General features: G+C 41.5%; 2 protein-coding genes across 2 annotated transcripts; one reads left to right on the top strand and one right to left on the bottom strand.

Moving 5' to 3' along the window:
* Positions 1–17,727: 17,727 nt before the first annotated feature.
* Positions 17,728–49,788, bottom strand: EPDR1 (ependymin related 1). Its single transcript, XM_063114577.1, is given in 6 exon segments — positions 17,728–19,438; positions 20,616–20,824; positions 49,301–49,576; positions 49,578–49,633; positions 49,635–49,713; positions 49,715–49,788. Coding segments are annotated over 6 exon segments (891 nt in total). The 3' UTR covers positions 17,728–19,241.
* A 3,797-nt stretch (positions 49,789–53,585) lies between these two features.
* SFRP4 (secreted frizzled related protein 4) lies at positions 53,586–62,607 on the top strand. Its single transcript, XM_063115010.1, has 6 exons — positions 53,586–54,133; positions 55,321–55,401; positions 55,505–55,570; positions 57,378–57,576; positions 60,040–60,103; positions 62,123–62,607. Exons 1-6 carry the CDS (start codon positions 53,689–53,691, stop codon positions 62,291–62,293), a joined length of 1,026 nt encoding a protein of 341 aa, XP_062971080.1. The 5' UTR covers positions 53,586–53,688; the 3' UTR covers positions 62,294–62,607.
* The last annotated feature ends 9,482 nt before the right edge of the window (positions 62,608–72,089 follow it).

Raw genomic sequence — 72,089 nt, 5'->3', positions numbered from 1 at the left:
AGTTTGAGTTCCTTGTATATTCTGGATATTAATCCCTGTCTGATGTACAGTTTGCAAATTATTCTCCCATTCTCTAGGTTGTCTTTTCACTCTGCTGTTTCCTTTGCTGTGCAGAAGCCTTTTAGTTGATATAATCCCATTTATTTTTATTTTTTCTTTTGTTTCTTGTGCTTTTGGGTTCTTATTCATAAAGACTTTGCCCAGTCCTACTTCCTGAAGTGTTTCCTCTATGTTTTCCTTTAGTAGTTTTATAGTTTCGGGTCTTATATTTAAGTCTTTAATGCATTTTGTGTTGATTTTGATATATGGCAAGAGGTACAGGTCTAGTCCATTCTTCTGCATACAGATGTTCAATTTTCCCAGCACCATTTATGGAAGAGGCAGTCTTTTCCCCATTATGTTCTTGTTGCCTTTGTCAAATATCAGTTGGCTGTAAGTATTTGGGTTGATTTCTGGGTTTTCTTTTCTGTTCCATTGGTCTGTCTATTTTTATGCCATTACAACGCTGTTTTGATTACTATAGTTTTGTAGTATAATTTGAAGTCAGGTAGCATTATTCCTCTGGCTTTACTTTTTCTGCTCAGGATTGCTTTGGCTCTTCAGGTCTTTTTTTGTTTCATATGAATATTAGGATAGCTTTTTTCTATTTCTGTGAAGAATGTCATTGGTATTTTGATGGGGATTGTGTTGAATCCATAGATTGTTTTGGGTAGTAAGGACATTTTCACAGAGTTAATTTTTCCAATCCAAGAGCATTGAATGTCTTTCCACATTTTTGTGTATTCTTCAATTTCTTTCAGTGGTGATTTGTAGTTGTCTTCGTAGAGATCTTTCACCTCCTTTGTTAAATTTATTCCTAGGTATTTTAATTTTTTTTGGTTACTATTGTAAATGGGCTTAGTTTCTTCACTTCTTTTTCTGCTAGTTTGTGATTGGAGAATAAAAATGCTACTGATTTTTGGGTGTTGATTTTGTATCCTGCAATGTTACTCAAATTATTTATCTGCTCTAAGATTTTTTTGGTAGAGTTTTTAGATTTTACTATACATAGGATCATGTCATCTGCAAACAGGGAGAGTCTGACTTCATCTTTTCCAATATGGATGTCCTTTATTTCTTCCTCTTGCCCGATTGTTCTGTCTAGTACTTCTAATACTATGTTAAATAGGAGTGGTGAGAGTGGGCATTTATGTCTTTTTCCTGGATGATACTGGCACTGGGTTTGTCACATATGGCTTTTATTGCATTGAGATCCTTTTCTTCTATACCTAATTTGCTGAGAGCCTTTATCATGAAGGATGTTGAATTTTGTTGAATGCTTTTTCTGTATCTATTGAGATAGTCATATGATTTTTGTCCTTGATTTTGTCAATATGATGTATCATATTTGTTAACTTGCATATGTTCAACCATCCTTGTTTACCTGGGATGAATTCACTTGATCATGATGTATAATTTTTTTTATTTGTTGCTTGTATTCTGATTACTAGTATTTTGCTGAGGATTTTTTGCATCTATGTTCATCAGAGATATTGGCCTATGGTTTTTTTTATTTGTAGTATCTTTGTCTGGTTTTGGTATCAATGTGATGCTTGCCTCATAGAATGAGTTTGGGAGAGTAGCCTGTTTCAGTTTTTTGAAATAGTTTGAAGGGAATTGATATTAATTCTTCTTTAAAGATTTGGAAGAATTCAGCAGTAAAGCCTGGGCTTTTCTTTTTTGGGAGACTGATGGTTATTGCTTCAATCTTTTGCTTGTTATTGATTTGTTCAGGTTTTCTATTTCTTCTTGGTTCCATTTTGGTAGTTTCTATGTGTCCAGAAATTCATCCACTTCCTCCAGGTTTTCGAATTTGTTGGCATATAGTTGTTTGTAATAGTCTCTAATGATTCCTTGTATTTCTGGGGTATCAGTTGTAATATCTCCTTTTTCATTTCTAATTTTTGTCATTTGAGTCTTTTCTCTCTCTTTCTCTCTTTTTTTTGTAACCTAGCTAATGGTTTGTCTATTTTGTTTATCTTCTCAAAAATCCAACTTTTTGTTTCGTTGATCTTTTGTATTGTTTCTTGGGTCTCTATATCGTTTAGCTCTGCTGTGATCATAATTATTTCTTTCCATCTTCTAACTTTGGGATTAGATTGTTATTGTTTTTCTAGTTCTTTGAGGCATAATTTTAGGTTGGTTTTTTGAAATCTTTCTATTTTTTTTGATGTAAGCATTTACTGCTATAAACTTCCTTCTTAGTACAGCTTTTGCAGCATACCACAAGTTTTGATGTAATTTGTTTTTATTTTCATTGGTTTTAAGAAATTTCTTATTTCCTTTTTAATTTCTTCTTGCACCATAGGTTATTCAGGAGCTTGTTGTTTAATTTCCGTGTATTTGTATAGTGTACTGAGTTTCACTTGTTATTAATTTCTAGTATTTATCCATTGTGGTCTGAAAAGATACTTGAGATGATTTTAATTTTTTAAAATTAGTTGAGACTTGATTTGTGGTCTAACATGTGGCCTATCCTAGAGAATGTCCCATGTGCTAATGAGAAGAGTCTATATTCTATAGCTGTTGGATGAAATGTTCTGTAGATATCTGCCAGGTCCAATTGGTCCAAAGTGTAGTTTAAATCATGTGTTTCTCTGTTGATTTGTTGCCTAGATAATCTGTTTAGCTGAGAGAGGGCTGCTCAGGTTCCTCATTATTATCATATTGGGATCTATCTCTTTCTTTAGGTCTGATAGTGTTTGCTTTATATACCTGGGTGCTCCGGTGTTGGGTGCATATATTTTTATGTTTGTTATGTCTTTTTGCTGGATAGATCCCTTTATCATTATATAGTGGCCTTCTTTGTCTCTTTTTATGGTTTTTGTTTTGAAGTCTATTTTATCTGATATAAGAATAGTTACTCCTGCTTATTCTTGGTTTCTATTTGCATTGTATTTCTTTTTTTACATCCTTTCAATATTAGTCTTTACAGGTGAGGTGAGTCTCTTGAAAACAGCATATAGTTGGGCCTAGCTTTTTAATCCAGTCCATCAGTCTGAATATTTTGAGTGGGGAGCTTAATCCACTTAGGATTAAGGTTGTTTAGGGTTGTTATTGAGAGCTACTGTCTTACTCCTGGCATTTTATCATTTTTTAATCAGATGTTTTAAATATCTTTTCTTCCTTTCTTCTCCTTTCATTATTTGTCTTTGGTGTTTGTTGCTTTTAGAGGTGGTAAGTTTTAGTTTCTTTTTTCTTTCTCATTTGCATTTGTGTTTGACCAGTAGGTTTTGTTCTTTCCTGTGTATTCGTGGTAATGATTATTGTTTTTTGGACTCCAGATGCAGGACTCCCTTGAGAATTTCTTGCAGGGCTGGTCATGTGGTGGTAAACTCCTGCTGTTTTTATTTGTCAGGGAAATAAACCACTTCTCCCTCATTTCTGAAGAGTAGCTTTACCAGCTATAGTACTCTTGGTGGGCAGTTTTTTTCTTTTAGTATTTTGAGTATGTCATCCCATTTTCTTCTCACTTACAGAGTATCAGTTAAGAAGTCTGCTGTTATTCTGATGGGAGCTTCCTGAAAAGTGACTTGACACTTTTCTCTTGCTACTTTTAGGATTCTTTGTCTTTGAGCTTTGCCAGTTTGACTATATGTGCCTTAGAGAGGATCTTTTTGGATTGAATCTGTTTGGGGATCTTTGAGCTTCCTGGATCTGAAGGTCTGTGTCTCTCCCTGTTCCTGGGAAGTTTTCTGTTATTATTTTGTTGAATAGATTTTCAATGCCTTTACCTTTCTCCTCCCCTTCTGGAACACCCATGATTCAGATGTTCATACTCTTAAGATTGTCTGCTAGCTATCTTAGACTCCCTTCTTTTTTAACACTCTTTTTTCCTTTTTTTAATTTTGTCAGTCTGGGTTTCTTCAAAATGTCTCTCTTTGAGATCAGAGGTTCTTCTGCTTGCTCTAGCCTTCAGGTGATGCTGTTGGTTGTGTTTTTGTTTCATTGAATGAATCCTTCAGTTCCAGGAGTACTGCTACATTCTTTTTAACATATTAAAAAAATTAATATTCTTTGTAAATTTCCTTCTTCATACCCTGGATGTCTTTTCTTGTTTCCTTGTGTTATCTAACTGAGTCTTCTCTTATCTCATTGAGTTTCCTTAAGATTGTTACTTGGGATTCCTTTTTAGTCATTTCAAGTGCTTCCTGTTCTGAAGGGTCTAGTAGTTCAGAATTACTCTATTCCTTTAGTAGTGTCATATTTTCTTGTTGTTGTTGTTTCATATTTCTAGTAAGAAGAAACATTCTGTGAGATCTCTATGTTGATATCTGGTCATCTGGTATCTCTATGTTGATTTCTAGTCATCTTGGATCAACAATTACTCTGGAGTGGATTTTGAAGAGAAAGACTTCTTCTGCTTTTCCAGACTCCTCTGGTGACTTTCCTTGTGTCAACACAGTCAAATATGCAGTGGGCCACCTGCACGGTGGTGGTGGCTGCTATTGTGGTGGCAATCTGTCCTTGCAGTGGTAGAAGCTGTGATCGTGGCTGCTGTGGACCACCTCCATGGAAGCTGTGCATGGTCTCCCCAGTCACAGTAGTACTTGCTCCTGCCTTCTGTACAAGCAGGTGGAAGGGTCTCCTGGGGCTTTTCCCTACTTAGTTGTGGTGGGTGGCACTGGCTCCTGCCTTCTGTGTAGGTGATGGAAGGGCTGCCCAGGGCTTTTCCAGCCTGGGCCTCCTTGGTTGTGGCTGCCAGTGCTGTGTCCTGCCTTTTGTGTGGGTTGGGGTTGGGGGGGACTGCCTGGAACTTTTCCCACCTGAGCCTCACCAGTTGCAGTGGCGCTCACTCCTGCCTTCTGTGCAGGTGGGGGGAGGCTTCCCCGGGCTTTTGTTTCCTGGGCCTCCCCAATCACAGCAGTGCTTGCTCCTGCCTTCTGTGCCAAGGCTAAGAATTTCAAGAAGTCAAGAGGTAGGGGCTAAGAGCATGGATTGTCATACAGTTGAGTAAGACGACAAAGACTTTCAGCAGTTTCCTATTTCTCTTATGATAAGTTCTGAAATTCTTCACAATGCCCAAATGCCCTTCAGCCTCATGTCACACCATTCTGTCATCTCCCTCCCTCACCTCTCTGCTCCAGCCTCGCTAGTTTTCTTTTAGTTCCTCCAGTACACTGTGTTCCCTTCTACCATAGGGCTTTTGTACATGTTGTTTCTCTGCCTGAAGTAATCTTCTTAAGTGCACTTTAAATCATCTTTTCAGTTTTAGATGAAGTATCATTTCTTAAGTAAAGCCTTCCTTGACCAAACCGGGCCAAGTCAAATTCCTTAATTAGATGGATTTTATAGAATTGTGTTTCTTTCTATCCTAGTACTAATCTCAATTTACAATTACACATTCATTTGTATTATTTGATCAAAAAAAAAAAAAAAAGTCCACCAACTGGATTGTAAATTTTATGAGAGTGGGACTCAAGAAATTCATAGTGTAGCCATCAGGATTTTAATGAAACAGCAATAATTGCCAACTAGAATCAAGTCTGGTGTGGAAAGAGACATTTTGTACTCTGTGCCCATTAGCACATGACTAAACAAACCCATCAGCATCACTGGTGTTTCTCCATGATTTGGCACTCAGAACATACCTTGGCCCATCTCAAGGCTACAAACTTGCTGGTTAAGTTGGTATAAGACAAGCCATAAAGAAGATTTTACAGCCACTATTTCTTAATCTTTGGAAGGGACAAAGACTTCTTTAAGAATCAATCCAGTGAAAGCTATGAATGCTGTATGGGTTAAATGTTTTCCCCAAAAATGATATGTTGGAATTCTAACCCCAGTTCCTGTAAATGTGATCTTATTCAGAAATAAGGTCTTTACAGATGATTAAGTTATTATGAGGTCATTAGGGTGGGTCTTACTCCAGCATAACTGATATCCTTCTATAAAGGGGAATTTTAGACACAGAGGCAGACTTGTACATAGAAGACACAGGGAGAATGCCATATATAAGCCAAGGAATGTCTGGTGCTACCAGAAGTTAGCAGAGAGGCATAGAATGGATTCACTCTCACAGCCTTGCTTCCAGGACCCACGAGACAATAAATTTCTGTTGTTTAAGCTACCCAGTTTGTGGTACTCTGTTAAGGCAGCTTGAGGAAACTAACACAGATACTTTCCCTAAAAATAAAATTCCTCAAGGACATACCCAACCTTGAATGAATTTCTGAGTGTGCAAAGATCCACTGCAGCCCAGGTTCATCATCTTATAGCATCAAGGTGCTATAAAATTCCCAGACTAAAATCCCCCAAGATAACAGCAGAGGAAAGAAGTTGGAGTCAGCAACCATTGGCCCTTGGCTGGACACTCGACAGATATTAACTTCACTGAGTCCTCATAACCACTCCATGTTACTGTCCATATCTCAGAGAGAGGAAAATGGATACCCTGAGAGGCAGCATCATGCACAAATTCACATATCCAGAGAGCGGTTGTGCTGGGAACAGGGCCTGAGTTTGTTGTACCCTGAAACCATTGCTTTTCCATTCCTGCCCTGCCGCTGGGCAGTCCGTGAGATCCAGAGCACACGATGTGTGGCTTCCTGGGCTGCAAGGCTAGAGACCAGGGTTCTGTGCATGCCAGTGGCTTCAAGGGAAGGAAGAGAATGGTAAAAATAAATTAATTAATTAAGTTAAGGAGGAAAAAAGACCACTTTCTTTTGACTGCACTACTTTCATTGTTTGTCATCATTATTAATTCTTTTGAACTCTCTAAAGGTTTTGATATACGGGGATGTTTTTCTTACTAGGCAAGGATGGAGGTAGTAGAGTACTAATTAAGTACTCTACTGATGAAGGGAGTTATCAACAGGATCAGGGGTGGGATGATGGTGTGAACGAGACAGCAGAGCAAAGGAAACCCAACCTTCTCTTCATCTGAAAATCTTCGTCGACCACCTGCTCGGAGGCAGGCTCCATGCTCTATGAACAAAGCCTGGTGGCACAGAGCTTCAAGCCTAAAGGGGGAGAACGACAGATTCACCTGCCAGTACAGTAAGATGAAATGTGGTACGATGAGCTAACAATACTATCTTGTGCATTTCTAAATAGCTAGAGAAGAGGATCTTGACTGTAATCACTACAAAGAAAAGATAAATGTTTAGGTGATGGATATGCAATCTACCGTAAGTGAATCGTCATTGTACAATATATGCATGTATTGAAAGAGCACACTGTACCCCACGATATGTACAATTAAATTTTAAAACTAAAAAAATAATGTGTATGAGTGTGAGTGACAGCTCCTCCAAACATGCAATGCCCTGGCACATGAGAGCTTTTCTCATCCGGCCACAGTGTCTCTAAGAATGTGATGAAACCCATAGACGTATGGGTACCAGAGAAACATGCTCTCTTTTTCTCTGAGCATTTCTTGTCATTAAGGACAGAAACTTGATGTGCTGAGTACGCACCATGCTCAGGGAACTATTGTAGGTGATATCTCATCCATGATCATGTTACTTTATTAAGCCTGTGAAGTAGTTATTAAGATTCTTATATATATATAGCTATGGCTCAGAGAAGTCTATAAATCAAACCAGAATTTCATGGGGGTAGTTTGACGTGAAAGCCTGTGACTCCCTGGTACTCTACTGCAGCTCAGCGTCGTCACTTTACGCCCAAGCTCAGCACAGTAGTGAGAGCCCGACTGATGTGAAGCCCAGTTATATCGCTTCTGGCTCTGACCTTGGACGTGCTACTTTGTCTCATCTTGCTGTGTTCAGATTCCTTAACTATAAAATGGGTCATAAAAGTATCCTCCTAATAGAACCGTTATGAATAAAACGAATTAATACTTGTAAAATACTTAGCATAGTGCCTGGAGATTAGTAAGTGCTGTAAACAAGTCAGCCGTCATTATTATTGTAACTGGAAAGAGCATCAAAATCTCAAGTTCATCAGGGAAAAATAGGATATTGCCCAATACCTCTGGGGTAAAAGTAAATACATATATAACCACATAAATACATAAAAAAAGAACAAGACAAAGAACATTCAATACCCAACCTCAACAACTTATTCCAAGAAAACTCTCCTAAATAAAAGGAAACCTCTGAGGGAGATACATGAGAAACGTTGGCTTCTAAAAATCGTTTTCCAGTAAGAGCTAATTCCTTTATTTGCATCCCTCACCCCTGGCCCTCCCATACCCCCCTTCCCCGTTTCCCCGAAATTCCATTAAGGACCTGGATGAACTAAAGAATACCATCTTCATCCCATGATTATCTACCATTATTACTGGCATCCTGAGGTAGAGTCCATCCAGAGACTCTCAGAGCAGCTTTACGGTCATTAATATCTTCAACCTCAAAGTTTATTCAGCTTATCCTCAGCTACGAGTGGGGTGATGGGGATAGGGATTTAGTGACATTCCTCAACCATTTAGTGCTACATAAGCACTAAATCCTAAATGTAGCTGTGGTTGTGGGCCCAGAACTTTTTACATGAGCTTGCTTCTCAGGTTTTGTTTGTTTTATGAGTTCAGTTCAATTAATAAATCTATATTGATCATTTGTTTGAACAAATGACTATGCAGAATTCAAGGAAAGTTTGAGATGGGGACTTGCTCTTGAGAAAAATAAAGTCTAGCTGGGAAACCATGAAGCGATGTCACATTTAAAAGTAGTAAATGACTGTCAGAGTCTGGCTGAGGTATTAGATGGCACTAAGATATCTCTCACATGCTAGTCCAAATCTGATTCAAATCATTCTATCATAGTTTCATTTTCTTACCTCAATGTTTTGCCTCCCACCTCACCTCTTCCAAAAAATCCCATCAAATGACTACTTGTCCCTTTCACTTTGGAAATAATTTCCTCTAGGCCAGTGGTTCCCCAACAGCATCAGCATCACCTGGGAGCTTATTAGAAATGTGAATTTTCAAGCTCTATCCCAGATCTATGGAATTGGAAACTCTGAGGGTTGGGGCCAGCAATCTGTTTTATCAACTCTTTCAGGTGAATCCAACTCATGCTGTAATTTGAGACCCACTGCTCTAGGAATTTTACTCTAATTCCCCATTACAGATTGGATCAAAGGCCCATGGGGGACCCAAGGTATTTTTTACCTGAGTATGTGTATTTTGAAGGAATGAGGATCCAAAGATTCCCTGGCTGGTAAAGAGAAGACCCTAGGTTGAATTAACACCCTTTGATAAAAGATAAAATATGGATGGTCAGAAGATAGCCCCAACTCTCAGAGGTAAACCAAGGAAGGGCCAATGTTATCTTTAAAAGTAATGTGGAGCCGACTCCAAGAAATGGTCAAACGATTTATAAAAACTTAAAAGTTCTACAGTACACAGCCAAACTGCAAGAATTTAGCTGGATATATGTTTAAAGTTGGTGATGCTAAATGACCATCTCAATAACTTGGGGGTGGTAGGTGGGGATGTGGCATAAGAAATTTTTAAGGCTCTCAATTTTGTATCACCAAAACCTTTCCAGAATGTGCCAAGTACAGGCCAGCAGCTATGTGTGAGAGTGCAATCAACACTTCCACGTCTCTAGGGATTATAAACATTTTAATATTAATAAATCTCAGAGATGGAAATGGCATTATATTATTGTTTAACCTGTATTTTTTATTACTGCTGAAGTTGGATATTTAAAAATGTTTATTAGTCTTTTGTCTTCTTTTATAAATGTCTGTTTGTGTCCTTTACCTATTTTTTAATTAGCTGTATTTCTAATTGATTAGAAAAATGTCATGTTATGTAGGAAATACATTGTAAAATGTTCTGTTCCAGTTGTCACTTGCTTTTTAGTTTCATATATATACATATATATATAACACACACACACACGTATGTGGCTTTATATAGTCAGTTCTCTCTTTCCTGTGTGATTTTTTTTTCAATTATTTTTAGGGGTTTTTTTGTTTGTTTGTTTGTTTGTTTGTTTTTTTTTTGCTCCAAACCAATATCAGGGTGTGTTTGCCTATGTTTTATTTTAGTAGGCTTAAAAAAATCCTGGCGTGGTTTCACATTGTTTTTATATCCATCTTTTTAACACACCACAATTTATGAGTATTTCAGTGTATGGTATGGGTAAGCCTCCAACTAGACTTTGTTTCTAAAAGAAATGGTTGACTTTCCCAATACTTTTCGGTAAAACAAAACAAAACTTATCCCTTACACAGGCTTATGATGCTTCATTATGAAATGTTAGATTTATGTGTCTGTTTCAAGGCTATTGCACTCAATGATTTATCTGTGAATTCTAGAGTCCGTCCCGCTTTCTATTTAACGCTTCTTTTTATACCTAACATCTCATAGGGAGAGTCCACAACTGTGCTTTCTCTTCTTCTCTAGCTCCAACTGTTTATTTTTCCAGATGAACTCTGAAATTATTTTGTCGAATTGCAAAGGAAATCCTTTCAGGATTGGAATTAAATGTTTTTAATCCTTATGTTAAGTTGAAAAAGGATCTCGATAGAATATGTAGTAAATAAATTCAGAAATTCATTAAACAACATTCCATACTGCCTTACGTTTATGAAGTTTATGTATTCATTTTTTTAAAATAGAGGTTCTATGCCTTTCTTATAAGGGTCGTTTCTAGCTGTCTTTGTTTACCTGATGGTAATGTGAATATAATTCTTTCTTTCTATTTTATTCCTAATTATTTCTAGTATTTAGACAACTATTGAGTTTTAAAATATTTATCTTCAAAATTTCTTCTGCCTAATTAGTTGCTCAGCTGAGAACAAGATGCTATTTCCCCAACAGGCAGAAATGTTCGGGTTTATGAGTGGCGAGGGCAGGGGGAAGGCATCGCTGCTGTTCAGAAGCTGTGCACTCCCAGAGAAAGTTCTCACTTCTCAGCCTTCAGCTTCTATGGAGGGGGAGGGATTTCTCTAAACTTTGTCCTCAGCTTTGAGCCTTAGTATAGTTTTATGAAAAAAGGAAAAATTCAATTAGATACCCTTTACACTGCCTCATAGACTGACCCAGATATGCATATATACCTACTCCTGCAGATTGATTTGTGTCCCCCAAAGTCCATGTATCAGAAATTTAACCCCCACTGTGACAGTGTTAAGAGGGTGGGAAATCTGTGACGGTAATTGAAGGTAGGGCCTTGAAGGGGTGATTAGATTGTGAGGACCGTGCCCTAGTAAGTGGAATAGTCAGCTGATGGGTTAGTTGTGGTCGTGGGTGTGGTTCTGAGGCTAAAAGGAGAGCACATGAGGAGCTCTCTCTTTCTCACCTCTGCCATTTTCCCCATGTGACACCCTGCATTGCAGAAGTCACCACCAAAGAAGGTCCTCACCAGAGGTGTTCCCTAGACTTTGGACTTCCCAGCCTCCAAAACTGTAAGCAATAAAAATTGTTTCTTATAGATTATCCGGTCTCACATATTTGTGTTGTAAGAAACAGAAATTGACTAATTCACACACCATTCACAAATAATAACATTTTCTCCATAGTGATAACTGTACACACACACACACACACACACACACACACACACACGTGCTAGTCTCCTAGATATTAGAATGAAGGAAGATTTCCTCCTGCTACCATCATCTGGCTCCCTGAATATAATGTCAATTTAATCACGACTAACACTTGATTAGATTTCCTTGGTTCCTCCTTCCTCTTTCACCTTCCACAGTTAATCCATCAACACGTCCCACTGACTCTACTTTCAGACATGGCCCGACCCTGTCCCATCTCCCCACTCCACCACAGCCCCCCTATGCAAGCGGCCATCACTGTGCCCCCGGGCCACTGCAGTGGCCTCCTCACTGGTCTTCCAGCTCTCCGTCCGTCTCACTCCCTTACCATCCATTTCCACACAGCAGATAGATGATCTTTAAACTGGATTTTGCAACTTGTCTGCTGAAGACCCTTCAGCACCTTCCCGTTGGCCTTAGAATGAAGTCCAGACTCCTTGCTCTGGCTCCTCCAGCATACAGGCTCTGGCCCCGCCTGCCTCTTCAGCCTCATCTGGAACTGCTCTCTTTGAAGCTCTCACCCCTCAAAGCTCCATCCTCTTGGGTCTGTGCATTTCCTCAGACACGATGAGCTCATTGTAGCTGAGACCTTTGCTTTTACTGCCCCCTCTACTTGGAATGCCACTCACTGGATCTTCTCCCTGCTGGCTTCTTCGTGACATTGGGACCTCTAGTTAAAGTGCACCTCCAGCCCATCACCATCTAGAGAAGTGATTTTTCCATTCTATTCCATCACCCTCTGTTCACTCTCTGGATAGTTCTTGTCACTATGGCTTTTTACATTGTCTGTGTTGTCAGCCTCCCCCTCACCAGAATGCTAGCTCCCCGAGGGCAGGGCCTTGTCCTCAGCTGTGTCCCCAGTGAGAGAGTCTTGCACAGAAGAGGGTCTCAGTAATGCTTAATGAATGAATGGATTCCTGGTCATTTGGAACACGTGGTTTCCTTAGCCTGAAAGCAACAATCTTCAAGATCCTTTTCTTTCTTTTAGGGACTTCACATACTATTAACAATGGTTCATTATTGGTCCTATTTCACTCCTGACTTAACGCTAAAAATTGTATTACCTGAAATTGACTCAGGAAAAGAGGTGCTGTTGAGAGGAGTGGGGGAAAAAGAGGAGGAAAGAATGACTCCAGCTGCCCCCAGTACAGCTCTCTCTGCTGGCTTTCTGACTGATGGATCAGACTTTTGGCACAAGTGGGAACAGTGGAGAGAAACATTTTCCTACCTTATTCCTATTTGCCCTGTAGCTTTTCAAAGCCTAAGAATGGAATGGAATGACCCTTGCTAAGCTAACCGCTCTAATGGCTAGTTAGTAATAAATCTTGAACAGGTTGGAAAACTGCTGATGGATACTTCTTGTTTCCAGCACCATTGTGACTTTATACCTTTTTCATGTTTAAATGGACTTTTGACCATGAAGTTTGGGGAAAGGTAAGAAGGTATCACCACAATCTGGAAGTCCACAGGCGCTGCTGGCAATCAAACAAAGGCAACATTGAAATAGTTTTATTTTCTGCTCATATTATTCAATATCAGCTGTAAAGGATCATTTTAATGTATTCATTCAGTCTTTTCTTCACTTAATAAAAGTGACTTCTATAAGTAATGCACTAATAGCATACACCTACTAAATACAATCAGAGTTGAAAATTATTGTCAATTATCCTCCCAAGTCAAGGGCATTTGATATGGACCTCAGTCTTCCAGTGTATGAGATAAGCATAATAATAATAGTTTCTAGGTCAAAGGTGGCTGTAGAGATTAAATGAGATAATCAGTATAAAACTAAGTAAAGAACCTGACAGAAAGCAATAGATTATTCGTGTTCTCTAAGATTGAGGTTGATACTACTTTTGTTCTCTGTCTTTAATGTGTTGTGTGCGAAATGGCAGGGCCTATGAGAATTTCTTTAAACTAAATATATATTATACCCAATGGTACCTGAGTGTGGCTGCAAATTTCTGCATATGGGTGTGAAGCAGTGAAAAACAGACGTGCATAAGAAGGCAGGCCAGCTGAGGCATCAGGGTGAGCCCACAGAAGGCACTGCCTTCATGGGTTGTCACAACCCAGATCTAATCTTTAGCAGGTTCACACAGTTATCAAGGTTTGATTTTGTTGGCACGTGAAGGATTGGTTAGACTCTGAGGAGAAAGAAGCCGAAGGTAGGAGCCATCTAGCATTTTGAGTGCCTATTACTTGCAAAGCCATGTGCTATACACTTTATAAATGCTATTTTGTTTAGTCCCCCAAAATGCTTTGTTTTTTTGTTTGTTTGTAGGAAGTGGAGCAAGCTTAGGCTCATAGAGAGTTCAACTAAAATGTCCAAGGTCACACATGGTCATGAGTGACTGAATTGGCATTTGAATCCAATATGGGTGACTTCAAACCTTGTCATTTCTGTTGTACCACATGGTCTTCCTCAGACACTGACATACACTAAGCAACGTAACTTAGTTAGATACTTGTATATAAACCAGAATGACAATGTATTATTTTAAAATGGTGTTTTTAACCTCTCCAGTGAGTAGAATTTATATCTGCCATTTCAGACATTCACTTATAATTTTAAAAATTACTTGGGAAGTAAAATTTCTAATCAGAAAGGAATCTGCCTAGTCCAGAGGGATAATTGAGTTTATTGAATCCTCTCTGACCAATCTTTCTCTCTGTCTTGGGTGTTCCTTTTCATGCAGGTTGGATTTTGCTCTGTCAGCCAAGGTCTAGGGAAGGCGGCATTAGACACCAGGGCAAATACCTTCTTCCAAGTTCTTGCTTCTTTTCCTCTGTGGCCGGTGGGTCTACTTTGTGTGCCCTTTTGCTGAGCTGGGAGTGGTTAAGTTCTACTTGAATTGGAACCCCTAGTGGAATGGACAAATCTAGTAATTTAGCCTGCTGTCCCCTGTGGCTACTTAGACCTCTACTTCCTCTGCTTGGTCTAGCCTAGAGCACCATAATTCTACAGAAGGACTTGGGGGCTAGAGCTCCAGCTGTGTAATGGTGATGATTTGCTTGGCTCTGCCTTCTGAGCCTGCTTCTCTATGGATTCTTGACAGGGAGAGCAAAGTTAATTCTGAATATTCCTGAATCTTGGCCGAAGTAATAACATGTGATTTTAATCTCATAATTGTCCCCAACATTCTCTATATATCTGCCAGATTCCATATTTCTCTCTTCTGGACACAGTTAGATAAACACCGCTAAATCCTTGGTTTTAGATTCCCCAACTAAACTCCATGTAAACCAACCTCCTTCTGCTAAAATACTTTGTCTTCAGACAGAATGATAACATTCCAGTGTTCTTTCACATCAGCCCAATTCTGATTGAGCCTTGATGACACTGCATTCCAGTGGAAGTCTTGCTTTAATTGGACATGATGATTTCTCCAGTTTTTTTAGCCCTGAACTTGCGGACCTTCTCTTTCCATGGCTTACATCTCTAAATAGCTAATTTGTCCGCTCATTAGGTAATCGGTCCTAGTCTTTTAATCACAGAGCTTAATCTTATTACCAAGTTTGGGGCTTCTATGTTTAGCCCATTTCTATCTGATGTTGTTTGCTAAATTTGTTGATGACCACTCTTCTAGAGACACATGAATCCATATAAATGGAAAATTTGCTAACGAACTTATTTTTGAACAGACTAGTTATACTGAATGATTATTCATGGCAGGAATCTGCAGAAAATTTTACTTATCTCTGTTCCAGGAGCATCTGCTGCAAATACCATAATATATTCTGAATGATTTGAATTATCTCAGTAAAGCGGTTTTCCCCTCTGTCAAAACCTTGACCCAGGAAGTAGAGAGTTCTCATGACTAAACACGAAGATAAAGAGTTTAAGAAGAATCAAAATGGACCAGAGTCTTCAAAATCACATGGTGATCCATTATTATCCAAGGATTATCTACATAATTATATCATTTTTATACAAAGTTAAATTGAAAAGTGTCCTTCAAGGTTCAATTTCTACACATTTGAATACGTGATAATACTGAACTTCAGTTGTTGTGAGTAGACGAAATAGAAATGATTTTAAGTTTATTGGACTGAAAAAGCAGAGACACTATTCCCAAAGCCAGTAGGCTTTCTCCTAGGCTTAAGGCTACTTTCCTTTCTCGTTAAATAGCAACATCTACTATGAAGTGCATAAATCCACAGGCATGGGAACAATTCTGAATTTTTGACAGAAGGGGCCAGTGGTTCGTGGTTTCAGGAGGAACATTCAGTTTGGAAATGTTCTGTTATGGTAACTTAAAGGAGAGATGTCTCAACTGAAAATCTCTAAGGTAGTGCTCCAGTGTGTCTTGTACTGTTCTTATGTTTATTCATCAATATGCGTTAACTCTCTTGGGCTGAGAATTTATGGTAATAAATCAAATGCCTCCTCCCCTCCCCCTCCCCTCCCCTCCCCTCTTTTCAAACGATGTTCACCTACAGAGCCTTTAAGTCACACAAATTACTCCCAAATCCTTGGTTCTCTCATCCAATTTAAATCATCAAGTGATTTTGACTCACCAAGAATGACAAAGACATCGTTACTGCATTGAGGTGCTTTCTGTAGTTGGAAGAAGACAATGTCTATACATTTGAAAAACTGAAAAACACTCTTGTGTGTTTCAGGTGAATACATAGGCAAAGTGATCAGAATAACAGGGAACACTGAGAGGGTGGAGTTGGTAAAGGAAACCCAGCAAGAAGAAGTGAGTATTGAGTTTTCAAATGATGTAGAATTTAGATTGGTGGAATTTGAATTTCCTTCACAGAAAATTTCCTTAGAGACCGAAACTTTTCAGCTTTCATTAAATATTTAAATGATGTTTAAATGTGTTCCAATTTTAGAAATCTCAGTTAGCTAAGCTTCCAGTGAGAAAGCCACTCTGATAATAGAGCAGTTGGGGGCAGAAAGTCCAGGCCTTCTAGACTGGCACGTGGGTGAGAGGCAGCCATGGTTCTGTCCCTGGCCATGGGGCCTTCGCCAGCCTGGCGGAGTTGAAGGCAGGTGGAGGGTCGAGCACACCTCAGTGCTGGAATGGTCCTGGCAGTTTGGAAGTGGTAAGGTCATCTTAGGAGAGGTGGAAGTAAATTTTTCCAACGTGGCATAAAGGGTCAGAGACTCACAAGGCAGGGTATCCACAAAGTGGTACCCAACCCTAGTGCATGCCCATCGTCAGTAACACCATGTCTGCTGAAAAGTGAGACACTGGGTTGCTCTTCTTCATTAAGACATGTAAGTCCCTGCCGTAATTAACGGCCAACTTCATTTTGAGTGTAACGGCCATGGGGAAGTTCTCACACAAGACGGCTAAGAAAACTTCCTGCCACCCAGTGGTTACCAGGGTATCACTTCTCAAGCTCTGCAGCAGCTGGGCAAAGAAAGAACAGTGCTAGTGCTGAGGCTGGACAGAGCCAGCAGCCCAGTCACAAAGGGCCTTTCCCCCAGGCTAAGGGGCCTCCACTTAACTCTTAGCCAGTGGAGAACCACAGGGGCAGGACACCATCAGATCTGTATTGAGGTTCCCACCAGACATAAAATCCTTCAGGGCTTTTTACTCATGTCTGTGAAGTGGCTTAATTACTAAAATGGGCCAACTGAAAAACCAAAGGACATGTACTTTGTATGTTCCTGAATAAAATTAAAGTTTTCTTCCTTTTTCCTTTGCGTGGGGATGTGGTCTGGGATGGGCAAAAGCAAAGTCCAGGGCTAACGGGAGATGTGTGGTTTGGAGACAGGAGGTGGTGGACACTAAAATGGAGGCTCTGTCAGGCTGGACCACCTGGAGTGTAGCCGTGAGGTTCTTCCTGGCTTGCACGTTCCAGATGCCAGCCTTGGCAGGGCCTCTCCCTCCTCTGTGATGCCAGGACCCTGGAGAGAGCAGGAGCTCGGGACTGGCTCATGACGACTGACTGAGTAATGAACGGACACAGAGTGGCTTCCAGAGAAAAAGGCCGGGGCAAGTACAGAGGCTATGAGCACTCTGCAAAGGACAAAGATGTTGAGAGCCGGACCTGGCTGGTGGCTGAGGAGATGGACCAGGGGCAGTGGCTTTAAAAGCTACTTTGATGGAATTTGGGATACTAACTGCTGGTGGGGCTTGGAGAGACAAATGGGTCAAGAGTGGTTGCAGCTCCCGACCTGGCAGCTGGAAACTAGACTTCGGGGAGAGAGGAAGAACAAGCAAGGATACTGTGCGTGGTGCTGGTCACATGAAGCACTTTATTTATTAGAGAAGAGTTTGAACTCCCTTATAACCAAGGTCATCCATGTTCATTACCAAAGCAAATACATCAAAGAACTCTTTGAAATGCAATTAAATTTGTTTATTGAAATAATATAAACTGTGAGTAATATAGACTATTCTCAGTATATAATATAGGTGTCACACATTTCTCTTGTTAACTAAAGGAGATAGAGGGCAGATGAAGCACAATAGTAGAAGAATCTAGAATAATAAATATTATGGGAGCTCTCCCCAGCAATCAACAAAACCAACCCCACTTAACAGATGAGGAAACTAAGGACCAGACAGCCTAGCACTCCTCACTCTACATATGTTTAGGGCACTGACCATGTGCCAGGCACTTGCTTGGTGCTGGGGATAAGAAAGTAGACAGAACATGGTACCCGTACTCAAGAGCTCATCGCCAAGACAGCAGATGATCCGGGAAGCAAGAAATTATCACACAGTGTAGTAAGTACTGTGAGAAAACCATGCTCAAGCTGCAAGGTGCAACTAACACAGGCTTGGGAGCCACTCAGAGAAGGTCGTGTGTGTGCTGACCTGGGAAGGATGAGGGAAAGTCAGCGAGACACGGAGGCTGTGAGCCAGTGTCCTGGGAAGGCCAAGGGCAATCACAGTGCATTTAATAAGCAGAGGAGTTGGAGTACAAGGGGACTCTGGTCCTGGACTTAGGGCAATAGTCCCCCGGCTCCCAGTTCAGTGCTGGATTGGAGCACGACCTGCCTATTGACAAGCATGTGAGGACTCAGGACATACATGATACTCTTGCATAGAGAAAAGGAAGCACATTTGGCTCACACTTAACCAGGTGCAGACATTAGGATTTTCCAAACTCTCTTGGTTAAAATGTCTCTTTAAAGGAATAATTACTTCATATTGTAGCATTTCATTTCCTTCCACAATATTTATATCAATTGGGTCATGCCATAAAGCCCTAAAGTCTGGAAGGAATTTTGAGAGATCATTTCACCGGTGGCCAAGGGAGCTCGGGGCAGTGTGGGGCAGGGGTCAGTGGGAGCAGTCTGCCACCCTGGGCAACAAAGGGGCATTCTCTGCAGGGAACTTAAACATTAATAATGAAACTGACCCAAATCACTCTTCTTGTTATTATCACCGTCAATTCTTAACAATGTCTAACAAAACACTCCTCCCTGCTAAAGCCAACTGCTCCTCCTGACCCCCGCCTCTGTGTGCCGTGGCACTGAGCATACAGCTGCTCACGCAGAAAACACACACCCAAACAGGCTTAGAAGAATCCTGAGTGTCCAGAGTAGCCATCCAGTTGGCTCATATTAGCACATGCTCTCTGTCCAATTTTCTTCTGTAAACACAGCGTTAGTCAAAATCAACATACAAAACAACCCACAGCAATGTTTATCTTCCTGAAATTACATTTCTCTCCAATGAAGTTTCTCATCCCGACCAGTCTCAAATCCGCTGCCAGCTGGGCCCCTGCAGCGGATGGCGGGTGCTGTGGCTTCTGCACAAGGTTCACTCAGAGCAGTGCTCAGCCATCTCCTCGGGCTGGGCTGTCTGGCACGTGCTCGGAGGACTGAACACGGAGGGGTCTTTAATACCCAGCTGCACATCAAAAAAACGCATTGACAGAATCACACTGTAGTTTTTGGTGAAGGTTTCCTGGACGGGATAACAATCCTTGACTGTATAAATGCCAATCCATGTTTCATCTATAAGAGGAAGAAAATTGACTTTTTAATAGAGAAGACAGGCAAAGTGCCTGTTTTTTTTTACATTGATAAAATGTGCATAACATAAAATGTACCATACTGGTGGCATTAAGCACATTCACGTTGCTGGACAGCCATCACCACTGTCCACCTCCAGAACTTTGTCATCTTCTCAAGCTGAAACTGTACCCACTAAACCCTAAGTCTCCTGTCCTCCTTTTCCCAGCCCCTGGCAACCAGCATCCCACTGTCTGTCTCTATGAATTTGACCACTTCAGGTACCTCATTAAGTGGAATCCCATCCTATTTGTCCTTTTGTGATGGGTTCATTTCAGTTAACACAATGTCCTCAAGGTTCATACATGTTATAGCATGTGTCAGAATCTCCTTTCTTTTAAAGGCTGAGTAACATTCCATTTTACAGAGAAGGGTACTTGAGAAAGTTTATGGAAAAATAGAATTAGAATCTTTCCATGATCTATTTGAAGGACCTTCATACATACCACATTTTGTTCATTCATTTGCTGACGAATATATGGGTCATCTTCACCTTTTAGCTATTGTAAATAATATCACTATGAACATGGGTGTACAAATATCTATTTAAGTCTCTGCCTTCAGTTCTTTGGGGATATATACATAGAAGTAGAATTGCTGTATCATGTGGTCTCTGTTTAATTTTCTGAGGAGCTGCCATACTGCTTTCGCAGCACGAAAGTCTGTGTGTTTAAAACAGTCTTGGGATAGACACGGTGGCAGCAGAGCAGAGAAGAGCCACGCAGAAAAGCAGTTGCTTTGACATTCAGAATAATGGCAGTAGATTTGGTCACTGCAACATTAGGAGGTGATGTGGGGGTAGGAGAAAGAGGCGCCCCATTCAAATGTGTGCCTTAGAAAAATGCCTTGGGGTGATCCCAAAAAGTCTAAACCAAATCTAAGTCTGTAAGAGTCAAAAAGAGGCAGAAAGGTACAGCTGGCCATTGAAGGCGGAAGTGTTGCAAATATGATGCTTAGATCCTAGTGTCACATAATTAGCAAAGTACACATGGGGACTTAAAAGGCTCTAAACAATTTAATCAAGCTTATAAATTTCCCTAACAACTACTTTCCTTAATGGAAGTGTTTTTCTCGTCATGCATCCTGAGACACAATGCTTAATCCTTCTTTTAGTCCTTACAGGCTCTAGCTGACTTTCTGTCAGACCACTCCTGGACAGTGACCTTCTCCTGGGGACCCCCGATGGAGTACTGGTCTTCAAAGGTGGAGTTCTGAGGAATGTCAAGAGGATCCCAGGGGTCCATCAGGGTGATCTTTGAGCACTGCTTGGTGGCTTGTTCAATCTGAAACATTACTCCATCCTTATACAGCAAAATATATTCAAATAATCTAAAAGACAGATTGAAAAAAAATAGTTTAGGACTTTATGTTACAGTTATCATCCTTTTCACCAGCATAAAGGCCAAGGCTTTTGTATAAATTACTTTTAAAATAGAAAAAAAATTAGTTTTACTTGCTGGGAAATTGTACTTATTTATAAACACAAGACACATGAAACAATCTAAATATGAAATACTTTAACTTCAGAGGTTGAAATTGAATATTCACTAGACAAATTCCTATCAAGAATCTACTATATGCCAGATCCTGTGCTTAGGATAGAAACATGGGGAAGACGTGGCTTAACAGCTGGCTTGCGATCTTTCATTTAGCCACAGGGACACAGGAGGATTTGACTATTGGTTTGGTCAAGTTCTTCTTGCAGCACTAAGTCAAGGAATCACAGAGGTATACTGACCGCAGGACAAGAATCCGCAGAGGACTGGACAGACCAAACCCCTGCACCTCATTGCCTCAGCAGCCTATCAGTCATGAGTAAGGGCTTTGTTGAACGCAGCTGCACCACACATGGGGCTCCTCATATACCCAGAAAAGGCTCAGGGGACCCCGGAACGAAGGGCTTCCCTAAGCTGAGTTTGTCTTCCTGGTCTCAGCCTCCTCTCATGACGATGTGCATACCCTTCATGGAGGTAAGCGGGAGGCATTCCAAGGCTGTGCCCAGGAATTACTGTGCACGCAGTGTGGCTGCCAGTCCTGTATCTTCCTGAAAGCTAAACAGTCCTGGTGCTGGGTGAAGCCTGCTGTGTCGCCAGGCATTTCTCTGTCCATCCAAAACTCAGCCACTGCTTCTGCTCAAGCACAGTGGGCCTTGCAGCCCTGACCTCAAAACGGTACATTCGCAATAGCTACAGGCGGAAGAGCCTAGAGAGGGGGCTTTCCATAAGCAAGTGGAGATAGCCAACAAATCACCTTTGTGAGGCTCACTCCACTACAGGAGCCTCCATGGAGGATGCGAGCTCTCCATCCCACGTGTGAGCTTAAAAATGATTTTTTTAGGAAAAAATATTATAAGTAATAACTGTCTATATGGTCAAAATATTGCCACTATTGGTATTATGCTTTGGGTTTCTATGAGCTAATATCGAAATACTCATATAAACATGACTTCATTTTATATATTTACGTACATCCTGCTTATTCCAGAAAAGATTTGAAATGGCTTACAAGGGTGAAAAAAACCCAGACACATACCTTTAGAAGGGTGAGTGAATGTAGAAAGAAAAGTAAGTGTGCATTTTATGAGACTTGGCTCAAAAATGAAGCCTACCTCTTATAGTATGCATGCAGGGGCCACATAAAACAGTTAGCCCCTTCCTCGAAAAAGTTTGGGGTTGAATTGTCTCTATTTTCTCACACCCAGTTATGCCCCTGGCACTCCAGAGCCTAAACATTCATTGAAGAGGTACAGAAATATGAACATCAACTTTTAAAGCATGTCCATTTGTAAACAAGGGAGTCTTTGTCCATTCACCAATCTTGTTCTGTGACACTTTTAATGACAAGTGGGCCACCCAGGAAACACCTGTGCTGTAGGGCCTCAGGGCATATGGTTGTCTTCCTGCTCTTCCACTCACCACTAGCAGCCGCAGCACATGCCTCCCTCAGTTCCAGGTGTCTGGGAAGTAGACAGTCACGCCAGCCTTCGCTGACATTCCATTTGTGCTGCTCAAACTGCGGGGAGCATCCCAGCAGGAAATGCAACTATATGCAGGACAGGGGGGTTCCCTTCTTGAGGTTACTGCCTTTACCCCCCAAATCCACAGGGCCACAGAAGTGCCACCTTAACTGCCATGCTTGTCACACACAATCTTGCCACCCTCACCAGAGCTTCCTGGACCAGAGGTGGAACCAGACCCTGTGTGAAGCAATCAGATTCTCCCTGGGCTTGTAGACTTGCGGCTGAAGGTCTGTTAGCCAGCCTCCTTCTGCGGCCAGACATGGCATATGCAAACTCAGAAGCTGCGGGAGGCCACTTCCCACACGGGCACTGAGTAGGAGCAGAGGATTAAGCAGAGAAGCACTAACAAGCTGCGACTCCACAGCCATGCACCCTGCATGCATTTCTCTTCTCAGACACCTGCAGCGTTGTAATAAGCTTCCTCTGTTCTAATAAGCCTTCCTTGTTTGGCTTGCAACTTTTTGTGCTACTTGTGACCAGGAATCATTTCCGATAGAGCTGAGGACTCCAAAGCTCCATGTGGAGCCCAGGGTAGCAGCTGCCGGCACAGCTATCCTGGGAAAGGCCCATCAGGGCCCTCTATGGGACCATGGTCATTCACCTGCAGCTGAAGGCTGGGACAGCAGGAAAAAGTCTCTGCCAGCATCACGGTTTCCCTAAGGCCAGCTCTACCCATATGCAGAAGTAAAATTTAATTTTAAAATGAAAATTTCAGACTTGAAACAATCATTACAAGATGTTATCTGTTAAATCTGGGTGGTCTGAGCACAGGTGTTTGTTATGGTGTGCTTTTCTATGTTTTCAAAATATTTAATTTTTTTTTTTAAAAGGGCATAATTTGATATTAAGGTTATGTTGTCAGTACCTTAAGTAAAACTAAAAACAATAATTTAATGGAAACAAAATAGAACCGTATAATTCGTTTTTTTCAGAATCCCATGTGAATACAAATGCTCGTCTGTTCCATAACAAATTTTAGAAAAGATTTTAGTGATGCTTTAGTGGCTGGTATGTTTATGTGAACAGATTAGTAGTTAAGATGTAAGTTTCTCCATCGCAAATAGGATACAGGGCCTGAAGCCTGATAGGGACAGGAGGTCAAAATTCAGAGATCAGCCAGGGTTGAAAGCAGTAATTGGCGTGGGGTGCTGTGTGGGGCTCCACCGCAGACCCGAAGGATTAGCACGTTTCAGCAGAAACTGGATCCCCCTGGCTTGATGCGGCGGGAGCTGTGAGGGCCTCATAAACTACACCCCTGGGGTGCGGCAGGCAAGGTGAGGTTCTGGAGTAGATGTGGGGGACCCGGAGGCAGACCAGCCCCGGGTCAGCAGCAGCAGGCGAGATCACCTCCTTGCTGGCTACACACCAAGCAAAGCACAGTTCCCAGGGAGGGGCAGGAGAGCGTTCCCACAAAGGCCCCACGCCGCCACCGGGCCTCGGCTGTGAGCCCGATCACGCTGGCCTGGCAGGCTCTGAGAAGGCCGAACTCTCCACGGCAGCCACATGCAGAGACAGGAGGTGCCAGGGCCTGTTCAGTTTCTCACCACGTGGAACAAAGAATTTTTATTGCTTTTAACAAAATTCTCAGCTGCACTGACAATTCCTATTGTTTTCTGAAGATCCATTTTCCTAAAAATTTGGCTCTAGTATCCCCATGTTTTCCAAAACGGTGAAAACCTGCAGAAGTTTTCTTTCTTTTAAAATTACCTTTATGTTTTTTATAAAACTAATTCATGTTTATTATTAAAAATTTCAAATAATACAGAAGTGAAAAGGGAGGTGAAAATTGCCCAGAAACTCTAACTGACAGAAATAACAACTCTGTGCATGCGTCTGGACATATACTCTCTTAGATCTATCTTTATGCAATAGTGATGTTTTTCATTTAAATTTTTAATTTTTTAGTTGTGAAGTACACATAACATAAAATTTGCCATCTCAACCATTTTTAAGGGTACAGTACGGTAGTGTTAAGAACATTCGTATTGATGTACAACCACTCTCCAGAACTCTTGCAAAATTGAAACTCTATACCTCTTGTATAATAACTGCCCATTATCCTCTGTCCGTAGGCCCAGCAACAGCCATTCTACTTTCTGTCTCTATGAGTTTCACTACCCTAGGTACCTTATATAAGTGGAATCATACAGTATTTGTCTTTTTGTGACTGGCTCATTTCAGTTAAAACAGTATCCTCAAGGGTCATCCGTGTTGTAGCATGTGTCCTTCCTTTTGAAGGCTGAATAATATTCCACTGTATGGATATACCATATTTTGTTTCTCCATTCACTTGCTGATGAACGCTTGGATTGTTTCTACACTTTGGCTATTATGAATAATGCTGCTATGAACATGGGTGTACAAAGATTACATTGATTTTTCAATATGTGTACTATATACATTTTAGAAAAATTATTCGTTTCTTATTTGCATATTACTTGTTTTCTTACCTGTGTTTTTTTGCTTATACACTTGTGAGTCGTAAATAACCTGCATTTTATTTTTTTATTTTTTATTTTTTTCTTTTTAATTTTCATTTATATTTTGTTTAATATTTGCTTTTTATTTTTATTTTTTTATTTTTATTTTTTTTTATGGTTATTATTATTATTATTATTATTTTTTTTTTAATTTTATTTTGTCGATATACATTGTGGCTGATTATTGCTCCCCATCACCAAAACCTCCCTCCCTTCTCCCTCCCCCCCTCCCCCCCAACAATGTCCTTTCTGTTTGCTTGTCATATCAACTTCAAATAATTGTGGTTGTTATATCTTCTTCCCCCCCCCCCCCGGTTTGTGTGCGTGTGTGTGTGTGTGTGTGTCTGTGTGTGTGTGTGTGTGTGTGTGTGTGTGTGTGTGTGAATTTATATATTAATTTTTAGCTCCCACCAATAAGTGAGAACATGTGGTATTTCTCTTTCTGTGCCTGACTTGTTTCACTTAATATAATTCTCTCAAGGTCCATCCATGTTGTTGCAAATGGCAGTATTTCATTCGTTTTTATAGCTGAGTAGTATTCCATTGTGTAGATGTACCACATTTTCCGTATCCACTCATCCGATGATGGGCATTTGGGCTGGTTCCAACTCTTGGCTATTGTAAAGAGGGCTGCGATGAACATTGGGAAACAGGTATACCTTCGACTTGATGATTTCCATTCCTCTGGGTATATCCCCAACAGTGGGATAGCTGAGTCGTATGGTAGATCTATCTGCAATTGTTTGAGGAACCTCCATACCATTTTCCATAGAGGCTGCACCATTTTGCAGTCCCACCAACAATGTATGAGATTTCCTTTTTCTCCGCAGCCTTGCCAGCATTTATCGTTCATAGTCTTTTGGATTTTAGCCATCCTAACTGGGGTTAGATGGTATCTCAATGTGGTTTTGATTTGCATTACCCGGATGCTGAGTGATGTTGAGCATTTTTTCATATGTCTGTTGGCCATTTGGATATCTTCCTTAGAGAAATGCCTACTTAGCTCTTTTGCCCATTTTTTAATTGGGTTGCTTGTTTTCTTCTTGTACAGTTGTTTGAGTTCCTTATATATTCTGGATATTAATCCTTTGTCAGATGTATATTTTGCAAATATTTTCTCCCACTCTGTTGGTTGTCTTTTAACTGTTTTAATTGTTTCTTTTGCTGTGCACAAGCTTTTTAGTTTGATATAATCCCATTTGTTTATTTTTCCTTTGGTTGCCCGTGCTTTTGGGGTCGTATTCATGAAGTCTGTGCCCAGTCCTATTTCCTGAAGTGTTTCTCCTATGTTTTCTTTAAGAAGTTTTATTGTTTTAGGGTGTATATTTAAATCCTTAATCCATTTTGAGTTGATTTTAGTATACGGCGAGAGGTATGGATCAAGTTTCATTCTCCTGCATATGGATATCCAGTTGTCCCAGCACCATTTGCTGAAGAGGCAGTCCCTTCGCCACTGAATAGGCTTGATGCCTTTGTCAAATATCAGCTGACAGTAAGTGTGTGGGTTGATTTCTGGATTCTCTATTCTATTCCATTGGTCAGTGTGTCTGTTTTTATGCCAGTACCATACTGTTTTGGTTATTATAGCTTTGTAGTATAGCTTAAAGTCAGGTAGTGTTATGCCTCCAGCTTTATTTTTTTTGCTCAGCATTGCTTTGGCTATGCGTGGTCTTTTATTGTTCCATATAAATGTCTGGATAGTTTTTTCCATTTCTGAGAAAAATGTCTTTGGAATTTTGATGGGGATTGCATTGAATTTGTATATCACTTTGGGTAGTATGGACATTTTCACTATGTTGATTCTTCCAATCCAAGAGCATGGGATATCTTTCCATCTTCTTGTATCCTCTCTAATTTCTCTCAGCAGTGTTTTGTAGTTCTCATTATAGAGATTTTTCACCTCCTTGGTTAACTCAATTCCTAAGTATTTTATTTTTTTCGTGGCTATTGTAAATGGGCAGGCTTTCTTGATTTCTCTTTCTGCATGTTCACTATTGGAGAAAATAAATGCTACTGATTTTTGAGTGTTGATTTTGTATCCTGCTACTGTGCTGAAATCATTTATCAATTCTAGCAGTTTTTTTGTAGAGGTTTTAGGCTGTTCGATATATAGGATCATGTCATCTGCAAACAGGGACAGTTTGACTTCATCTTTTCCAATCTGGATGCCCTTTATTTCCTTCTCTTCTCTGATTGCTCTGGCTAGTACTTCCAACACTATGTTGAATAGGAGTGATGAGAGTGGGCATCCTTGTCTAGTTCCTGTTCTTAAAGGAAAAGCTTTCAGCTTTTCCCCATTCAGGATGATATTGGCTGTGGGTTTGGCATATATGGCTTTAATTATGTTGAGATACTTTCCCTCTATACCTAACTTATAGAGGGTCTTTGTCATGAATGAGTGCTGAACTTTATCAAATGCTTTTTCAGCATCTATAGAGATGATCATATGGTCCTTGTGTTTGAGTTTATTAATATGGTGTATCACATTTATTGATTTGCGTATGTTGAACCAACCTTGCATCCCTGGGATGAATCCCACTTGATCATGATGAATAATTTTTCGTATGTGTTGCTGTATTCTGTTTGCTAGTAATTTAGTGAGGATTTTTGCATCTATATTCATCAGGGATATTGGCCTGTAGTTTTCTTTTTTGGTTATATCTTTACCTGGTTTTGGTATCAGGATGATGTTTGCTTCATAGAATGAGTTTGGGAGATTTGCGTCCGTTTCAATCTTTTGGAATAGTTTGTAAAGAATCGGTGTCAATTCCTGTTTGAATGTTTGGTAAAATTCTGCTGTGAATCCATCTGGTCCTGGGCTTTTCTTTGTTGGGAGCCTTCTGATAACAGCTTCAATCTCCTTTATTGTTATTGGTCTGTTCAAATTTTCTACGTCTTCACGGTTCAGTTTTGGGAGCTTGTGTGTGTCCAGAAATTTATCCATTTCCTCCAGATTTTCAAATTTGTTGGCGTATAGTTGTTTGTAGTAGTCTCGAATGATTCCTTGTATTTCAGATGAATCAGTTGTAATATCGCCTTTTTCATTTCTAATTTTTGTTATTTGAGTCTTCTCTCTTCTTTTTTTTGTTAGCCATGCTAATGGTTTGTCAATTTTATTTATCTTTTCAAAAAACCAACTTTTTGATTCATTGATCTTTTGAATTGTTTTTTGGTTTTCAATTTCATTCAGTTCTGCTCTGATCTTAATGATTTCTTTCCGTCTGCTAACTTTAGGTTTGGATTGTTCTTGTTTTTCTAGTTCTTTAAGGTGAAGTGTTAGGTTGTTCACTTGCCATCTTTCTATTCTTCTGAAGTGAGCGTTTAATGCAATAAATTTTCCCCTCAATACTGCTTTTGCAGTATCCCACAGGTTTTGGTATGATGTATCATTGTTTTCATTAGTTTCAATAAATTTTTTGATTTCCTGCTTGATTTCTTCTTGGACCCATATGTCATTAAGTAGAATGCTGTTTAATTTCCATGTGTTTGTATAGTTTCCAGAGGTTTGTTTGTTATTAATTTCTAGTTTTAATCCATTGTGGTCTGAGAAGATACATGGGATAATTCCAATTTTTTTGAATTTATTGAGACTTGATTTGTGACCTAATATGTGATCTATCCTGGAGAATGATCCATGTGCTGATGAGAAGAATGAATATTCTGAGGTTGTTGGGTGGAATGTTCTGTAGATATCTGCCAATTCCAATTGGTCTAGAGTCTTGTTTAGATCTTGTGTTTCTCTACTGATTCTTTGCCTAGATGATCTGTCTACTATTGACAGTGGGGTGTTCAGGTCCCCTGCTATTATGATATTAGTGTCTATTTCCTTCTTTAGGTCTAATAGAGTTTGTTTTATAAATCTGGCTGCTCCAACATTGGGTGCATACATATTTATGATTGTTATGTCTTCTTGATGGATCAGTCCTTTTATCATTAAGTAGTGTCCCTCATTGTCTCTTTTTATGGTTTTTAGTTTAAAGTCTATTTTGTCAGATATAAGAATAGCTACTCCAGCTCGTTTTTCTTTTCTGTTTGCATGGTAAATCTTTTTCCATCCTTTCACTCTTAGTCTGTGTGAATCTTTATGGGTGAGGTGGGTCTCTTGTAGACAGCATATAGTTGGGTCCTGCTTTTTGATCCAGTCAGCCAGTCTGTGTCTTTTAATTCGGGAATTTAAGCCTTTTACATTAAGAGTTGTTATTGAAAGGTGTTGATTTATTCCTAGCATTTTATTGGTTGTTTGGTTGTCTTAAGTGTCTTTTGTTCCTTGCTTTCTGATTTACTGTTTGTTTTCTGTGTTTGTTGGTTCCTTTGGTTGTAGATAGTGTTTTTGTTAGCTTGTTTTCTCTTCATGAATGCCATTTTTATTATACTAGTGGGTTTAGATTTTTCTTGGGTTTTTATGGCAGTGGTAGTTATTTTTCAGGAACCAAACCCAGTACTCCCTTGAGGATTTCTTGTAAGGGTGGTCTTGTGGTAGTGAACTCCCGCAGTTTTTGTTTGTCTGAGAAATATACTATTTGCCCCTCATTTCGGAAGGATAGCCTTGCAGGCTAGAGTATTCTTGGCTGGCAATCTTTGTCTTTTAGTATTTTGAAAATATCATCCCATTCCTTTCTAGCTTTTAGGGTTTGTGATGAAAAGTCTGATGTTAACCTGATTGGGGCTCCCTTATAGGTGATTTGACGCTTCTCTCTTGCAGCTTTTAAGATTCTCTCTTTGTCTCTGAGTTTTGCCAATTTGACTATGACATGTCTTGGAGAAGGCCTTTTTGGGTTGAATACGTTTGGAGATCGTTGAGCTTCCTGGATCTGAAGATCTGTGATTTTTCCTATACCTGGGAAGTTTTCTGCCACTATTTTGTTGAATATGTTTTCAATGGAATCTCCATTTTCCTCCCCTTCTGGAATACCCATGACTCGGATATTTGATCGCTTATGGTTGTCTGATATCTCTCTCAGATTTTCTTCAATGTCCTTGATTCTTTTTTCTTTCTTTTTGTCTGCTTGTGTTATTTCAAACAGCCCATCTTCAAGTTCAGAGGTTCTCTCTTCAACTTCGACAAGCCTGCTGGTTAAACTCTCCGTTGTGTTTTTTATTTCGTTGAATAACTTCTTCAGTTCAGCAAGTTCTGCTACATTTTTTTTCAGGACATTGATTTCCTTGTACATTTCCTCTTTCAGATCCTGTATACTTTTCCTCATTTCATCATGATGTCTAGCTGAGTTTTCTTGTATCTCATTCAGTTTCTTTAGAATTATCACTCGAAATTCCTTGTCAGTCATTTCAAGGGCTTCTTGTTCTATAGGATCTAGAGTTTGAGATTTATTAACTTTTGGTGGTGTACTTTCTTGATTTTTTGTATTTCTGGTATCTTTTTTTTGGTGTTTATTCATTGTGGCCGGGGGTTTCACAGTCCACCGGTTTGAGACTAATGACTAACTAGGATGTTGCTGTGGTTGCCAATTTCGTATGGCTCCCTCCGTGACTGCTCAGTTGGCCTCTAGTGCCTTGTGTGTGTGGTTGCCTCGGGTCTTGGGCTTCTCCGGGGAGCCACCTTTCTGGTCAGCTTGGACTCTGCTGGGCTGGTGGGTCACGTACCACAGGGTGTGTGATCTCTGTTGAGCTTTCACTTCCTGTGCAGGACTTCTCCCTGTTCCGTGTGCTCTGGCCCAGGCTGTTAGATCGTGCAGTAGCGACCCCACCGGGTATGTGGTTTTTGTCGAGTCTCCGCCTCCCTGGCCGCACGTCTCCCCACTCTGTGCGCACTGTGCTGGGCTGGGGTGTGTCTTCTGCACCCCTCGTCTAACAGCTGGGCCTTCAAGACCCTGCTCGGTACCGCCTCGCCCAGGAAGTCTACCAGGTTTCTGCTGGGCACAGACGACCGGTCTCTCTGGGTGCCTTTGTGGCACTATGTAGATCTTTCTCGGGTCTTGTTCACCTTTGTATCCCCCCAGTATAAACCGAGTCTAGCGCCCACCTGCAGCCTGGTCTCCGGCAGGTTCAAGCGGACCTGGGAACTCTCCTACCACACTATTCCCAACCAGAAATTCGTTAGGCTTTTTTCCAAACTGGTGGCCGCACAGATGGTATCTGCCTCCCAGTAACAGGGAGTTTACCTGGGGCCGGAGTCCAGGGTATGGTGGAGTGACAGTCGGCCCGCCCGTACTTCCTTGCCCTCCCGAAACTGGCCCGGGACGCCCTCCGCCACCAGCCCCGCCAGAGAACCGCGAAGGGAGTGGGAGCCAAGGCCGGTCTGCAAACTCTGGAAAGCCTGGCGCCAGGCCAGCAAGTGGGAGGGCTCAGTGATGGCCGAGCAGGGCGGAGCTGCCCGCACCTGGGAAAATGGAGGCAGCACCGGCGGTGAGTGGGCTGGTGGTGCAGGCGGGGGCCGCTTGGGCATCCACCCCCCGAACAGAGCTGTGCCAGGGATCACTCACAGTGCTGTGCCAGGTCGGGTGCTCGCTCTCTGTCTCTGGTTTGCCGCCTTTCCCAGTTCTCGGCTGCTGCCGCCTCGGGCTGTTCAGTCGCGGCGCGGCTCGGGCGCTCCCAGGAATCTTCTTTAATGCCGGCCTGAAACCTCGAATCCTGAATAGGGCAGCTGGCCGCCTTCAGCGCGGCCCCGGCCTCCGGGATCCTGGCTGCATCCATAGCAGCCCTGGCACCGTGTTCCCTGTTTCGAGACTCACTTTTGCAGCTAAGAAACAGTTCTTTTCCTGCTCCACACTTCAAAGCTGTTGCCTGTAAATGAGGCAGCCTCTCCTGCCAAGGGCAAAGTGGTGGTCAGCCCCCACGACCAGCCACCAGCAGCGGTCCTCCCTTAAGAGATGGCAAGAGGAAGGTCCACAAGTTTTCCGGCTGCCTGAGTCCCAGTGGCCGCCTTTTCCACCTCAGCTACTCCACGCCAGCCGCCGCAGCCGCCGCCATCTTGAAAAGTAACCTGCATTTTAAATTCAATAACTTGCCCTTGATATCCTTTCAAGTCAAAAAATAGGGCCCTATGGAATCGATTTTTTTCTAATTTGTTATGAAATATTTTAAACGTGTGAGTTGAAAGACGAGTATAGTGATTACCTTTATATCTGCCACCTAGACACAATTGGTTACATTTTGCCATATTAGTATTTGTTTTATCTATTTTCTAAATTTCTTTAAAACTTCCACACTCAATTTTTCTCCAAAATATGTTAAAGCTGTTTTTAATCCAGTCAAGGTTCTCTCTTAAAAATCTGGAGCGGTACTCCTGCCTTTTTTATTTTTTACATGGCACTCACTCTTTGAAAATTCCAGTTTCACAGATATTCCACCTTCTAGATTTCCTCGGCAGTTTCTTCATGGCATCATTTAGCTCATTCCTCTAGCTCCTGTCATTCCTACAAACTGGACGTGAGGTCTAAGGGCTTGATTGGATTTGGGTTAAAAACGTGTGGACAGAGTATGTCATTGGTGAGGCTGTGCACTTCAGGCTGTATCACGTCTGGAGACAGGTGATGTACTTTCCCACTATTAATGTTACTAATTTTGATGAAGTTATATGGCTATCCAAATGTCTCCATTATAAAGGTGTTTCCTTCTGCAATTAGTAAGTAATTGATCAGTGATACTTTGTGATGCTGGGAGTATGCTGTTATCCAATAAAAATCACCAATAACTGTAAAACCATTTTCTGAATCAATTATTTCACTGGCAGTTGATCTATCTATTGAGTACCATTATGGACTTGCGGGTTTATACTTATTCAACGTATGACTAAAAAGTAGTCATTATTCCTTGTGATACTCAAATCATCCCACGTTTGCTTGGTGGGAGCTCCTTCCAGCTGGTAGGTGTGGCTTCTGACACGACCCCATTAGTCTCTGAGTGCTTCCTGACTTTTGGAGACAAAAGGCGTCCCAGACTCACCTTGGCCTTTCCTTGCTCCAGATCTGGGACACGCCACTTCTCTAAGAGACTCTGGTGACACTTAGTGGGGAAACAACTTAGATACCAACATTGGGACACTAACTGTGTTTATTGTCAATGGGATGTTATTACTTTGAGTGCTTTTCGGTGGTCAGAGATTCCTGTATTTTTTTAAAAATCATGAACACGTATTGCTATTTCCAATGTGAATTTAACACTGTAGGTTCCGCCCCTCATTTTTTGTTTCGTATGTATATTCTTTTCTCTTAAAATAAAAATCATGCTTCCTGAAAACATTAATGAATTTACTTATTTGCTTTATCCTGCAATAATTTTGAAATAATAACAATTTCAAAGCCATTTAAAAATAAAATTCTGAATAAAGTTTAAGATTTCATCGTAGCTGTTTTTGTCCTTAGAACATAACTCACTAGGAATTAGAGTCACTACTATGCTAAAAATTCACTCAGAATAAGCTTGTTATCTGTATGGTTATGTTTCCAAATGGATACACCATCTGTTCATCTGTTTCAGTTTGTTCTCAGTTCAGAAACTGTCCACTTTCCCTCGATTTAATTTTATTGTTTATTTATGCAAAAAAAGTAAAAATTTTCATGTTTTGAAACCAAATGATATAAAAAGACTTACTGAGTGAAGTCTTCCTTCCACCCCAGTCTCCTCTCCCCAGCCCTCACGCTCCTTTTGAACACCTTTCATTGTCTTCCATTTTATTTTCCTGCGTGTCTTTTGAGCAAAAATAAACAAATGCATATAAAGGTTCTTGTTTCCTCCTCTTTACAGAAAAGGCAGCACATGCTGCGTATACTTTTCTGCACCTCGCTTTCTCCACTCCCCAACAATACGTGGAGGTTGTCCTTATTTCTTTATGGCTCCATAATGGTTTTTTACATTTAAATACTACCATTTATTTATTTATATAGCTATTTTTGTGGCGGCTGGCTGGTAATACTATCATTTATTTAGCCAGTCTCCTACTGATGAACACTGGGTTTCCATTTCTTTGATATTAACAAAAATGCAACAGTGGATAGCTTTGTACTTGTTCTGTTTTGATGATGTGTATTTAGGGTAAATTACTAGATATAGACCTATTAGGTCAAAAGGTAAAAGCATATGTGATTTTGTTAAATATTACCAGATTTCTCTCCATGGGGTAGTACTATTTTACATTCCTACTAGCATTATGTGGAGTGCCTGTTTTTTTTTATAGTCTTGTCTACAGAGCATGTCATCAGACTTGGATCTGTGTCAATCCGTTAAGATGATATAGAATCTATCAGGGTTTTTTTAAAGAACTTTTTTTGATAAGTATAGCATCCATACAATAGATTGCATAAATCTAAAGTGCAGAGCTTGAGAAATTTTACAAAGTGAACAGTCTGGGTAGTCCCCACCCAGGTCAATTCATGGCACCCCAGAAGCCTCCCTCATGCCCCTCCCAGCCCCTACTCTTTCAACGAGCAGAGTAGTTTTAATTTCCCTTCAGTTGTGGTGAGTTGAGCAAATTTTCATATTTACTCACCATCTGACTTTATTTTTCTGTGAACTGACTTTCCATTTCTCTGCACATTTGGCTTTTTCCTTCCCAATTTTCTATAGCTCCTTAACTAGCCAGCCTCTTTTGTGTCTCATGTAAAAATATTCTTACAATCTTACAATTTTTTTCCTATATTTTAAAAATATGAATTCATATTGCTATTTCCAATTTAAACTTAACATTATAGGTTTTCCCCCATATCATTTGTTGGTTTGTATTTACATATATTTTCTTTTGTTGCAGATATTTTTCTCTGCTGCCATTTGTTGGCTTTATTTACATTTTTTTCTACAATGCAAAGGATTTTACATGTATCAGTATCACATTGCTTCAATGACAGAGACTTAATAAAGCGTTTCAATATCTGGTCAAATTTACTGGTCCTGCTATTGTGTTCTTTTCCAGGGTTTTCCTAGATATTCAGGCTTTTTAATTTTTCAACATGAAATTTATAATCAACTTACTTAGCTCCAAAAGAAAACCCCAGCCTACTGGGCATTTTTATTGGAATTGAGTTAAATTTATATATTAATGTGGGAAGAATTGATATCTTTATGATGTTGAGTCATCTTATCACTCCAAAAAAACTCTGTCCATTTTTTCAAATCTCTTTTTGTATGCTTCAGGGGGATTAAAGTTTTTCCTATACATGTTTTGCACATTTTCTTTATTCTTAAGTAGCTTATCTTTCGTTCTTGCTATTTCTGTTTTAAACAGGACCTTCTCATCCATTATAATTTCTAGCAGGTAATTGTTTGGATATATAAAGAATATGGATTTTTCATGTTCATTTTACATACAGACACCTTACTTTGAGTTAATTTTACACACAGCCACCTTCTTTTATTTGAATTAGTTTTATTTTTAGGTCATTTTGTGTTTTCCAGGCATACTGCATCCATATCATTGATAGAGATAGTTTTCTCTCCTTTTTTCAATTCTCATGCCTCTAATTATTTTCTCTTCAATAAATCCAACACAATATTAAATATTAAATGGACATCCTTGCCTTCTTCCTGAGTTTAGTGGAAACAGGGATATGGTTTCAACATTAAGTAAATTAAGAACTATACAGAACTTACCATGTTAAGGAAGCATCTATCAGTATGCTTTGAATTCCTTCCTACTGAATACTTTGTATCAGGAATGTTTGTTCAATTTTATCCATTGTCCTTCTGGCTGACTAAGAATATGAGCATATGATTATTTTCATAGACATGTATGGATTTCTTAAAATTAAACTGTCCTTGCATTTCTGAGATAAACCTCACTTGATCATAATGTATTTTTTTTTTGAACGTGCTGTTGGACCCATTTCGTTATTTTGGAATTTTTAATGAATGATTATATCAATATTCCTAAGTGAGATTGCTTTACGAAAATTTTAACAGATTCACGTTTTCCTTCTGCATGTATACGATGACTTGCTTCACTACTCCTGACCACTTGGATTATTTCCATAGTTTTATTAATATAAAAAAATCTGAATATAAATTAGAGATAAAACTTTTTGCCTTTCTGTGTCATATCCCTATGAAAAATTTAAGGGTGGGATTGTTGGATCCCAGGAAATTCCTATTTATATTTTACAAGACACTACTGTTTCTCCCCCACTTCCCACAAAAACCTGAATTTTTTCTAAACATAAGTGATTGTACATATCTGTGGGGTACAGCATGGAATATCGATACTTGTGTGCAATATGTGTTCCTCAAATCAGGATAATTAGTGTACACAACATTATACAATGTAATCATTTTTTGCGATGCTTCATTAATTTCTTTGTATTAGAAAAGGTACTGTAAGCTTACCTCACTAGGAGAAGGGAGAAAACCTTTCTGTCTAGTTTTACTGCAGCATAAGGTTTACAAAGGACATGAAATTATCATTAAAAAGCTTAGGTCAAGGAATCACGGTTCCTATTGACTACAGATGAGATGTATGATCTTAATTTTAAAATTTGAGGAGACCAAAATTTTGACGCTCACAGCATTATTATGAAGATAGTTTGAGATGCTGGATATAAAATTTCTAAATAAATGGAAGGCATCGTAGCTATGGTAGGAAAATCTGAGCATATCTGTGTTTGCTGTCATCAGTTAACGTTTTAACCAGAAAACTAATCATTTAATTTGTACACATCAGACTTGATCTAGTATGTAACAAAGAAGGGCTTCCTCATCCAGGTGGGATGGAAAAATGAAGGAGAGAACATTTCTGAGTGCTGCGGTGGACCCCTTCGTAGAAAACCCGGCAGGCATTTCCACCCCTTCTCCGTTGCCTTCCCCTTAATACGGAGGCTGAGAGAGTCATCACTCATTTTTGTAGTCTCCCTTGGAGATAGGGGTGCAATTGGTTCTGGCCTTGGAGATCTATAGGAAAGTCTGTAGGGAGAAGGAATACTGCTGAGATTTCTCCTTCCTTAGAGAAGGAGAGTCCCCGTCCCACTCTGCTTCCATCACTTCCCTTCTTGGCATGTCGTTAAGTAAAAACATGTGCTTAGAACAGAGGCAGCTTCTTGGAACCATGAGGACCAAGTCAGCATGCCATCCTGCAGCTACGAGATGACATTCCAAGTGTCACAGAGCAAACTGACGGAGAAAAGCCTGCAGCCTCACTGGAACTGTTGAGCCAAACCAAGGAACGTGTATCACAGATTCTGGGGTAAATGACACACATCCTTATGGCTTAAGCATCTGTTATTCAGATGTTCTGGCACCTGTAGCTGTAAGTATCCTTAATAAAATTAGTAAAATACACTGCTTTCCAGGCATTATCCATTAAACTCCTTACAACAACCCTACGAGAGCCTTCCCTTTCAGAGTGTACAGAGCCCAAAGATTTGACTAATTCTAGAATCCAAAATATCGGGACCTGGCCTGGGGATAGGTGAAGTATATCTACTGCCTTCATAGTCATGAGGCAATTGTTTTTCTGTCCTGAATTGGAGTAATCAAGAAAAAAAGAAAAAGTGTAAGGCAGAGGTTACAGACTGGCGAATTCAGCTGGCTCACATGTTAGTAACATTTTTATTCTTTTTTAGCAGATGAGGAAATAGGCTCAGAGGACAACTTAGTAGTAAATAATGGGGCCAGGACTGGACCCAAGATGTGATCTCCTACCAGACTCATTCTAATTCTCTAGCACCATGCCCCTTCCCTCGCTCCACACGGGGAGGGAGAGACTTTTCCCATCCACACAGAACTGCTTGGCCACCTGAGAAATATTAAATTACAAAAAAAGGGAGTGGAAAAATGTTATGTTGTGATTACAAAAGGACTTAGGCTTTTATGGAAGAAACTGGACAGACTTTGGATTTCTTTAATATGCAATAGAATAGATTAGTAATGCATGCCGGCCCTCTGACGCTCAGGAGGAAGAACTGAGCTTCGGCCACTTGCCATTCTGGCGTGTCCTGAATTTGAGTTACACCCTACAGTAACTATGAGACATAAAAAAGAAAAATGCTATTTCAAAATTGTTGCATTAGACACAAACCCATTGTGCATGTGGTTGCCAATCAAATACAAAAAAAAAGGAAAATTAAATTACTCAAGAATGCAGCCCAAGGAAAAGTAAAATCAAAGAATGATTATGTTTGCCATTTAAGAAGCTGTAAGGAAATGGGCCCCCTCTCCTTGGATTCTAATTCTAAAGACAGAAGAGGGCTTGAGAAATTGAAGAGATTTTTTTCCCCCTAAAATTATGTCTGGATGAATATTGGCAATGTGTAGGCATATATTGTTTCATGTGATGAGAGATAATAAAAAAAGCCTTCTCATGAGACGATAATTCAGTCTGACTTTTTTTTCACCACCACCAAAAGAAACAGCCTCATTAGTACTGAGATACTCATGTTGCCATGGTGCATGGTGGTTTCTAGAACTACATAACAGGGGTGCTAAGGAGGGTGGGGAGGGCAGTGCATAGTCAGCAATGTGCTTTTCAGAAAAAAATATATCAGTTCCCACCATGGTGAAATATGAACTCACACACCCTTCCAGCTAACGTTTAATGAAACTCTAAAATATAAATCTTATTTTTTGCTTTCACTGAGATTTTGGACAGACTATGTTTGTGATAAAATGAATAATGTGTGACCGCAAAGATAGCTTTCTGATGGAAAACATGATTATCAAAATAAAAAATGCAGTGGAGGCCACGTAAAGCAGAGTGGCCGTGGGAAACTAACAAAAAAAATCACAGGGAGTGACCTGAAAAGTATTACTCTAGAACCCAGGGAAGAAAACATAGGAAGTGATGAAGAGGCTAAAGAAAAGATAGGAAATTTTGAGGGCTGATGGAAGAGGACCAACAGGTGTAAGTAGACAGAGATTCTACATGGAAGGAAGAGAGGAGACAGAATTTCAAACTTCTGGAACTAGGAGGTGAAAATTTCCTTAGAGCGAGGCATGCATGGCTGGAGATGTTAATAAAGTTCAAGGATAACAGAAACAACCTACAAAACCCTGGGCAGAAAAAAAAAACATTAAAACTAAACCAGAATTAGTTTGATAACAGACTTCTAGAGCTCCAAATGCCATAAAAAATTTTAAACAAAAAGACTATTTCTACCCAAGAATTATATACACTCAAGGAGGCCATTGTAACAAAACAGCAATAAGAAGACATTCTCGGACATTCAGTCTCTAAGAGTGTACCAGCCCGGCACCCTCTCTGAACACACTGAGTAAGTTTCTGAATTGAATAAGTAATTAATAAGTTCTCCGGCCAGCTGAAACACGGATCAAAATAGAGGATTCGGGTGATAAGAAAATTGGTCTATGAGACACTACTGTGAACGGTAACAGGAGTAAAACGGCTTATGTTTCCCTTCTTTAATGGAAGGCCTGTGGCAAAGTCCCTTAGAAGTTTGTACAAACACACACCCCATAAAAATTAATCTGAGTTTTAACAAGTGCAGAAGTTGACCTTTTAGAGACTCAATTCAGGGTGGCGAATGAAGGAAAGATGGCAAACCACCAAAACACTTTCAATTCTTTTCAACGTACTAAGTGGGAACTAAATAAATATTTGTCCTGTACAAAAGGAACTGTGTTCTGATGCTGGCAAAGCAGACGCTCAGCTTCATTTTCTAACTCCCTAAGGAGAGCTGATATCTCAGGAGGGCGGCTCCTTGGGTGTCTCAAGGGGAAGCCCAGCCGTACCAGCACCTGGCCTGGGAGGAGAATCCTCGTCCAGAAGTACAGAGTGTGTAACTAAGGGGCAGGTAGAGGGCTCTGTGCTGAGATGTGGGACTGCCATGGCCTCAGGAAACACCGAAACTGCTCCAGAACACCACACCTGATGTGGCTTTTCAATGGATATGATTCCTGGGGTTGATTCTCTCCCGGCATCCTTTGCTCTCAAGGTGTGGGCTGGTGGAAACATCGACTGGTCCGCAGCCTTGTTTCTCCTGCAATGGGGGCTTCCAGCCTCTTGTGCTTCCTCTACATGGGCTGCTTCTGCCTCCCCACCTCAATCAGGGTCCCTCTGCCAGGAGGTGTCCTGGGGATTCCAGGGAGGGCGCTACTCAGACAGCTCCAGGGTGGCCTGGGCATCTTCCCCAGAGGCATGTCTGTCCTTCTCAACCTGGGTGCCTGGCTCCTCAGCATGTCGGTGACACACTCTGGGCAGGAGGCCTTACGATCCTTAAGGATCTAGAAGGCATCTTGGGAGGGACTTGAAGGGAGTGTTTTAGAGCTTGGGAATCAATGCTGATGGGCTGGCTCAACTCCGTCCTCCCAGCAAGAATGTTCAAGCAACCTTGGAGGGCCTTGCATTCCCTGTGGCTGCTCCCGGGTGTGCCTGGTGCCATCTCTGCTTCTCCTCATAAGTTCTGTTTCACCTGTAGCTGATGGTGCTACCTCAGCCTGAAGAACCCATGTGTCCCTTAGCTCTGTGCCACCACCTTCCCATCTGCCAGCATGTTCCCTGGTGACTTCTGAGATGCTCCAGAGCAGCATATTCTCCTGGAGAGTGTGGGGGTGACCTGGGGTTTCTCCTGGGGCAAGCTTGTGTCTCTTGTTTGTCAGCAGAGCTCACGCTCTAGAGCTCTCCAGGTAGATCTAATGTCAGCCACAACAAAAGCAGGTTCCGCAAAGGGGTAGGAGCATCCAGACACTGCAGCCTCTTTGTCGAGTGGCAGCTGCCACCTTCTTTGGGGAGCCATCTGCCCAAGAGCTTTTCCTTTCTTTGAAGGTCTGAGGGTGACCCAGGCACACTGCTAAGGGTCTGGTTCTTCTTCAGAAAGCCTCTTGGTGCAAAGAGGCACCACTTCTGAGAAACCACTGGTACTTAGGAAACATCCAAGGCCCATATTGGGAGAAATTTTCCAACACTGATATTGAGAAGCAAAAGAGACATTGAGGGTAGTGGCCCATGGATGAAAGGAACCAGGGGGAGGCATTCTTTCGAGATCATGCCGTGCCCTCTTAGGGGGCTCCACTACAACCCTGTTGAAAATATGAGTAGGCAGTGTAACGTGATGTCAAAAATCATTCTTAGCAAAGAAAATATATAATGTATAATATAAATGAATAATAAACCATAAAACCATTACATAAACCCATGCTTACTGTTTAAACAACAATATTGTTTAATTATGAGTAAAAAAATGATAAAAAAATTATATTTTAGATATCCTTCTGCTATAAATATGTATCGTCTTTATTAGTCATTTCCTCACTGATTCAAAAAAAATTTAGTCAGGCCCGATTCTAAGGCGTTAGGAAACGAAGCTTGGGAATCTATTTTTCTAACATCAGAGCACAGTTGCTTTTGTACAGGACTCTCACTGAGTATGTTGAAAGGAATTTAAAGTGTTCTAAGGTGCTGGAGGTACAGCAACAACAACACAAAGATCCTTGACCTTGAGAAGCCTTATTTCGGGAGAAGGGAGGTGGGGGAGATGAGGAAATAGACTTAAAAAATATTGGGGCATATAAGGTAGAGAAGCAGGTACATGAGACTGTCAGAGAGAGAAGGTACGGAAGGATGGGGGACAATCCCACAGGGCCATCAGGCGCTTGTGAGGACATTCACTCTCACAGTAAGGATGGTTACTCTGAAAGAGATGGAGAGGCACCGGAGGGTCTTGAGTAGAACAGTGACATGATACAACATTTTTTAGCAGAATCACTCAGCTGCCATGTTGAGAACAGACTGAAGAGAAGGCAGAAGAACAAAGATCCAGGCAGGCGATGATGAAGGTTTAGATCAGAGTGATGGTGGGGGTATGGTCAGATTCTGGGTAGATACGAAAATTGGAGTCAGTAGGATTTGCTTATGGAGTACTCGTGGCAAGTGAGAAAGAGACATCAAGGATGACTCCAAGGTTTTCATGCTGAGCAACTGGCGTTATTATTAGCTGAGATGAAGAAAGCTGCAGGAGGAGCTAGCTTTGCTTGTTTGGTTGGCTTTGGTGTTTGTTTGCTTGCTTATTTACTCGCAGGGGAGACATTAGTCATGGACATGCTGAGTCTGAGATGACTATTAGAGACCACATGAAGAGTTCAGCTGAGCAGGTGGGTAGATGAGTGTAGAGTTCAGGGGAGCTCTGGGCTGGAGACACTTGTGTGGGAGTCTGCTGTGTAGAGATGGCACCTACAGCCATGACCTGCATGAGACCACCAAGACAGCGGTATTGACAGAAAAGTAAGGGATGGAAAGCCTGAGCCCTGGGACTTCCCACCACATTTAGTGGTCCAGAGAGAGGAGGAAGAGCAGGGGAGATGTAGGAAGGGAGGAACTGAGGTAGAAGGAGGCATCCTGATGGCCAAGGGAAGAAAGTGTACAGTGATGCTGGAAAGGTCCAGCAGTAAATGAGGGCTGATAGAAGATGTGTTAATTAGTCATGTGGGGTGTATTGTTCTTGACCAGAGCATTTCCAGTAGAGTCGTGGTGATGAAAGTTTACTTGGAAGGAGTTCAAGAGAGCATGGGAGGATAGAAATCGGAGTTGGCATGAGATTTGCTTTAAATAAAAGGGGACAAAGAGCTTTCAGTTATTAAAAAAAAAGAGAAGGTTTTTTCTTTAAAGATGGGCAAAATAAAAGAAATTATGAAAGGGGTAAACAGGAGATTTTTACTGGAATTGGGGAAATATAAAACTATCACATTTATTCCAGGAAAAACAAACCACTAATTGGTGGATTATTTTCAGATCTTTGGGCACTTTGCCCCTGACCATCATCTTTAAGGTCAGAATCAGAAAGAAACAGCTGAAGGTTACTGGAGAGAATAAAGATGTTTTCAGAGCAGTGTGGTGACCTCTGGCTTCTAATTATAAGTTAGTCTTGCACTGCACCAGCTCCTTGCTCTCCTGGGCTTATCTTCTTCGGCACTTTTTTCCCCTCACTGCCCACTTCTCTCTCCCATCCCAGCATCAACCCTCTGAAATCCAATGTCTGTAGCCTCTTAAAGCAAACTTTATGTGCTTCCAGGAAAATATCTTTTTTGAAGAAAAACTCAGTATTGCAAGTCAGAATGGTTTATTCTTCAAGGAACAAGAGGCCATAAGCAGTCAGACTCCCTGAGCTAATAGGAAATATGCTAGCTCCAGCCATCCCAGATCAAGAGGAGGGAGGAAAGGCCGAAGAAGGAATCATTCTCCTGAAATTCAGAAAATCAAGATTTCTTAAAATGAAAGTCCAATCCATGCAAAACGGGTTCATGATCAAATAAATTTGCTGAACACATTGCACTAATACACCTTCCGCAGCCACCCAGACACTCTCTAAAGACTTGAAATGATGATATGCTGAGAAATCTAAAAGAAAACAAAAATAATGTAAAAACATAACCTTTCCCTTCCTCTTGTTGAACAATTTACACTAAAGCCATTAGGTAGGACTAAGCAAGGCAGGCTTCTACAAGGCCTGGCCTGGGGGGCAGATGGTATCCGTGTGGGGAGGAAACATCACTGGTTACCTATTGCAACTGAATACTGGGGGCCAGTTTTCTCACTGTCTGAAAAGGGAGTTGCAAAATGAAAGGGAGAAAACTAGAACAAACCGTGTGGTGTTGGTTAGAATTGAAGGTATCAGTTTAAATACCTCCATGTGTGAGAACTAGAGGTAGGGGAATAAATATAGGTAGATAGATAGCCTGTGTGTGTGTGTGTGTGTGTGTGTGTGTGTTCAAACTTATAGCCCTTTGCTCTCCCCTCTGAGAGGGCCAGGCAGCGGTGCCCCCTGACAGCAATGAGCACAACTAGAATACAGACCTTGACTTCCAAGTGTTATTCTCCAGTGAAAGTTACCAGGGCATCTTGCGAAATGACCTATTCCAGGGTTGAGGCAGGGAAAATACAAATAATCTTGGAATATTTTGTGTCAGAAAGCAAGGAAGTGCTCAAAGAATACAAAGACACATGAAAAGAACCAGAGGCCAACTTGAAGAGGCTTCACTGGCCAAATCTGGGACAATACAAACAGCAAAATAAGCAGTGAGAGCCAATAGAATAGAAAGAGAATCCTCCAGTCAATACTGACAGAAACAAATAAATAAAACAAAAGTTTAATGAAGAATGGGATGTGCACATGGTTTTAAAATATCTCCCTACAAAATACTTATTAATTACAAAGGAAAAATGTGTCGCTTCCCAGTGAACAAAGTTGGCAGACAACCGTCAATCGAGTGATCCATGTCAGGCTGCAGTGAGAACAGAGCGTTGCCTCTGTGACATTCCTGCCAAAGTTGGACAACTTGCATCTGATTATGAGCAAACGTCAGATAAACCCAAATCAAGGAAGTTCTTCAAAAGACCTCGCCCGTAATCTTTAAAAGTACAAAGCATGAGAAAAACCTAGGAACTGTTCCAGACGGAAAGAGGCTAAAGAGACACAACATCTAAGTGCAAAGCTTGCATTTGGACTGGATTCTTTTCTATACAGAATGTACAAGAGATAACTGACAAAACCTGAATGACACCTGAGCTTCAGATGATGGAAACGAACCAGTGTTAGTTTCCTGACTTTTAGGGTTGTACTGCAGTTATACAGGAGAACGTCCTCGTTTGCAGGAAACACACACTGAAGTATTTGGGGATCATGGGCACATCAGGTTGGCAACTTAACTCCAAATGGTTCAGGGAAAACCAAAAGCTGTTTGTTCTACGATTGCAACTTTTCTGTGATTATGAGATGGTTTCAAAATAAAATTAACTATTTGAGAAAGAATCTTTATCCTCATTCCCAAATGCATATGATCATTGAAGTTACCTAGCATGATGACATCCCAGGGAGCTAATCTTTCCCAGCAGACACTTGGACACTCCTGTAAACAACGCTATTCAATTCTTAGTATGAAGGGAGGCTCTGTGGAGGGGGAGTCTTCTAAGTTTCAGGCTAAAGCATTTAAAGGTGGCCTCTTTTTCTCTACCCATAGCACAGGCTTAGGTGAAAAAGAGCATTGAATTTATCTACACAAACGGACAAGTTGAGGAACATTTTAGCATCTGTGTCAAGTTCATTATGTCATGGTAGAAAGAGTGAACCAGCCTGACACACTAAAAGCACAATTGGTGCTTTTATGATATCCTTTAATCCTACCTGTAGTTAGTTTTTAAGAAAGAAGGCCTAAAAATTATTTAGTACCAACACCGTAGGCATCATTAAAATTAAATTAAAAGATGAAAAACGCTAGGGTTCCGAGAAGTTAAGGACCTTTTTGTGGTGAAGACAGGATTAGAAGCCATGATTAGCATCCCACGACTGTCTAGAATGGATGCCCTGCTCTCTGCACTATAACAGGCTGGTTCTCTGTAAAAAAAATAAAAAATAAAAATAAATGCTAGTCTGTTCTCCAAGAAAGAATATGCTCTGGGAAAATTGAGATAGACATGAATTAATCAGAACTTGAATAATAATCTACTTGCTGCTCTGTTTATAACATATTTTTCATCTTTTGCAAATAAAAATCCCCAACAGAACGCATAGGATTGATAACTGAGTAGCCTTTCAAGATGTTACCTCCATGCAGATTCTCTCAGCCCCTCTCTGCCTCACTCTATATTAGTAGTTTCATTAATTCCAACACCCATGCTTCTAGTTCGTAAGCAGAAGCGGTAAGTTACTGGTGGCTCAATGGATTCTTTCAGTATCTGTGTTGCTTCTCCCATAAAGTTCTGTATGTTGACAGAAGCAGAAAATCTTCTCGCTTTTCCTTCAGTCTTCCAAATGTAATACTTATGAGCTTAATCAACGTGTCAGAAAAGACAGTTAGAACCAGAAAACCATATTATCGATCACTAATATTTCCCATTCTCTTCTCAGGCTTGTCTTATCTGAACTTGTAAAGTTAATCTTTTCCATCATCTCAGAGAAAGAGAGTCTGGAAAATCCTAGTCATTTCACAGTATCTATCAGTGGGATTTTCCATAACTATCTGGATGCAACATGAAAAGCTTAAGAAGTTGATCCAATTCTCAAACTTACTTCTCAATTCACTAATCAATATGAAGAGACAACCTATCCATGTTGTCTTCAAATAACATCTGGGTTTCTTGGCCAGACTGCTAATACCTGAAAAAGTTTTTGAGTTTGTTCCAACAAATCTACATTTTAAAAGTTCAAAAATGCATTTATGCTCTGAATATTTTTTTTTCTAAATCTGATTCATGGCCAGCGATGGGACTGTGAGACAGAACCTTGCCAAGAACTTGAAGACAAAAGGAATAAAATTGCCTTCTAAAAGTTAAACTGCAAAACCAACACTTAAGGGATCAGGGCAGAGAAATAAGAAATCACCGCAAGGAGAAAAAATAGCTGCTAGGCCAGGAAGATTTGGCTGTGACCCCACTGAGGTACAATACACACATCTAAGGACTGCATTGATTGATCAGAGAGTCGGAGAAGAATAAGGCTTGCTAAGACAGGAGCAGTACCCTCCAAGGCTCTGTTCGGAGTGGAAGGGGTCCAGAGCAGCAGAGTCAGGGTGGCACCGAACCACCAACAAGGCACCTCAATTGTGAAACGCATGCTGCCCTTTGTCTCCACCTGGTGCCATCAAACATTACCCTGGGTGGGCTGGCCTGTCTTATTCATGATGGAAAGCCCAACTTTCAGCCTAACCTAGAGCAAGCAATCACTAGATGAATGTTCACTGAATTTGCTCCAACTCTTTGCTCACAACCTTCTGATTATAATTTGGCTCCCTACATAGTTCTGACTACAGGGCAAGAATGACCTAGTCTTATGGATTTGAGAATTCTGGTCCCCATGCCAGCTATAAAACTCATTGAAATTATATACAGTCAGCATTTGAGTTTGCTTACTCTGAGTCTGTTATCAAAGGGAGGGGCCTTGTGCGTGCTGCCTGATCAAGTTTCTGAGCCTGGGCCATGGCAAATTCACCAGGACAATAACGATGGTGGTGGTGGGGACAACCTCGGCCATGTGCAAAGCATCTTCTATGTACTATCAGACACTGTACTGTGTGCTTTATACACTTCAACTCATTTAATCTCCAAAATAATCCCATCAAGTCAGCATTATAATTATTCCCATTTTGTAAATGAGGAAACTGAGGCCCAGAGAGCTTTAGAAACTTACCCAAATACCCGCATTTGGAACCTGGATTCAGACCCAGGTTCCACTGACTCTAAAGCCTAATCCTTTGAATTGTTTAAAAAAAAAAAAATACTACGTTTAGGGGGAAGGGCCCTTATCCTCCTGGCCACAGTGCTCTGCTGCAGCACTCTGCTTCGAGCTATCTTCCACATGCTTATTCATCAGTGTGACACTATTATAAGAGCCTTCCCATAAATACCCATAAGGAGTGGCAATCCATGCTTACTCAGAAGTGCAGGTTAAACCCTGTCTCAAGGAAGAACATCACCATCTGCTCTATGCCACCCAGTTAGCTTCAGGAGCCAAAAACGGGTGCATCCTTCTGAACTCTTCCCTCTCCCTTACCACCCCTTCCACATGCCCTCTGATCTTGTACATGTCCTTCCACTAAACCTCTTGCATACCTCCCCAATGCATCCACTTGTCCACTTCTCATGTCCCCGTTGCTACCGCCCATCTTTCAACCCAGCCTCTGCAAAAATCTCCTCTGTCATGTTTTTGCTTCTCTTGCTCCACATTGCTCCATTCTGCCTCCACACCTTGGTAGTGCAATTCTCAGTGATGCAGCCAGGGATCTTAACACGATCTAATCATGACATTCCACTGTTTAAAACTCCTTCAGTAGGACCCCTGGCCTTGCTTCCATGCTTCAGCCCTAATAGTGACTGGCCTGCAGCTCTCAGAATACACTCAGTTTCAGAGTGGCACACATACTGGGCCTGGAGCACATCTGCATTCCCCTGACCCATCTTCCCTCCTCACCTCCCCTGGTCAGTTCCTACAGGGCCTCTGGGACTCACTCATATTTCACCTCCTCCAGGAAGCCTGGGTTAGGTGCCCAACTGAGGTGCTCTGATCACACCCCAGCTCACCCACTGATGGGACTTTTTTGTTATGTGACTCCATCCCCAGACTCTGACCTCACTGCAAACCAGGACCCACTCTGTTTATATACAGTGCCTGACAGGAACAAATGCTTGTTGAATGAATGAATGAATAAATGTGAGCCTGGTATATCATAGGTTTCAAAATCAACCCAGCTTCCTCAAGAACCAGCTGTGTGATCTTGAGAAAGTTGTTTAATCTCCCAAGACCTCAGAGTCCCTGTCTGCAAAATGGAGATCATAAAATCAAGTGGTGAGATTTAAATTAAACTATGTATGTGTAAAGTCCTCAGTACACCTCGAGCCTGAGAAAGAGCTCAAATCCTGGTGGTGGTGATTATTATTGCTGTCTCCTTCAAGCCCCAACTGAACGCATTCAGACTCATAAGCCACTTGGCAAATATTGCCCGTCAGTCACCATGATGACTCCGCGGCTCTGCCCCTGCCCCGCTCTCAGGCTGCATCTCATAATGCAGCACTTCACACCCTTGGACACATTGTTTGAAAGGTTGTCCTGTCCTTTCCATACTTTCTCCAAGTCACCTAACACTTCAACATACGCTTTTAGATAAGATGATATTACTGAGATTTGTGGGGTTCTTTTGCTCTAGATCTACTGCCCACTGGAGCCTTAAACTTTGACACTCACATTGCGACTGCTAGGGGGACAAATGCCATAGAGTGACCGGCACACCCCTGAGAGAAACACACTCCGAGAAGCGGGAGGGCCTGGGAGGAGGCAGGTGGTGATCCCAAATTAGAAACCAGGTCTTAAAGGGGCCACAAGCAAGATGGGTCTCAGAAAGAGGGTGTCCTCTGTCACAACAGACACAGAAAGGTGAATTATCAGACAAGTGGCTAAAAAAAAATTATAGCATAGTCCCTCCATGGAATATTGTGAAGCCACTAAAAATAGAAGCCAGCTAATAAAATGGCAAATAAGAACATGTAAGGGACGATGTGAAATAAAAAAGGACATAGATAATATGTGCTTTTTGATCGTCGTATGTAAAACTCACCTAAAGCAAACAAACAAAAACCTTTAAGTTGCAGACCAAACTGTTCATAACTTTAACAGGGTGATGAGTTTGTGGGTGAAATTTTCTTTTCTCAGTTCCCCCCACCTTTTGTAGTGTGGTCATATTCCTTTAACACGTAAAAAGTATTTCTTAAACACATATAATTCTGCGTGTGTCCCCGGCAGATGGCTCCTGGAAAGAACGCGACAGTGTGGGAGACGAGCCCCAGGCTGCAGGGGGCTCCACGAGCCGCGGGCCTGGCTCTGCAGCCTGTCGCATGGGCCAGCCTTGGCAGGGGGGTGCCCGTGCCCTGGCCCAGCTGGTCCCCCTCGCAGCCCCCGACCCTGCTGCCCCCGGCGCCCCCGTCCGTACCTCTTGCAGGGGATCAGCGCTTTCCTCTCGTCCAGCACCCGCAGGCGCTGGTGGAGCCCGTCGTAGGAGAGCAGGGCGCGGCTGTAGCGCCCGCTGCTCTGCCGGTACAGGACCCGGCGCCCTTCCCACTGCTGCGGCGCCTGGCACGGGCGCGGTGCCCCCGGAGAGCCCGCCGCCCACGCCCAGACGCCGCCCAGCAGCCAGGCGCCCAGGACCCCCCGCGCCACGCCGAGGGGAGCGCGCCCCGGCATCGCGGTCCGCCGGCCCCCGCGGGGAGTGGGGTCCGGGCAAGGGTGCTGCCTGTCCCCGCGGTGGCCTCTGCCGCCGTGGGTGGAGAGCGGGACGCGCGAGGCCTGGGAAGGCTCCGGAGAGTCGCGCGGGAGCTGTTTGTGCCCGGACCACCGCCTGCTGCAGCTTCTGTTTCCACTGCTCACTGCTGCCAACAGGAAATGCAGTGGCAGCGGTGCCACTAGCATCCTGAAAGGCATCGCGTTTGAAAGGGTGGGGCGGGGGACACTGCTGAGAAGAGCTGTTTCTCCACCAGCTGCAGTGTTCAACAGGGAACCACACACTGGGGGGCAACTTCAAGGTCAAGAGCAGGAGAGCAGAGCTGCTGCACCGGGGTGCCCCTTGTCAAAACTGCGAACTTCATCCTCCAAATTAAAAGTGGAAAGACAAGTCCTTTCCTGAAGAAATAAGACTAGCTATTCATTATGGCCACCTCCCAGCACCCACTCCCAGGGAAGAGTCTAGGGGACTAGGCCATAGGCCCTTGCATTGGGCCCAAGACTCAGGGACATGGCCTCAAGGTCACACTGCAGTCAGACTGCTCCCCTCCCCACTGTCAGGCAATGCCACAGCTAGGGGTCTGTGTGTCTGGGGTTTTGCAGCTTCAAGAACAAAATTAACTGGGTTTGTGTTTATGTCCTGTTGGTACCTATAACATGGAATTAAGAAAAAAGACAACTTTTTGAAAAGCCCTTTGCTTTCCACTTTTGCAGCTTGTTTCCATTTGAGCTCAGGGATGAGGAAGTGAGGATCAGGTGAAAGTGGAAGAGAACGTTCTTGAATGAAGGACATGGGGACAAGAGAAAACAGGTATAGCGCTGGGGTTCAAGTACAAGGCGGAGGGTAATATGGAACCATTTCACACACTTTGAGGGTCTTGTTATTAATACCGAGGACTGTGGAGCCATCAATCAATTTAAAGCTAGGCAGGAGCATCATAAGGTATATGCCCGAGGAAGCTCACTCAGGTGGCAGTGGTGGATGGCTAGGGCCAGGCAGAGGGCAGGGGGACAAGAAGCTGCTGTTATAATCCCAGCATGAGGTGCCTACTGAGCTACAGCTGTGGCAGTGGGAATGGAGAGGGTGGAACAGAGTTGGGAACTGGTCAAGTGTCGCTTAACCACAGAGATAGTTCCCAGGAAATGCTGGTTAGGTGATTTCATTGTGCGAACATCGTAGCATGTACCTACACAGACCTGGGTGGCACATCCTGCTACACACCTGGGCTGTATGGTATAGCCATTACTGTCTTGTGAGACCGCGTCGTACGTGCAGTTTGTCATTGACCCCAATGTCACTATGTAGCATATGAGTGTATAGAGGAGGATTCAGACTCAAAGGGAGAGATTTCTGGTTTGAGCCACTGAGAGTTCCGTCCTGAATGAGGAAAGAAGATAAATTCAGTTTAGGACTGGTTGACTTTGAGGTGAATGAGGGATATTCAAGTGGAAATGCACAGGGGACAGTTGGATAAGGACTTCCAGAAACCAGCAGGGCTTTTGGATTTGGAAGCCATTGGCACATAGGTGGTAACTGAAGCGAGAGTGGAACAGTGGTTCCTGGAGAGATTTCCCCCCCTGGGGACATTTGAAATATATGGTGACATTTTTGATTGTCACAATGAGGGTGGTAGGGCAGGCTGCCAGTTAGTGGGCAGAGGCCAGGGGTGCTACTGAAATTCCTACAATGCCCAAGACAACCCCTGCCCCAATGAAGAGATTTAAAGGATAGGCAGAGAAGCAGGCGGTTGAGCTGATGAAAAAGGAGTAGCCGGAGAGCCGTTACTGACCAGGGGGACTTCTTCAGTTACTGAGATTTGGCAAATAAATTATGCAGATAATGGACTGAGTGCTAAAGTAGGGCATTCTAGAATCATAGCCTCTCCGGAGCATGTGAAGCACAGCTGACAGAATCTCCTGATGGATCCCTCCCTGCTGTACCCGTCCCCTGTCCCCTAGAGACAGACCCAATGGGCCTAACGGGGTCAGCAAGGAGCTTTATGAAAAAGGGCTCTTATCTTCTCCTCACCCTTTCTTAAAGGACGTGCAATCAGAGAGCATAGGGAGGCCCACGCCACATTGTGACTTCGTGCTCACACAGGTAAATAGGTGCAACAGGTTCAACGTGACCGCAGGAGTTTGAGCTGGCTCCAGCTTTGCCCACCTCAAACAACTCATAGGAAAAGGGGAGGTGGTTCAACGTTTTCTCTCGCTGCCCTGGAACGAACTTGGGCTGAAAGTCTTTTTCACTCAGAGAAGGGTTTAGACTCATTGGATTTACTGATGGAAAAGACTTGAAATATTATCTGGGCTATCCCCCTTGCTTGGAATTTCACTAGCTTGGTTTTGCATCTTTGGGAGCTGGAGCCCTGCTCTATAGGAAACTAGAACACCTCTCTAGATTGGCCTGGCTGTGGTAGGATACCCTGGGCTTCCCTTAAATAGAACTGGACTCCTTGGAGGAGTCCTGAAATGAATATCTCATTCATCCTTTTAACTTACCAGGTGTAATTCATGTTCCCTAAAAAAATAAGACAATGCATTTCAAGTGCTTAGTTCCATACCTTGCTCATTGTTAATGCCCAATAAACGTCCTTGTTGTTTCTTCAGCATTTTATCCTCAGTCCTAATTGGGTCAAAACTAACTTTGTGGTCTAAGCCTTGGAGATAAGAAAACCTGTCTGCCTGCAATTCAGATTTCCAATTGAACTATGTTTAAAGGTTAACATTCAGAGAACATGTTTCCATATTGTTAATGCCATAAGAAAATATCAAAAGCCAGAAGTCTTACTGTCCGAAGACTGATGTGCACTTGTAACAATAACGCCTCCCCTTTCTGTGGATAGCTAAACCAAGACTTGGGTTTACTACTCGTCCTGAGGCAGAAAAGATGAAAGAGAAAACAGAACATACACACTTGCTTTCCATGGTACGCAGCTTCTTAGTCAATTCAAGTGACAGTCTCCAAGCACATTTTAGGCTGCATATCACGATTTTAGGCTGCTGGGTTGGAAATATTTGGCTTGAAGGAAAAAACAAAACAAAACAAAACAAACAAAAAACCCCTTCAGACGGGTGTTCAAAGTTTTCTTTGTGTTCTCCTCGGTCCCATTCATGTGGGAGAGGGGAAGAGGAGTCAGGAGGACGGAACGTTGGTGGACTGCAGACCCTTCTCAACCCGGAAGGTGCTCTGCCCCTCCCCGCAGCTGAGTTCCCAGTGCAGGTACAAACCAAGTACAGTTCCGGGAAAACTTTAGCCCAAACGAATGTCTCCCGGCCACGATAACCACAAGGAGCTCCACACAACTAGGGGCGGGGGGCAGGGGGTCACACAGGTGCCCGTGCGGCACGTGCTGCGCGCTCCCCGGCCCCCCAGGGCAGCCTCACTGCTCAGCGCTTCTCACGCCCCCTGCTGGACAGAGGCTGTAGGGGTTCAGCTGTAGGGGCGGCAGAAGTTCCCGTTGCCCCCCAACCCTATGCTTGGGGGAGCTCTAGAGCGGACAGGCCAAAGTTCAGCTCCGACTCAGTAGAGCGTCTTTCTCTCTCTCGAAAAGTTCTCTTGCACCCCCTTTTATCGGGTGTCCAAAACGACTGCCAAAGGCTCTTTTTCTTGGTCCGAAACAAAAGGACTGGCCGGACTAAAAAGGAAGGACTTTGGGGGAATGCAGGATTGCAGCCCTGGGATGAGGCCAGGAGGAGGTGATGTCACCGCTTCTGCTCCCAGGCCTGGCGGGGGGACCCGGGGGGCGGGGAGGGGAGGAGGGCAGAGCCCGCGCCGCGCCTGCAGCTGCCAAGGGAGCGTTCCGAGCCCACGTCAGGGGAAGTGGCGGGATAAATAGGATCCCGCAATGGCCGTGGCTGGCTGCGCTCCGAGCTGCAGGGTCCCGGACTGGAGCTGCCCGGGCGGGATCGCGCCCCGGAGGCCGAGGGCTGGCGCTGCTCGAGCTCCGTGCGCCGGACCCCGCGGCCCCGCCTGGCTGCCCAGTGGAGTCGGGGGAGAGAGCCTCTCCTGCGCCCCACAGGACTTCCCCCTCGGAGAAGGCGCGGCGACAGACTAGGGGGACGGGAAGAAAAGGGGCGGCAGCGCGGGAGGGCAGCGCCATGCTCGTCGCCGTCCTGGGGGCGCTGTGCCTGTGGCTGCGCCTGGCGCTGGGCGTGCGCGGTGCGCCCTGCGAGGCGGTGCGCATCCCCATGTGCCGGCACATGCCCTGGAACATCACGCGGATGCCCAACCACCTGCACCACAGCACGCAGGAGAACGCCGTGCTGGCCATCGAGCAGTACGAGGAGCTGGTGGACGTGAACTGCAGCGCCGTGCTGCGCTTCTTCCTCTGCGCCATGTACGCGCCCATCTGCACCCTGGAGTTCCTGCACGACCCCATCAAGCCGTGCAAGTCGGTGTGCCAGCGCGCGCGCGACGACTGCGAGCCGCTCATGAAGAGGTACAACCACAGCTGGCCCGAGAGCCTGGCCTGCGACGAGCTGCCCGTGTACGACCGCGGCGTGTGCATCTCGCCCGAGGCCATCGTCACCGACCTCCCGGAGGGTGAGGCCCGGGAGAGGGGTGGGGGGGGAGGCGAGGAGGCGCCCGGGGCTGCGGCCGGCGGGTGGTCAGCCCCGGTCCCACTTCACTTCCCAGGCTGGGAGGAGGTGGGAAGGGGTGGGGAAGACGTTATTCCAGAAAGGAGAACGGTGCCCCACAAAGAAAAAAAAAAAAAAAGAAGTTTTGCTGACAAAGGGAGTCATTGGTGATGTTTTTATTTGCAGTAATAGAAATAATAATAGCAGCGAACTATTATTTGGTGTCCTGGCCAGTGTTAAGCCTATTACACGTATTAACTCATTGTTAAAACAGTCCCACCAGGCGGGTGCTGATACTCTCTCCATTTAGTGTCACTTCTTTAAAGTCCTTTCTGAAAAAGCAGTAATGGTCATCACTCTCTACCAGAAGTGTGCTTTGAAGATTTAGCCGCCCTGGAGAATTGTGGTGTCTGCTTTCTGGTCATGGACCAGAAGCCAACATCTGCTGCACCGTAGTTAATCTGATCCCTGCCTGCACTACCTTCTTTTTGCTGCTTTTCTAGGAAGAAGGAGCAGGTTTAAATGCACTTCTTGAAAGGAAACCTAAGAATATTTTGCACCCTTTTATCCAGGCTGTTCCTGACCCAGATTACTCTAGAGTTAAAGAGATTATGGTGTCTCTTTAGTGTAATTCCTGAAGCTGTACATCAGAGCAGTGCCCTAAACATGAAGGAGCAAATTGAAACTCCTTGCTAATTGAGTTTTAGAAGAAACATATTTATTGCTTAAATTATATAAATGATAAAGGGTTATGCTTGTTTTGGGTTATGTACTTGTGGAGACTCTGCACTGAAAAATATGTGGAGGGGATTTGGAAATATTCTAGATATTTTGATTAGTGTAAACTGTCAACCTGGAAAATTTACATTTTAAAATAATTTTGGGAGGGAGTCATGTGATTTGTCCAGGTTGGCTGTATGCATCAGCCAGGTTGGATGGACATGCATTCACATCAATTTGTGCTTGAATAGGCAAAGTCTCACCTGAGAAACTTTTCCTAAACCTGGGGATGTCGTTATGAAAGAAGTAATGGACAATCATGAGCCTTCTTTACTATTTAGCACCCTTCTTTTGTGAAGCTGTCGTAGTTATTCCAATTGGGTGAACAGATCCGATCACTTTCACACCCGTGTGGCCCCGTGTGTGTTTCAGACGTGAAGTGGATAGACATCACGCCAGACATGATGGTGCAGGAGAGGCCTCTTGACGTCGACTGTAAACGCCTGAGCCCGGGTGAGTTCTTTCATCCCAGCCCCTCTCCATCTCCTCCCCGCAGTTATTTCTGTCCCCTTTTCCAACTTTTTGTCCTCTCTCTTTTGGCTTTTTTTTTTTTTAGATCGATGCAAGTGCAAAAAGGTGAAGCCGACTTTGGCAACATATCTGAGCAAAAACTACAGTTATGGTAAGTCATCCCATAAAGCCATCTGCGCTGGAGGCTTGGCACATTACAAAACTGGAATTGTAATCGCATTGTCTCTGCTAAAGCCAGGTCTATGAGTCACAAAGTGAAGGACTGGTGATTTTTCTAGGTAATTATATGGGCTCGATGTGGAACAATAACAGTTGTAAAACTTCTTGCTTTTCTGGGTAAATCAAGTAAAAACTACATAAATTACCCAGGTGAGAACAGTTACACAGACCACATTAAAAGTTTGTCATCTCGACCCTGCTTGTCTTGGTGAGAAGTGCTGGGCAGCCAAGAAGGCACTCCCTACTTGTTCCCTGTCTGAGGTTCCATCACTGCAGGAAGGATGGATGGGCGATCCACCGATCGGATTACTGGAGGCCTGGAAAATTCAGACCTACCCATGTGTCTCTTTACTTATAAACAGCTGTAAATATTTAACATCTATAAGAAATTTGGGAGAGATACGTTAATCACAAAACCCTAGGGCTACAGCACTGAAATAGTTTAAATTCCTTTCTCAATTTTATTTGAAAGAACCATTCGGCATTTTCTTCAAAGAGTAAGTTAATCATGATATTATTAAGTAATTTTAATTCTACTAATCATCTTTGAAAGTAAATTGAATTAAAAATACGTTATTTTAAAATGCCTATTTGGGCTATTTTATATTTTGTTACATTTCTTAAATTATTTCTGCTGCAATAACAGAAAACTGTTTTTGGAAGAATGGTCACGTTATTTGCTAACGTAGTTTTCATATTCCAAGCTGAAATTATATATCAGTAAGTAACTTCACATTATATATCAGATATGAAAGTAGGAAGATCACAGCAATATAAAAATCTGAAAAACTAACTAACCTCTTAACTTGTCAGATTTGAGAATCATACACAGCTAGTGGGTAATTCAAAACAAAACAAAAAAATACATTATCTTTTCCAGTAGATTTTTTCCTTAAAACCCATTTGATGTAGATATTGTCTTAATCAGATCTACTTAGACCCTCACCTGCCAAGGTGCAGCCTTAGGGACTCAGCAGAGTTTGACTGGCGTGCTGTTCTCGGAGGTGTCATGGCCTTGGAATATCTTCATGATGAAACTATTTTCCATTCAGGTACTTTGGCTCCTTCATCAGCCAGCTTCCTAGGAGGGAATCTGAGACAGGACCATATTAGACTAATTACAACTCCTCGGGAGGCAGTAATAGCAAGAAACCAAACAAGCCAGAATTTTAAAAGTGATCAGAGACAGGGACGTTAACAGCCACCTGTAATAACAGTTCTATCTCACTCACCATCGGTTTGTCAGGCTGTGGAATTAAAAGATTGAGAACAGTAATCCTCAGAGCTGCCTTCCAGTTTAAAAATGTTATGACTCTAATTAACTTTCTGTGTCAAACAGAAGTTCAAACATGAGATGGGTAATTGAAGTAATACAAACTTTAATGAGACTTCTGAACCTGAGGATATAGTGATCCTCGCTTCAAATCATCACAAGGAAAAATATAAACAAATAAAGATATTTCTGTGATATTTTTGCTGACCTAGAGGCAGAGCTCAGACTAAAGATCGCTTTTCCGTCTTTCAGTCTGATTCAGAACCTTTAAGACAATGTGGACAATATGGGACGTCTTGCATTTAGCATATGACTGTGGGCTTTTTGCCTGCATTTGGGTTGCTTGGACATGACCATAATTACAGGACTGATTCTTCCAGAGAGGCTCAGGAGTTGGCATGAAGACATCATCCCTCGTTTTTACCCAAAGCCTTCAACAACACTGACATCTCTTTTTAAATTGCAGTTATTCATGCCAAAATAAAAGCTGTGCAGAGGAGTGGTTGTAATGAAGTAACGACAGTGGTGGATGTAAAAGAGATCTTCAAGTCTTCCTCACCCATCCCTCGCACTCAAGTCCCGCTCATTACCAACTCCTCCTGCCAGTGCCCACACACCCTGCCCCATCAGGATGTCCTCATCATGTGTTATGAGTGGCGCTCCAGGTAGGCACCGAGTTGCAGAAGGAGCTGCACATGGCTAGCAAAAACAGGAGTCGCACCCGGTAGTTGTGGTTTAAAAAAAAAAAACAAACCCGCAAGGAGGTGCCCACAGCTCTTTCTAAAATAGTAGTTTCAATAGATGCCTCCGTTGGGTTATTATATCTCCTAAATATCAATTAATTCCTCACAGAATGAAGGAAAAATAGAAATACGAGTATTTTAATGGAATCTTTAAAAATCAATTTTGGAGTTTATTAAGTGATTTCAAAAACTTATAGGCAAATAAATTACTTCGAGTAAGAACAGTTCTTTTCAAATCATTCACGTGATCTTCAGTGTGGTGGATGCTGGATTTTTAAAGACCTCTTTGATAACTTACAGATCAAGTAAGTAGCCATTTGAGACTATGGTTTCCAGTATTTTCCTTATATATACTTCACAATATTTGTTTGGTAGAGCATTGCATGCACACATACAAACTTTGACTTCTGAATCTAAGAACGTGTGATTCTCCATTCAGATTACGATAAGGCAAAGTATAAACAAATAAATTTATGTCCCATACACATACATACACGCACACCTTGAGCTGGGAGCATTTGTCTCCCTGCACCTCTCCCCTTTCATCTTTTTATATCTCAGTAAATTCCTTATAATGTAAAGTCCAGCTCTTCATCTCAGGTTCCAGGAAGGCCCCGTAACTTGCTGCAAAATACTTCTCCAGCAAAATGACTCATTTTTACATCACAAGTCGTCCCTTTAATTCTTTGCCATTGTTGCTCTTCTGTTTCCTCTTGATACAGCCCAAGACCCTATTCCTTCCAAAAGAAAGCAAAAGCGTCTTTTGAAACTGACTTCACGTGAATAATTTCCTGATCTGTATTCTCTCGGTACCTGGGTATCCTCCTCATACTGTGTGTAGCACTTTGCATTCTCGCCTTTAAAGCTATTGTTCTACTTATATCTTGTCTCTCTCAAGAAGCAGTTGATGTTTCTGGGCTGGTCTCTTGTGTGGTGTTGGCATCTGTACAGTGCCAGATTCAGTGGGGATGTACCAGGTTGCCAGTCATTAGATTCTGTCTGGACAGGTGAATGGATTATAAATCTATCCCAGTAAAAATATTTTTGGATGATTGGGATTTATGTCTTCATAAATGGTATGAATGATCATTTGGAAAAATGAACTGGTAAGGGCATGTAAAGGAGATTTTGGAAATAAGCGATGAGAGGAAATCTGCCTTTTAAGACCCACAAAACTGGTTTAAAACTATACTGTTGAAAACCATGTGGTGCAAGAGTAGATGAGCAGATGAGTAAAGCAGAAGAGAAATTCTTGAAATGGATTCTAATGCATAGAAGATCTTTTTATTAGGAAGGAAATATGGCAAATCAATAGGAAATGAAGGTTTTATTTAGTAAATGTTGCAAATATATTTATTTGGAAAAAATGGTACTTTTTCAATTTATGCTGCACTATAAAATTCAAATGGATTAAAAAGATAAATATTTTAAAAATTCAATCAGAGAAGATCCAATTAGATGACAAAATATGTGATATCTGAAAGGCAAAGTACTTTGTAAATATAAAAATAAGGTAAGAAATTACAAGGGAAAATATCAATGCACATATTTGACCACATAATGTTGTATACATAAAAATCACAAAAGTAATCTAGGCAACTAAAACTTGATGAAAATACTTGCAGCAGATATGACAAAGGAATAGTAACCTTACTCTATAAAGAATTCATGCAAATTAACGTTTAAAACATCGAGACCACAATATGGAAATATGTATATATAAATCTACAGAGATATGTTTCAGAAGAATAAATGCAAATAGTGAACATTTAAAAAACATACCTCCTTAATTCTCAAATGCAAATAAAAACAAGAGTTCAGTTTTACCAAATTCTGTGTTATTGAATTGAATTAAAATACAACCGTTTTGAAAACAACTTGGCACTGTGCATTGAAAACCTTTGAAGAAAAGCAATACCGCTTGACCCAGTAATTCTAATTTTAGAAATTTGTCCTAAGGAAATAATAAGCCAAGCACCCAACTGCATACAAGGATATTCAATGCAACACTGGTAATAATAGCTAAGCAAAAAGGAGAGGTTCGACAGTAAAGAAATGGCTAAATATATTATGGATATCCATAGATGTAATATTATATGGCTCTTAAAGTCATATTTTTTATTTATTCTAACTATATGAGAAAATGTGTATCATATAATGAAAAAAGAAAATGTACAGTATGATCTAAATATACAGTGTGACCTAAATATATATATGTAGGTACAAGGAAGAATGAAACAAAATACCATTAAAACATAAATGGTGGATATGTGGATTACAGGGATAAGGGTTTTGGGAGAACTATTTTTTTTACAATTTTCTGTATTTTTTAACTTGATACTTTTCTGATCAAAAACTGCTTATAAAAGACTTTTTTTTTTTCAGGATGATGCTTCTTGAAAATTGCTTAGTTGAAAAATGGAGAGATCAGCTTAGTAAACGATCCATAGTAAGTACAACTCACAACACTGTGAATGTGGATATAATGTGTGTAAAGAAATTTTATAGAATTTGGGAAGTTTTCACATTTTCTCATCTCCAAGCTCTCTCAGAGCCAGGAATAGCAACGGTATTTGACTTTTGAATAGGTGTTTAAGAGTATAGCTATTCTCACTTGGAATTTTTACTAGAAAACTCCCATTCAATTTCAAAGGTAATTTAGTTGTGTTCAGTAATAATGTACTGGCTACTGCCAGATAGAAAAAAAAATTTTGTTTCTTTATTGTATTGCATTTAGTTGTTTTAGCAAGCAGTAAGAAGTTCGAGCAGAGTTAATATCCACTGTGATTAAAACCAACCTACTCATATATTTGTAGGGGTGTGAATACCTAGTTATAAAACTCATACCATCACTATACATAGCAGAATCTTTCTTTTATTTACAATAATTTTAAGACTTTTGTCAAGAAGTCATATACAAAAGGTAATGACTTTATGTCCAAATCCATGATTGTAGTGAAAACATCATAGACATATTGGTAATTTAATTAGGGGAGTTAGAATAGTTTTTTCCCCAGGGATGTGAAATCACAGCAGGATTAAAGCCATCAGGTGATTAGTTTGAAATATTAAAGCATCCCCTCTCCTGAAAACATGTTCAGATACATTCAGGAGGATTTGTGTTTTCAGGTTCACCAAAGGTACCACTACTGTCTGTGCTCTCTTAGTTTGCATGAATAAAAATTCTTGGGCAAGAGGAGAGTATGTATTAAACACTGACGTACGGAGAGTGTAGTTACAACACAGCCTCCCCTACTCAGTGTCTTTCTGAATAACAGAACCAAACACTACTGTGTTAAATAGGAGCCAAAGACTCATGCTCAAAGACTCATGAGCTGCTCAGGATCATGCTTAGCTTTGCAATACAGAAAATTTCGGCAGGATTGGTTATCTGTTTTCCAAGACTGCAGTAGATTAGCAGCGTCAATGGAGAAACAAGTTGACCGTAAGGACCTGAGATTGCTGAGAGAAAAGGAAGCTTTCGAAAATCACAGCTGTTTGGACCATTCACTCTGGCAGAGCAAGTATTCCAATACACTTCAGTAAGAATTTGAAAATATCACCATATGACAGCAACAAACAGAAATGAGTTTATTATTTTAGAGCAGACTAGAATTGTGCCCTAGGAGAGTGGGGCAGTGGTTTTCTTTTCATTGCATTTCCAGTGCCTGGAACAATGCCTGGACTACAGTTGTGCTCGGACTTTTTGCTGAGTGACATATACTCTAAGCAGGGACATACGTGTTGTAACAGAAAGCAGTATCTATTCAAGTGGACTCACTTTTTCTTTTGTTTCTTACATGAGCAATTTAAAGAATAAATCCTTTGCAATCAAGGAAACTTGATTATCCAGAATGACTCATTTCCCAGTGGTTCTGGGTAGCTAACACCTTAATGGATTACTAGATGTAGGTGGGCCCCTGTCTTCCTTTGGAAATGGAAGAATTAGGTGAACATGTGAGTGAGGTAAGAAAGCCCTGACTTCACAGTGAGGCTGGGTAAATTCTGCATTTAGCCTGTCAGAGCTTTCTTAGAAGGTTTTGCTGTGTGGGAATATTATATTGTAGGGCCAGTGGTAAAAAGTGCATAGGGAGGGCCTTGAGCTCTGGAGTCAGAGTGGGCGAATCTGAATCCTGGCTCTGACATTTACCAGCTCTGAGGCCTTCTGCAAATAGCCCTGCGTGCCTGTTTCCTGATTGTGACAACGGAGCCTGCCTAGAAGGGCTGTTGTGAGCTTCAGTGAAAAGCACGCAGGCCAAGACTTTGTCATGTATGCAGCACTTTCTAAGTCACCCGATGCATGGTAAGAGCTCAACACAGGGCAGCTATTATAATTGCTCTCGTTATTAGTATATACCAGTGAAAAAATTGCCCTGACAGAAAAAATCGCTCCGATGACTTCCGATGTTAGTTTCACAGTACTCGAGGTGAGGTGTGTTTGACAGTGGTGTCACCCATTACCTCCCAGCAGTGGGAAGAGAGGCTGCGGGAGCAGCGGAGAACAGCTCAGGACAAGAAGCCAACGGCCGGGCGCACCAGCCGCAGTAATCCCCCCAAACCAAAGGGAAAGCCGCCTGCTCCCAAGAAGAACGTTAAAGCCAGGAGTGCCCAAAAGAAAACAAACCCGACAAGAGTGTGAGCTCACTGATTTCCAAGACGGAGACTTCCCTCCGGGATGAGGCCGGGAATCCCGGGACAGCCCAGGTAGGGCCATGCGCCCCTCACCTTCGCAGCTCACTGCAGCACTCTGTTTTCTTCATGATATGCTTCCATTTTTCTCTGTAAGCCACAACAAGCCGTAGAGGCAAGTTTGCCCTTTGATATGGAAGGTGTACTGAAGCCGGGTGGGAAAGCTGATGGCATTCAGAGTGGCCGGTGTAAGAGCCCCACGGGGGGAAAATGTGCTTTGCACCATTTGACCTAATATGTGCGTTGCAACATAAATGCCATACTTCAAACACAACGCCTGTTTTTTTTACAGTTTTTTTTTTTTACGTTTGACTTCTGTCAAAATGTTAGGTGATATTTTCAAATGTTATTGAAAATGTAATGCTTCTTAAGGAGGAAAGCAAGAATGAATGTTTAAAAGACCTTTATGTGTTTATTGACTGCAGAAGGATTTTGGTGATGAAAAGGGATTTTTGAAAAAAATCTGGAGAAGTGGGATATGGAAAATTATAATGTATATTTTTTTTTTTTAACAAAGAAGACTTTCTGCTCTGTTTTTAGCTAGAAACTTTAAAAACTAAAATAATAATAATGATAAATAAATAAAAAGGAGAGGCAGACAGACGATGTCTGGACCCTTGTTTTCTGGTTACTATGCCAGGGTGGAGATGCTCTGAGTTCATGATTATGATGACGCTTGTGAATACCCTCTAAGCAGCACTGGAAACAGTGAGCTTGTTTATCTCATTATGACTTAGGCACCTATTAGTCGGTCAACCCTCAAGTATTTTATACCCACAGCAAGAGATGTGTGGTGCTCATCTGACTTCCCAGGCCATCCTGGTATCTTGATTTCTAAAATTCAGAGAATGTTCCCTCTGCTGATTGCTGGTGCTTACAGCAGTGCTTGTGGGGCCGTGGTGGGAGGGCTGGGACTCAGCCTGCTATGGCACCACTGCCACACACCAGCTCTGCACCTGGGGAGGAAGACTGAGGCCACCTGTCCACCCACTATGCATGGAGGCAGTGGAACAATCTGAAAGCTTAAGAGTAATTTCTCCTTTAGATTCACCATCATCCCTGTTTCTCAAAGAGAAAATACATGTTGTTCTCAAAGAGAAGGTACATGTTGTAGTCACACAAGATAATTAAACAAGCGATTTAATTTTACTCTGTAGTCACTGGGACCGGAGGTACATGGGTAAGCCAGAGGTTCGTGGAGAAATGAGGCTAATGAGAATGCTGTTGCATGCACCCCACTCCTCCTGAAAGCTTAACTTGGCCTGCGTTGCTACCCAGGGCAGTAGAGTTGAAGGAATCCACTAGGTTGACCTACACAAGGGCATCAATAAAATACTCATTGAATGATCCTGATTATAAAAAAGTTGAACCTCTTTGCCCATAAGGAAGGCCAGATAGGTGTTTGGCAAAGCATCCAAAACTCAACAATCCTTGGAAAAGCCATTAAAGGCATTGGTAGCCTATGTTACCTCTTCAGTACACTAGGAATTCTTTGGGGGAGGAGAGTTGGAAATGGAATTCTCCATGGAAATGGATGAAAAACACTTGGGTAAAAAAGAAATTAAGTGCAAAACTCAATGAAATAAGAGTTTGGAGATGACTTCACAAATTTAAGCAATGTTTACAATGAATATTTAACTGAAATTATATGCTGAATATTACATGAAAACTTAAATTAGTCATATTTATCAATTTGATTAAATGATAAAAGATATACCAGGCTACTCTTTGGTTATTTATTATGAAAAAGTTGAAAATGGGAATTAGCCCTCATTGAGAGGGTTTTGATAAGTATGGGAGTGGCCTTTGTGTGAGTACCAAAAATGTCTTTTTCTCACTTAAGCACTTTCTTCACCTAAATACATGTCAGAGGAGATAAATGCAAACACATGGAGGGGAAAGTTGAAGTTCTGTCTCTGAAATGGGAATTATCTGAGAGTTGGAATAGTTTAATCCGAAAAAAATAACTTTGCAATATTTTATCAACAAATTTCATAATTGTAGACAACTGGAGACATTTCTTTTTGAAAAACAATTCTGTTGATCTTTTAATAACACAGTAAACATGAATTCTCTATAAAGCATTCAATAAATACACAAACAAAAAGAATGGAATTAAAATTCTATCTAATCGCACTTAACAAGACCCAAAGTTAATCACTATCAGTTTTTTGGCATATAATTCTCCAGATGTTTTCTGTGCATTTATATAATGATTTGAAAAAATAAAAGTAGGAGCCTATTATGCATACCCTTTCATAACCTGCCTCCTTCACTCGGCTCTTTATTTAGATTTGTTTTCATGTCAATAAAGCCAGTGCCCCCTCATTTACACTGTTGTATTCCATGATATGCGTCACTCGACAAACCCTTATGCTGTTGGACATTTAGGCTGTTCCTTAACTGAACGTACTGAATAACTGAATAAACTTCTTGATAGCTAAATATCTCTGCATCCTTCCTTAGTTTCTTGGGATAAATTCTTTTTAAGTAGCATCGCTGGGCCCTGAAGGATGCCCAGCAAGGAAAATTTTCGATCATATTGTTAATTATGTTCCAGAATGTTTAGACCAGAGGTGTATGAAAATTCTCACTTTCCTCACTAAGATTGTTTCTCTCTCCCCAAATTTTTTACATATTAAGCTTTGAACTGGACATCACCTTGAACAAATCTCCATTCATCTGTGAGCCATCAGCTTGACAACCTTCTCAACAGCCACACTCCAGGCAGCTGGCAAATGAGTGACTGAGCACATCAAGGGGCATAGTCAATAGATAAATGGGTGGATGGGTGGATAGATCAATAGATTTCTTGACTGCTGGGAAAAGTCTATGAAACTTTCTCAATATTTTTAATTAACCAAATTTAATAATATAACTGGTTAACTAGAGAAACTGAAGAATTAAGAGTATAACAGAAATGCCAATAGATTTTGTCTATTGAGAAACTTACATAAATTTTCTCTACATGAGAACTTACGTAAATAGACTTAGTTTTTACTTTCCTGTTCTAAACCAACGCAATCTTTTGGTTTCTCTTTTTCGATGCCTATAAGATTGTCTCTTGCATCCTTACAGTAAAACCCCTTGAGTTGTTAGTACAAGCTTGAAGGTGTTTCTGTTTGGAGGAGCCAGTCCTTGGGTCAAAAAGAGGGGCACATTTTTATCACAAGTCTCTACTTGCTGTTATCACCAACTAGGAAAGCAAAAATGGTTGTTTAGAATCATGGAATGGAAAAATTGAAGGGAACCTCAGAAGTCATAGTCTACTTTGTTGGAGAAAGTCTGAGTGAGGGCTTGTCTGAACTCCTGCATGTAGTGAGAGAAAGATCTAGGTCCCCAGAGTCCTGAATTTTAATTTACCAGGCTAAAGTACACTGATTTTTTTTTTGGTAGCCTAAATCTGAGCTATTAGAGGGAATATTTGTTTATCATAGAAAGGGCAATAAGAGAACTGCTTCCAGCAATAGCCTGATATATGCTAGTATGACCACATTTCCAAGTAGGAAAAAACTTTTTGAAAAGCATTTTATCCTGTGAGATGTATTATGTCATAGTGAGGAGCATGCCAATCAAAATTTTTATTGAATTGTCAACTCTGTGACTTAACTGATAAGAAAGCATGCTATGTTATCCAGATCATCAGTGGAGTACCCGGGATGGAGTATCCACTTCCATATCAATACCCCACAGGAGAAGTTTGACCCTAGGATAGCAATGAAATATCCCCCTCCTTCTTATTAAAACAGCAGAGAGAAGTAAAAAGAAAAAAATAAAAAATGAGCACTTTGGTGTGAATCCTTCCAGATGTTCTCCATGTTTAGGTGTATGAATTTAATGATCCAGCCTGGAAATCTTTCCATGTGAAGAAACACAACTACTTATTTTTCATGGGTGTACCAGAGTTTATCTTACCAATAACTTGTGAGAATGGACTTTTAAATGTGGTTCCCAGGCATGCCAGGGTAGGACAGATTTTTGCGACGTATTTTTCCACTATTATTGAATTCTCAGAACCGAAGCATAAATGGGCACAAAAGAGTGCAAGGCATAAATGCTTTCTGTATTTTGTCTAATGAACATGTGTTCCTTTTATAATTACAAGCTACTGCAAAATAGCTATCAGAGAGAAATATGGAATATGGTGTGGTTTAAAGCCATGTAGACACACAAATTTGAAAACTGTTCCATTGATTGCATGTATGTTAGTCTGGGTGCTTGGAGAAGCAGGCAGCAAAACAGAATTAAATGTATAAGGATTCTATTAAAGGAAATGCCTGGGAGAGAGGATGCAGAGGAAGCTGGGGAGGGCTGAGAGGGCTGTCAGAGCACAGTGCATGCATGGCTGCTTGAGTGAAGGAGAAAGAGAAGAGGGAAAGAAGGTTGGGGGGAAGCATTCCAGACTGCCATGATACCTAAGGGAGGTTTGAAAAGGCTCCTGGGGAGTCATCTGTCAAGGAATCCCTTATCTCGCAGGGACAGCTCTGCCTAAGTATCCTTTTTGTGCTCAGTCACTGACTGGGAGCCCTCCATGGGTAGCATGGTTTTGCTACATAGGTGGCAATCAGTTTCAGAGTGCAGAGCTGGAACCCTTGTGAATTATGGCCCCTGTAGTTGGGAATCTGTGATTCACATTCCATGGCCAGCAAGTATGACAATTATAAAAATATTAAAATTTCACCACTGCATTTTTCAGCACAGTCTATAAAGTGGTGGTATCAAGCAACAAAATGTCTCTGTCAATTTCTGCAAGTGGCATCAATGCACTATTGGAATCCCTAAACCCTTTAGACTTATATGTCTTTATACTTTATGTCTTTTCTATTTCAAATTTATCTAAGAGAGAATATGCTGATCACAACTACAGATCTTACAGTATTTATTTACTATTCTGAGAGAAGTCTCTGTCTACTAGAATTTAAGAAGATATTTTAAAGAGGTAATTAATGGCAGTAACAAAGTGCATGATGTGTAACTTTTTCTTCACAGGTTCAGAGAGCATAAGCGTAATCTAATATATTTAGTTGCAGTATTTGTATAAGAACAGTTTTATAACTCGATAATTCTGAAATACACAGCTGTAAAATCTAGATGAGAACTACTTTATAGTTTGGATCCCTTTAGTGACATGCTTTGAAAAGGGAAATATACTATATCAGCAATTAAGTTTAGCTAACAGAGAGGACTCATAACCTGAGGGCTGTTCACAAATCTCTCAAAATTGTAAGAACTTGAATAATATAATGAGGTTTAGATCTCATTATAGAAGTGAGGTTAAGCAAAACCTGGCATTATGAAGAAAAAGTCCATCATGTGACCAACGGAAATCTAAAATACTATTGTTGAATAAACCTGATGGATTTAAAAAATTCGTTAACATTTTTAGTCTTCTAATAACTTCAAGCATTTGTTATGTCACTGATGTATTTTAGCAGCTAAAAATCATGCGGACAGTTGCTGAGTCAACTTTCTCCCTTCACTCAGAACATAAAAAATCTGGCCTTGGAGGTCATCCAAAGCAGTTTCCAGGGGCTGAGCAAGTTCAGACACAGTTGGGGCAGGCAACCGTGTCAGTGGATCCCTCCAGTTAGCAGGAGGGACACCAACAGAGGTCAGTCAGAGGGACATAAAATAGAGCCTAGCATATTTTGTGCAATCTGTCCATTTTCTGCAGGGCATCTGCTTACAGGGAATAGGATCCAGGGAAGGGATGTTGGAAAGTATTAGACTCCAATCAAGAATGCTGCAGGTGTCCTGTCTTGGAAGGGGGCTGGAGGGACTATGTGGGGCCTTCCAAGAGACTCTGGCTCCAGGGTTGAGGTGCATGGTCGAGCCAGCACTGAAGGATGGGGCTTCTCTGTCTGGGGAATCCATAAAGGCACAGACCTCATCCCAGCTCTGTGCTTCCCACACGGGTGTCTTGTTGCCCACTCTCCATGCCCTGCCTGCGTCTCATGCTGCCACATCTCAGCCCAGCTCTCCGAGAGGTGCCCATCCACTTTGCAGTCCTCACTTACCTTGGCCATGATGGCCCAGGACATGCTTTTTCTGCTTGAAGTCCAGCTGAAATGTAAGACTGGCCCACTTAGCCGAGGCTCTGACAATTTTCCAGTCTTTTTAAACTTTTATTTCTAGGTCCTGCCAACCCCAGCCCCCACATGCCTCCTTGTGCTGCCCTGTCCCACCCACTAGATTCGAGATCCAGATTAACACAAATTATGGGTTAAAAGAATAATCTCTTTGGATACTGATTATTAGATTTCTGGCTACTTTCTGAAAGAAATGGCCTTTCTCTTACGTTTTTCATATAAAATCTTTGTACAGATATTGTCACATACATACACAACTGAGTGTGGCTTGCCATCTGCTGGTAAAATAAGATATTTCTTTAAAGAGTGTTTTAATGCTTTCAAAGTTCTCGACCATTCTTGAAGCGGTGACACTGTGCCACATAATGCAATCATATTATGAATACCCAGCTACTGTCAGGCCGTGCAAAGCAGCAGACAGTGGTATTTAACCCGCAGGAGCAGTGAGGTGAAGGGAGTGGGGAAAGTGAAGACATTTACTAAATTATTTCTCTGCACGATCCAAGAAAACTAATAATTGGTTTACCTTAGATTTTAAAAAATGCATTCCAAAGAAAAATTTAGAAATATCTTTCCTGATAATTCCCAGTGTAACTAGATTGTGTATAGTTTAACAACGTTCACAGACATGATTCTCAAAGACAGTGTTGGAACACTCGAGTTTTGAGGCGAGTAATCTATTACTAATATTAAATTGTTACTGGGCACTGCCTGTCCCCTTTCAAAAACAAACAACTCAAAAGCCAAATGTTGGTGGAGATGGAAGTCAGCTTTTCTTCAGGAATATGGTGTTAGGCTAACCCATCTCTGGAAGCCTGAAGAATGGCCAGATGAAGCCCATCTCAAAGAGTCCGATTTACGAGGGGTTTTTAAAGAAGGGGTGAGGGCATGGAACATGGGAAATGCAAAGCAAGAGGGAAGGGGACGTGAGCCTTGGGGGCTCCCTGCAGGGAGCCAGGTACCAGGTCTTGCCGAGGCTCTGTCTGGTGTCTGCTCCTGTCCTTGTCTCAGGGTCCTGCTGGATAGTATGTGCCTCCTTGCAAATCTGCAGTTCCAGGCTGGCTAGAAAACAACTCTACATTCATGTTAATAATGTCATCTTGCCCATAACCAAGATTCAAAATATCAAATAACCATGGGAAAAGAAGAGAGATGCCTGCCAAGAAAAAGAACTGTCCTTTTAAAATTTTCCCACAGCCCGTACAGTTTTAGGTCCCAACGTGGCTTCAGTCCGACTCACTCCAACAACTTCTGGCAGAGACAAACGTAATCCTGATCAAAGTTTGTGCATAGCTTAATTTTATTAATATTAGAGTTTAGAAATTCGATAGGAAAGTTAATCATACAGCAACATCACTCACACTCACCTGGACCTGGCTCGTGTGCTGGGAACCACATACATCCCTGGCTACAAGCTTAAGAGTGTGTCGCTGCTAGAAACATTGTTCAAATTACATCCCGAGAGGGGGGAAAGCAAAATAATAATAATAATAATAATGATAATGATAATAATAATAATAATAATAAAAAATAGAAATTTAGGCTTATTATCCTCTCCCATCCCCAGAGATATTTGCATTATCTTGAAACCAAGGAGCTAGGTATGTGGCCTTCCTTGTCCTATAGTGAAATTGCAAATTATGTAAATGTATATGTTTTGGAAAGTTTAGAAACGTTTTAAACACATTCTAAATATACAAAGTGCGTGCTTTGCAGTATGCATTTTGTGTGTATCTTCTCTCCCGGCTTCATCTCATCTATGCTATTCTCTTCTCCGTATTCCACGTTGCTCCCCAGTTATTTTGTTGTATCTTATTGTGTGCATTTATATAAACCACCTTCAATCCTTTCCGGAAGATAGAGTAAAAATAAACATCAAGATTTGGGGGGGATTACATTTTTTATTGTTGTTATGCATAGTCATGCATTGTTTTTTTCATCTTGAGGTGAGTTTTCCTCCAAAGAATTTCTTTTTTGTTATTCCTCCCACAAAGCTGTGCCACACGATTCAATGTTGATGTGAACGTATGCATTATCTCCCCAAAGCTCTAAAGAAAGAAAGAATAACTTAAAATAAATGACAATGCTCTATGCTAATTTTAAAGCAGTGATGAGTTTCCATATTGGAATTCTGCACACAATTCTCTGCCATGGGGTATAATCACAGAGCTTGGAAGAAGAGCCCTTTTCTTTACCTACAGACTGTCTATTCAGCAAGTAAGCAATCAGTAAGGATTTACAAAGCAACAAGTTAGTGAACAAACTTTTATGATACGGCTAAAAATATTAACTTGTGAGTAACCACAGCTTTCTACCCAACCCGTTCAAGGATTCAGAATTGCTGGTTAAGCCAAAGGTGAGGAAGAGAATTGGGAGGAGCTGAAAAAGACAAGAGGACTGATTACGTAGCTCGTCCGGAGCATAGGGGAGAGGCTGGAGTGGGAAGGGCATGAACTCGGGAGGTGGAGGCAGGGCCCGATGGGACTCTGAGGACAGAGATACCTAAAGAAAAGTTTTAGGAATACGTTGTTACTGTAGTTGTTATATTTTGTTTGAAAAAAAAAATCCATTACTTGCTATCTTTTCACAAACTTTATTAAAGGCTTACTTCTATTTAAGGGTTTTGATGTTAGGATCACATGCATTTTCTTTTAAATGTGTCACAAGACTTTCCTAATTTTCTGTTATTTTGGGAGAGGATTTGGAGAGCTCTGTTGCGAGGCATTTTTTGCTTCATTGAGAGATCATTCTTTCTTATTTTACTTTATTTTTTACTATTTTTTTACCCTGACAATATACATGTGCGTGTATATGTGTGTGTGTGTGCACGTGCATGTGTGTATGCATGAGGATACTTCAAAAAGTCTGTGGAAAAATGGAATTAAAAGATCATATGAATCTTTCCATGAATTTTCTGAAGTACCCTTGTATGTCATAAAATTTGCCATTGCAACCATCTAAGTGTACAAATCAGTGGAATTAATTACATTCACATTTTTTGCAACCATCACCACAATATGTTTCCAAAAATTTTATCACCCTGAACAGAAACTCTGTACTCATTAAGTAATAACTTCCAATTTCCTCCACCTTCCACCCCTCAGCAGCCTCTTTCTGTCCACTTCCTGTCTCTTTGTCTGTTCTCAGCACCTCATATAAGTGGAATCATACGATATTTGTTCTTTTGTGTTTGCCTTATTTCATTTAGCAAAATGTTTTCACAGTTCATCTATGTTGTATTACGTATCAATACTTCATTCCTTTTTATGGCCAAATAATATTCCATTGTATGTATATACCATGTGCTGTTTATACATTTTTCTGGTCATGGACACTTGGGTTGTTTCTGCTTTTTGGCTGTTGCAAATAATTTTTCTGTGAACATTCATGTAAAAGTATATGTGTGAGTCCTTGTTTTTAGTTCTCTCAGGTATATACCTAAGAGTGGAATTCCTGGTCAAATGACTACCTGCCAAACTATTTCTCACAGCTGCACCATTTTACACTCCACCTGCAGCATGCAAGGACAACAGTTTCTCCACATCCTAATCACCACTTATTTTCCTCTTTTTAAATTACAGGCATCCTAGTTAGGTCGGAAGTGGTGTCTCATTGCTGTTTTGATTTGCATTTCCCTAATGGTTAATGGTGTTAAGG

Source organism: Cynocephalus volans, chromosome 11, assembly GCF_027409185.1.
Source record: "Cynocephalus volans isolate mCynVol1 chromosome 11, mCynVol1.pri, whole genome shotgun sequence".
Taxonomy (NCBI): Eukaryota; Metazoa; Chordata; class Mammalia; order Dermoptera; family Cynocephalidae; genus Cynocephalus; species Cynocephalus volans.
This window is presented reverse-complemented; position numbering and strand designations above follow the sequence as displayed.

Coding starts and splice junctions, on each gene's coding strand:
- SFRP4 (XM_063115010.1), top strand. CDS start 53,689: ATGCTCGTCGCCGTCCTGGGGGCGCTGTGCCTGTGGCTGCGCCTGGCG. Junction 55,402..55,504: donor CTGTAAACGCCTGAGCCCGG/GTGAGTTCTTTC, acceptor TTTTTTTTTTAG/ATCGATGCAAGTGCAAAAAG. Junction 55,571..57,377: donor GAGCAAAAACTACAGTTATG/GTAAGTCATCCC, acceptor TTTAAATTGCAG/TTATTCATGCCAAAATAAAA.